At 49.4% G+C, this 72,089-nt stretch overlaps 3 protein-coding genes across 3 annotated transcripts; 2 read left to right on the top strand and 1 right to left on the bottom strand.

Annotated features, from left to right (window-relative positions):
- The first annotated feature begins 23,340 nt into the window (after positions 1 to 23,340).
- LOC119431965 (uncharacterized) lies at positions 23,341 to 24,138 on the top strand. The gene has a single exon (XM_037699402.1). It carries the CDS (start codon positions 23,341 to 23,343, stop codon positions 24,136 to 24,138), a length of 798 nt encoding a protein of 265 aa, XP_037555330.1.
- A 4,209-nt stretch (positions 24,139 to 28,347) lies between these two features.
- On the bottom strand, positions 28,348 to 30,125 carry LOC125941160 (uncharacterized). The gene is made up of 2 exons (XM_049658126.1): positions 29,145 to 30,125; positions 28,348 to 29,001 (listed from the first exon to the last, which is right to left on the bottom strand). The coding sequence occupies exons 1-2, from the start codon at positions 30,123 to 30,125 to the stop codon at positions 28,348 to 28,350; spliced, it is 1,635 nt and encodes a 544-aa protein (XP_049514083.1).
- Positions 30,126 to 47,310: 17,185 nt separating this feature from the next.
- On the top strand, positions 47,311 to 48,531 carry LOC125940898 (uncharacterized). Its single transcript, XM_049657553.1, has one exon. It carries the CDS (start codon positions 47,311 to 47,313, stop codon positions 48,511 to 48,513), a length of 1,203 nt encoding a protein of 400 aa, XP_049513510.1. The 3' UTR covers positions 48,514 to 48,531.
- Positions 48,532 to 72,089: the final 23,558 nt, after the last annotated feature.

Genomic DNA, 72,089 nt, shown 5'->3' with positions numbered 1-72,089 from the left:
AAAAGTCCTTTATAGATAGCCTTTCAAGATATTAAAGGAGCTTATGGCAACGCAGACAGGGAATTGTTGTGGGATATTCTTCAATACGAAGGCATAGATGACGATTTCGTGGAGCTGCTGAGGGAGATATATAGAGACAACCAAGTACAAGTGGTATGGGAAGGTACAAAAGGAAATGAGATGGTGCGAATTCAGCAAGGATTGAAGCAAGGATGCCCTCTGTCACCATTGTTGTTCACGCTTTACGTCAAGGTTATAGAAAGACGACTGGAAAACAGCGAATTAGGTTTTGATTTATCCTACATGCGTAATGTACAAATGGTGCAACAGAAGGTCCCTGGACTGACGACATGCAGACGACATTGTGCTACTAGCGGACAATAAAAAAGATTTACAGATACTTGCGAATATCTGTGGGAATGCAGCGACAAATCTAGGTCTTAAGTTTAGCACAGAGAAATCAGGAATTACGATCTTTAATGAACACACGAGTAACTTCGTGGTGTCAATTCAACAGCAAGTAATACCCATAGTGAAGCAATATAAGTACCTCTGCGTACACATAAACGAAGGAAATAATTACTCAAGCAACCACCAAGATAATCTGAAAATAAAGGGGAAGCGGAATGCAGCAATAATGAAACACAGAGCACTGTGGGGCCACAATAAGTATGAGGTGGTGCGTGGAATCTGGAAAGGAGTAATGACGCCAGCGCTAACTTTCGCAAATGCCATTATATGCTTAAAATCGGATATATTGGTGGGTTTGGAAGTTAACCAAAGATCAGTAGGCCGGTTGGCTTTGGGGTCCCACGGTAATACCACAAATGAGGCTGTGCAGGCTGACATGGGTTGGGCCTCTTTTGAAGTCAGAGAAGCACAGAGCAAAATTAGTTCTGAAGAAAGGCTCAGGAACATTGATGAAATAAATCGTATTTCATTGTTGAAATAAAAAATAAAAGTATCTCTAGATGAAAAGCGTGGACACAGAATGGAGGAAGAGGTCAAGGAAGTTGACAACCAAGTACAGGATAATCGAAACTGTAAATAGACAACCAGGAGTCATCAGAAAGAAAGTGAGAGAAAGAGAGACCGTGAATTGGATGCACAGAATGGAAACAAAAAGGACAATGGAGATTTACTAGACTGAGAAGAAAGAAATTAGAAGGGAAAATCTGTACGATAACACAAAGGGCAGTGCCTTGCTATTTGAGGCTCGAGCCGGTTGCATTAGGACGAAAAGATATCGGAACAAATATTCGGAACTAGATGAGACATGTGTATGCTGCAGTAAAGATCCAGACACCACTCAGCACATCCTGATGGAATGCGACGGGATCCACCCAGCGAGAACCGTAGGTAACGTGTAACTCCCAGAAGCACTTGGGTTTAAAGTGGAAGGAAACATAAACAGATCAGCCGTAGAGATCAGCAAGAGACGATTAGAGTACTGGTGGAAAAAAAAGCAGGGAAAAGATGGATACGACCTGATCTCTTAAAATCATAGGCAGCGGTACAAGGGAAATTTTTGAAAAAGAAAAATAATAATGAGAGGTATACAAAAATGCTAGATAAAGAACACGTATAGTACACCTGAATAAATCAAGCAGGCTAGGTGACTATTTGTCGCCGCCCCGTTTCAAAGGGGATGCCAATAAATCATCATCATCATCATCATTATCATCTGAATCTCCAGCCAATAAACGTCGGCTCCGGCTGTTTCGCCAGCGCTCATTGGCTGAGGCGAGCTCACGGGCTGAGTAGCTGTCCTCTGCTCGATGTACCATCGTTGTTGCGTCATTTGCATTCTTTCCACAGCTCTTTTTCCATTTTATTTACAATAGATCGGTGGGGAATAATACCAGTGTTGGCGCCACCACGTGTCTAAACTGGATGCAGATTGAAATGCCTGTCAAAGCTCCAGGCAGCTGCGGTAGGGTGTGCGACGCGACGAGCGTCCGGCTGGCGCGCGGGGCCACTCGTTCGGGAGAAAGCGGCGGTGGTCCCACCAACTTTTCAATAAAGAAAGTCTCAGCGGGGAGGCTGCCTTGGACCCACTCCCCCAATCTATAGCACACTCTAGGCCAGGCATCACTGGCCCTCATGACTGACGCGTCGAGCACAGCCGTGGGAGTGGTTCTCCAGCAGCTCATCGATAATTCATGGCAACCCTGAACCCCAGAACGCTACGCAAGCAGCTGTTCGACACGCTGGACCAGCTCGATCACCCCGATGTTCATGCAACATAACGCCTTATTTCATGGCGCTACGCATGGCCCGGATGAACGCCGATGCACGCGACTGGGTTCGTGCAGGTGCACCCTGCCAACGTAAAAAAATTCATAGGTACCCTGTTCCCCCCCCCCCCGCCAGTTTCTCCAACCTAATCATCGTTTCGACGTTGTTCACATTGACATTGTTGGACCAATACCACTGTGGCGACGAGCGACCATGCCTCACTGTCGGGTAATGAACGCGCACATGCGGTCGCTCGAGAAATTACCCTCCGAGCTGCCCGGCATGACGGAGATCGGAGTCCAGATCATGTAGGCTCTCCATTCAATACAGAGACATATTAAAATATCGTTACGCGAAGGACGAGTCAGTAAGACTACCAGCTATTTACAGGTTGTAATTACAACAGTGGTTGCCGCGCGCAGCGGTTAGATTCACACCGCGAGCCCAGCTCCTTCTTCCTCTTCTTTTCTCGAGTGATGGCGCCCGCGCGCCTCGTTCAAACAACCAAATACCACACGCGTGTAGCATAATCCCCCGGCGGCAGAAGCGACGTCCCGGAGCGTGTAAATGTCATCACTGGGAGTGTGATACTGCTTCAGTCGTGTAACATGCACGATATCACTGGACTGGGAAGCAGATGGGGCGTCAGGGGCGATCTCGTAGGTGACGGGAGTGACGGCACGTAGCACTCGGTAGGGACCTGTGTAACGAGACAGCAGTTTTAGGGGCGAAGCTCCTTAGGGTGTGGGTCTGTCCCTCCTCTGTAGTATGTAGTAGTAGTAGTAGTCGTCGTCGTAGTCGTAGTAGCTATAGCCACGTCCACTTTTATGAAAAACAAATTCCGAAAGTTGTGTCCGTAGCGCGGAATCGAACCAGGGACCCCTCGCTTCCGAACGCACGGCGCTAACCACTACGCCACGAAGCTTTTTTTTTTTGCATTGGTATAACAGCCAACCACGTAGTGACAAATTCATAATTTTAGAGCTGTTTCATGTGTAACAAGCCTTCCATACGGGAAGCATTGTGCATGATCAAAACATACATCACTACGCCACGAAGCGCACATGGACGCACGCACCACGATGACAATAAATACCCAATATTAACGAAAGACTGCGCGTTTCTAACGCGTTTGTGCTAGCGTGTTACGGCCCGTGTAAGAAGCGGGTGTAAGACGCTGTGGCCTCTCCGCCTTACCCCCGTATTCATAAACGCTCCTCGACTTGAACTTGACTTGCCACCGCCTTGAGCAGTGCGTTCGAAACGCGTTGAAGGCGGTGGCAAGTCAAGTTCAAGTCGAGGAGCGTTTATGAATACGGGGGTTATACTCTCTCAGCAGTCATGTGATGGCGTCGGCAAACGCGGTGCACGTTCCGGCATGTGTAAACGGCTGCGTAAGACGCTGTGGCCTCTCCCCCTTACTAGAGAGTACTGCACGTTTCTAACGCGTTTGTGCTAGCGTCCCCTTAAGCGGGAGATGGTGCAATTATAATGAAGGGCGCTGTTATAAAATAGGAATGACATCACATATGGCGCGTGTCATTGGTGGAAGTCAATCGTTCGATTTAGTGCGGCGAGACTGGGCGAATCACACGGAAGATTCACGGTTTACCGATGATTCCCTCCGGAGCTTCGCCCACTCATCATAGTTCACCCCGTGGGTATGTGGTGTTTTTTTCTGACAGGCCCAGTACGGCGGCATCCAGGTTGTGCGGCAGTGGCGGGATACGTGACCAACTCGGTGGCAGCGGAAGCAGATCGGTTTGTCGTCAGGTGTTCGCCATTCAGCAGGATTGCGTGGTCTGGGAGCGAAATACTGGTTATTAAAGGTGGTGGACATAGGAATCGGTGCCGAATCAGGTCGGGAGACAGAGCAGGCGGTAGGGATGCCAAGGTTTGCAATTTCTTGCCGCACAACCGCTTGTATAATGGAAATAGTAGGGGCCGCTGGGTCAAAGGTACCGTCGAGGGGTCGAGGATGAAGGGGGGCCGGACTCGCCGCTTCAATCTCACGGCGAACGATACGTGTGACGTTCTCTTGAAATGGTCGTGTGGCAGGAAGAGCGGAGCAAGAGGACGTGGCAGGGGTGTTAGGGAACCGGGAAAACTGTGGGACGACGCGGTGGCTTTTGGCTACCTCGAAGCGGCGGCATTCTTTGACGATGGCTTCGACAGTAGAAAAGTCGTTATAGACGAGCAAATTGAAGGCGTCGTCCGCGATGCCTTTTAGGATATGGCCCACCTTGTCAACCTCGGACATGTGCTCGTCGACTTTCCGGCAAAGCGCGAGCACTTCCTTTATGTAGGAGACATACGATTCTGTCGACGACTGGACACGGGAAGCAAGCTCGTTTCGCGCAGCCTGGTGGCGACCTGACGGGTTGCCAAATAGGTCGCGAAGCCGCTCTTTGAAAGTGTCCCAGCTGGATATCTCAACCTCATGGGTGCGAAACCAGACAAGCGGTGTCCCGTCCAGATAAAAGAGCACATTGGCAAGCATGATGGTAGGGCCCCAGTGGTGGCTTCGGCTAACACGCTCATACATGCTGAGCCAGTCGTCGACGTCAACGCCATTCTGGGCGGAGAATGTCCCAGGATCACGGAGACTAGGAACCGTAACGTACGTTGTGGTTGGCGCCGCAGGTGTAGGTGGCGACGAGGTGTTTCCATCGGAAGCCATGGCTGAGAAGACGACGGTGCGGTCGCTTCGGAGCTCCGTGGCGAGGACGGGGAACGTTCCACCTCCACCAGAATGTTACGCGAAGGACGAGTCGGTAAGACTACCAGCTATTTACAGGTTGTATTTACAACAGTGGTTGCAGCGCGCAGCGGTTAGATTCACACCGCGAGCCCAGCTCCTTCTTCCTCTTCTTTTCTCGAGTGATGGCGCCCGCGAGCCTCGTTCAAACCAAATACCACGCGCGTGTAGCAATATTACACACGAGCTAGACGCACCATGGGCCCGCCGCCGCTGTCGTTCTCGCGAGAGGAAGAGGTGGCACTCTGCCAACTGCAAACACAAACATTTCCCAACCTCGTCTCCCTATATAAATGATTGCCTGACCGCTACGCAGAGTCTTGCCCGGGCTGTGGCAGCTCCCCCACGGCATTCCATGTCACAATGGAGCGCACCGGAAAATTATTTCCTCCCCTGCCACTCATGCTGCACCCTTCCGCACCAAATAACTGTGGGAGGATGCCCTCCGCGATGGACCTCCCGAGGTCCGCCGGGCCCTAGTTCAACGGGCCCGTGCTGTCGCTGAGATCGTTCTAGGGACCACGCACTAGGGGGACCCCAGAATAGGGGTCCCTCCCACACTCTTACTACCTTTTTTATTTTTTTAAAGCGAAGCTGTTAAGGGCTCACTCTTCGATGTTCGCGTCCGGAAGTAGAAAAGAACTCTCATTGGCCGTATGGTGTATGTGCGAGTGAAAGCGCGCGATGCACGCGTGCTTGCACGGGGAGCTCACGCACGGCGGAGAGCAAACGTGACTTCTTCCGTTGCGCGAAAGGCCGTGGCGGGACGGGAGGGAGGGAGCGGAGGTGACGTTTAGAAGCGGCACCAAATGCGTATCTTGCGATCGGGCGCAAGGGGAACTGGCGAATCAATCACCCACGCGAAAGGAAGGCAGCGGGAAGGTAGCGCGGGAGGGACGGGTTGCGGCTTCTGCTCTGCGAGTCACTTGGACTTTGCACGGCTCAGGGCGGCCGCACGCACCGTATCTTGTAAGTGATCTGCAACACGGCTCCTACCTTTGTATGCGCTGTGTTTTCGCCGCTCAGTTTCCGTTGAAGCGATAGACCGCATGAACCTTCGCTCACTGCTGCTCGCGCACTTGCTCACGCCAGCGTTTTGCCAGCGGTTGTGTGCTGTCGCACAAACAACGCGCAGAACTGTTGTCGACGGCGATGGCGTTTTGACCGCATTCGCACCGAACGCACGCGGCATTGGTGACGTGTTTATGAAGAACGTGCCAACCTTTGCCATACACCCTATGGCTGTGTACCGTAGCTACCATAAGGTCATGGTCCCTGTTTTCACTAAATAAATGACAACCACTGGATCATATATATTTCTCATTCTTTATTAGTTCAAATAACCAATTACACCATCACATCTTAATAGTGATAACCGGAAATTCATAATTCCCACCATAGTACAGCTTCGCTGGTCTTCCATCTCCACCCCAGTGGAAGGGCTGACAGTTTTAACGCGATAGCGTTTAGGGCCCCGTGTCGCAGAAAATGCGGCGTCGGCAACTGGCGTGTGATGGCGGGTGGCGGAGAAAATCATCCAACTACATCGACCGCTTAGGCCCTCCACGTGGTGAACAAAAAATGAATTTCTCACAGCGAAATCCTTCGTAAAAATGATAAAGTGCGATTTTACCATTCGGCGTCGGATTCGCCGTCGGATTGTTTACCAGTCAGCATCGAATTGTAATTTGAATGTACGAGAAAACCTAATTCTGCTACGAGGAAACTCAAACACAAACCCCTTTTCCAGCATTTCTACTACACCTGCGCGCGTCGGGGCAATAGAAAAAAAATTAATAAAATCATAAAAAAGTGCTAGGGCCCTCACATTTTAATATAAGACCACTTATATTGCCCCTGGAAAATGTCTTTTCAGCAATTCATTTCAGTTTAAAAGTGAAGCCGAATTTAAGGGGATTGGTGTAAGCTTGGTGTTTGTAAGCTGGCTTTCCCACGTTCAGTGTTGCAGTGAATGAAGCCTACTTGCCGTATGCGTACGATGCGAAGCGAACGGGTCCCGATAACGCTATCGCGTTCTACTCTTAAAAGCGAAGCTTAAGCATCCTTCAATTTTTGTAATAAAATGTTTACTCTCGGAACACTAGCCCGTCCGGTGCGTGCCAGCCGCACCTGGCTAGTGTCCATGCGAGAGTCTACGTAATTCTGATGCGACGCCGATGCTGCTGCCGCTACAGAGGGCTCCCCCCTAGAGAGGAGTAAAGTTCGACGAACGATGGAAAGTCCACGTTACGCGGCGTGTCTTGGGTGTCAGTATGGAGGCGTCGTCGATGGATGCAGAAGGGTGGCGTCGCACATTGGTGGGGCCGACGGAGAGGGTGCTTCAATGTAGGCGGGTTTGAGACGTTGACGACGAAAGTCGTCGGACGGCGCTCGAGAACAGAATATGGTCCCGAATAGTGTGGCTGCAGAGGCTTCCGCACGACAGTTACGCACGAGAACGTGGGTAGCAGAGGTGAGTGCGGGAGAAACGTACGGAGACCAGGCTTCTTGCGGACATGCAGGCACGGTACGTATCTGGCTGAAGAAAACTTGCAGTTTGGCAACATAGTCGGCAGGTGATGGCACAGGTGTTCTGGATGTGGCGGCAAAGAAATCCCATGGAAGGCTTGGGTGTGTGCCGTAGACTAGCTCAGCACAGGAGCAACCTAGGTCACTCTTGAGTGCGGCTCTCATGCCAAGTAGTACGAGAAGGAAATGTAGAACCCACTTCTCATGCGATTCATGCGCCATAGGGGAGGACTTGAAATGTCGGTGAAGACGTTCGGCAAGTTCATTTGACTGCGGGTGATAAGCAGTCGTGCCAAAACGTGCAGTTCCGAGAAGTTTGAGTACCTCGTTGAAGAGTGCCGAGTCGATCTGCCGACAGCGATCGCTGATTATTCTACATGTGGGTGCAGCTTCTGGCCACCGTGTATAGCAGTCGATGCATCTCAGTTTGTAGCAGTAACCTTTCGAAGGGGCGAGAGGGCCGACAAGGATAGGTGTACGGCGTCAAGACAAGCATCCTGTGGAATAAAAGAGTTGGCAGGCGGAATGGGGTGACGCTGGATCGACAAACAGCAGCGAAACCAGCCGCGAACTTGCGCGTTTAGCCGAGGCCAAACAAAACTACTGGAAAGAAGCTTCTGTGTCGCGCGTATTCCAGGATGCCCGTTTTACGGAAGCCGCTATGTACGGAACGAAGAAAAAGGGGGCAGTGGCAGTGGTCTGCGACCGCCGAGGCCACGTCACCTCCAGTGCATCGACCCTCCCCTGCACGATCACGGAAGCGGAAGAGCTGGCCATCGCATTAGCCATCCGCGAAGGCCAACACGCTAACAAACCACTGACAATCCTCGCGGACTCCCAGCAGGCCTGCCGCAACTTCCTACAGGGAAGAATCGCAAGACCTGTGGCACAAGTCCTAGCCCAAATACCCAAGGAGGACACTGACAACACCACCCAAACCATCATTTGGATACCGGGTCACGCTTCCATCAAGGGTAACCTGTATGCCGACAGAGCAGCTCGAGAATTTGCACATAACCGAGCACTCATCACGCCGACTGCAGATGACCCTGACCCAGTTGATGATGTGTGGTGTTTTATGGCGCAAGGGCCAGTTGTGGCCAAAGAGCGCCATGCCAGTGTTTGTGAATGTGCAGTGGGGCGATGTATTCTGAGAAGTAGATGAAGCGTGGCTGTAAAAGGGCCTAAAAATAATCGCTGTAAAATGCGTAAAATATACATGTACTAAAATCATGGCAATGACATGAGGTGTACTATGAAATGAAGAATGCATTGAGAGGTAATGACACGATATTTAAAATATTTAAGATGCAGTAATTGGCAAGAAGCACTACTGCCTAAACAGAGCCCTTGAACCACAAGGGCCTGGAGGCATGTGCTATAAAAAAAAACTATCACAGCGGCATCCTCTGGAGAGAGGATGCGCTACGAAGTAGTTGGGCTAATAACATGCAGGACCACATCGTTCAAAAAATCGACGACTGCTTTGGCATTAAAAATCGGTTCTTCGCCAAGAAACATAATGGGGTGAAGCGGGACATGATATCGGTACGCTTGTGGAAAATATTTCTTTCTTTCTGTTTCGGCTTCCCGGCACTCCACGAGGACATGGAGGACGGTCAGCCTCTCACTACATCTACCACAGGTTGGAGGATCATTTCCATTCAACAGAAAATTGTGAGTACCATATGTGTGTCCTATTCTTAGACGACAGAACAGGACATCAGTTCGTCGTGTTTTCGTTGCGGGTGACCAGAAACCTAACTGTGGCTTAATTAAGTGAAGCTTATTATTTGTTTCAGCGTCCCACAAGCGCTGCCAGTGGTCTCGCAGTTTTCTTCGCAGAAAAGGCTTCAGATCTGCGGGAGGAATAGTAGCCGCAGGATTAATAGCTTGCGATGTAGTTGATGTGGCCAACTGGTCTGCAAGCACATTACCCTCAATGCCTCTATGGCCAGGCACCCAGCATATAGTCACATGCTGGTTAGATATATACGCTCTGCATAAACTGGAATAGAGCTCAGTAAGTACAGGATTTTTGTTTTTGCAGAGTGACATCAGAGCTTTCACCACGCTTAGGGAGTCTGTAAATATAATTGCTTTTTGAAGTTTTGATGCCCTTATATGATTCACAGCCGACAATAGTGCATAGGCCTCAGCCGTAAAGATACTCGTTTCCGGGTGGAGTACACCGGATTCCGAAAAGGATGGGCCGACGGCTGCATAAGATACCCCGGCATGTGACTTGGAAGCATCTGTGTAAAGCTGTGTACACGAGTATTTAGACTGGAGTTCTAAGAAATGCACTTTAATGTGTGCCTCTGGCGCGTGTTTAGTGACCTCCAGGAACGATGTGTCACACTCTATGAGTTGCCAGTGCCACGGCGGCAACAGTTTCGCTGGAGCCATAGGACATTGTTCAAGCAGTGGAACACCCATTTCCTCACTAAGATTCCTCACACGCAAAGAGAACGGCTTTCTTGCTGCAGGTCGATTATGGAAGAGTGTGGCAGCGGTCATGTCATTTATAGTTGAGTAAGAAGGATGTTTAATGTTTGCTTGTACTTTCACAAAATACGTGAAACTGTTGTATGACCGCTGGAGATGAAGCGACCACTGATTCGACTCTACGTACAAGCTCTGGATTGGACTTGTCCTGAAAGCACCGGTCGCGAGACGGATACCCAGGTGGTGGACGGGGTCTAGTATTTTTAATGCAGTGGGCGTTGCTGAATTGTAAATTATAGATCCGTAATCAAGGCGTGAGAGGATAAGACTTTTATACAAGTTAAGCAAACACTTTCGATCACTACCCCAAGTCGTACGTGACAGAAGCTTTAAAAGGTTCATTGTCTTCAGGCATTTTGCCCTCAGATACTTAATATGAGGCATAAATGTAAGCTTCGAATCTAAAACAATGCCTAGAAACTTATGCTCGCTGCTCACAGAGAGCGCATCTCCTTTGATTGCAATACTTGGGACTGGCGTTACGCCTTTCTTGTTAGTAAAGAGTACGCAAGTGCTCTGCTGGGGATTTACCTTAAAACCATTTTCATCTGCCCATTTGGACAATTTGTTTATTACAAGCTGCACTTGTCGTTCGCAGATGGCAATATTGCATGACTTGAAGGCTATCTGCACATCATCGACATAAACAGAATAAAACATAGTGCGTGGGATGACTGTGTGCAGGGAACTCATTTTTACGATAAATAGTGTGCAACTAAGCACGCCCCCTTGTGGCACACCGGTCTCTTGGGTGAATGACTTAGAAAGAGCGTTACCCACTCTTACGCGGATTGTGCGATTCGATAGGTAACTTTCGATTGTGTTTAACATGTTGCCACGGACACCCATCGCAGAGAGATCTCGGAGAATGCCGTAGCGCCATGTTGTATCGTAAGCTTTCTCTAGGTCAAGAAACACTGAAAGACAGAACTGTTTATGTATAAATGCATCCCTAATATAAGACTCAATGCGAACAAGGTGGTCTGTTGTGGACATACCTTCCCTGAAACCACATTGGAAGGGGTCTAGGATTTTGCCACTTTCAAGCACAGAGATCAAGCGCCGGTTTATCATTTTTTCAAATAACTTGCAAATACAGCTTGTCAATGCTATTGGTCTACAACTACTGGGTAAGGATGGGTCCTTGCCTTGTTTATGTATAGGGATGATCACACTTTCCTTCCACGAAGATGGAATGTAACCAGCTGCGTACATGGCATTGAAGAGACTTAATAGTGTTTTTAGGGTTTCAGGGTGCATGTGCTTAATCATTTCGTACAGGATGCGATCGCCACCTGGTGCGGAGTCATTGCAACAGTTGAGAGATGCCTTAAGTTCAGCGAGAGAAAACGGTCGATTGAATGTATCATTTGGCGCACATTTACGTTCGAGGGGCTGTCGTTCTGCGCTTTCTTTGAACTTCAAGAAGTGTTTTGTGTAGTGTGATGCACTGGAGATGTGTTCAAAATGTTCACCCAGGAAGTCAGCCTGCTCTTTCAGGCTATCACCTTCTGTGTTTACCAAGGGGAGTGATTTTGTGTGACGTCCTTTTAATGTGTTGACTCTGTTCCACACTTTTCTCTAGTCTGTATAGGAATTTATACTGCAAAGATACTGTTCCCAACTATCTCTCTTAGCACGTCGACGTGTTCTTCTGCCTTGGGATTTTGCCTGTTTGAAATTTATAAGGTTTTCGGCAGTTGGAGAGTCGCGAAGCAATCCCCAAGCCTTGTTTTGTTCTTTCCGCGCCTTTCTACAATCGTCGTTCCACCATGGGATGCGACGCTTTTTGGCTAGCCCGTTAGATTGTTGGATTGATTTTGTGGCAGCCTCTATTATGAAACCTGTAAAGTAGGCCACAGCATCGTCTATGTTAAAGCCAGCAATGTCATCCTGAGCTAAATATGTTATTTCTCTGAAGAGGACCCATTTTGCTGATTCAACTTTCCATCTGGGAACATGTGAAGAGCATTCAGCCTGTTTTGTTACATTTATGACGATTGGGAAGTGGTCACTTCTGTAGGGGTTCTTAATAATGTTCCAATCAAGGTAAGGTATTAGTGTACTGGATATTATGCTCAGGTCTATTGAGGAGTAGGTTTTGTGCGCAACGCTATAGTACGTCGGCTCCTTCTTATTGAGTAGACATGCATCCGAGGAAAAAAGAAAATTTTCTATTAAACGCCCTCTTCCGTCACAACGGCTGTCTCCCCACAAAGTGTTATGCGCGTTTAAATCCCCGACAACTATGTATGGCTCCGGAAGTTCATCAATGTAGTTTTGAAATTCTGTTTTCTGGAGTTGATAATTCGGAGGGATGTATATACAGCTAATAGTAATTAATTTATTGAACAACACCGCGCGAACAGCAACTACCTCTAAGGACGTACGGAGTTTTAGTTCTCGACAGGCAACAACTCTGTCCACTAGGATAGCCACACCACCGGATGACACGACCGTGTCATCGCGGTCTTTACGATAAATAGCATATTCTCGGAGGAAGTTTGTTTGCGTGTGTTTCAGGTGTGTTTCTTGAACACACAGCACCTTTGGATTATATTTATGTAGGAGTTCTTTGATGTCATCGAGGTTGTGGAGGAGTCCTCGGACATTCCACTGTAATATTTGTGTGTCCATTTTGAATGCGTTTTTGGCCTGTGCGTTCAAGAATGTAAAGTTAGCTCACGGGCCCTTTCCAGGTGCCGTGACACGAGATTTTTCTTTTTTGGAGCGGTCGATGGAATCGCGCCGCTCCTTAGGCGCTGGCTGCGCCCTCACACTTGGTGTTGTGTCCATGTCCTCTTGCGAGGCGCTGGACACGCGCTCTTGCGAGCGGTTAGTTTGACGTGAAGGCCTCGTCTCGAGGGACGAGACCTTGGAGGCTACCAGCCCGGAGGTCGATGGCCCCTTGTTCTGAGATGGCGGAGCAGCGCTAGCTGCAACCGCGAAGGGGGCGGATGGCGCTACCGCCGGCTCACGTTGTGTGGGCCAAACAGTCGCCGGAGGCCGTTGTGGCGCTGCCCCCTGACGCGCCACGTCGGCAAAGGTGTTCTTTGGCAGGTACACTACCCGCCTGCGTGCCTCTTTGAACGATATGTTTTCCTTTACTTTGATTGTCACGATTTCTTTTTCTTTTCTCCAGGATGGGCATGATCGCGAGTATGCGGGGTGCTCCCCATCACAGTTCACGCAGTGTGGAGTATTCTCGCAATTTTCAGATGGGTGTTCTTGGGCACTACATTTAGCACAAGTCTTGCGGCCTCTGCAGTTCTGTGAACTGTGGCCAAATCTTTGGCAATTAAAGCATCGGAGAGGATTGGGGATGTACGGTCTGACCCGGATCTTTAGGTATCCAGTCTCAATGGTCTCGGGCAGCGTACTTGTTCCGAAAGTTAGAATTAGGTGCTTTGTTTCGATCTCTTTTCCATCGCGCCTCATCTTAATTCTCTTGACATTGATCACATTTTGATCACTCCAGCCCTCTAGTAGTTCAGCTTCCGAAAGTTCCATAAGATCAGCATCAGAAACGACTCCACGAGTTGTGTTCATAGTGCGGTGCGGTGTGACTGTCACTGGGAGATCCCCGAATGACACTAGATTTGACAGTTTTTCGTGTTGTTTCTTTTCACGGAGTTCCAGAAGGAGATCACCGCTTGCCAGCCTGGAAACTTTATAACCTGGACCAAAAGCTTCAGTCAATGTTTTTGCAACCAGAAAAGGTGAGATCATTTTCGCTGCCTTTTCTTTCTTCTCAGAATGGATTACATGAAATCGAGGAAAATTCTCAGTATTTCGGCCAAAAAACTTGAAAACTTCTTCGGTGCGCCCTCGTTTCAGACGGCGATCAGGGGGTGGGGGGAATGAACTTTCCATAAGTATAGGTGAATGTTTCAGCAGCGACGCCAGCCACCCACCCACCATGGAGCCCAACGACGGGACGCTGCAGAGCCTGCAAAACATAGGTCCTGCAAACGCCAGCTATACGCCGCCACTATAACCAGATATGGAATATCCAAGGTTGGCTACCCACACAAGGTTAACCCTCGCCGCCAGGAATGTTGGAAGTAAATGGAAGAGAAAAGGAGACAGGAAAGATTGAAAGTGGGGGAGAAAGACGAAGATTGAAGAGAAGAACAGGAAAAGGCGACTGCCGATTTCCCCCGGATGGGTCAGTCCGGGGGTGCCGTCTACGTGAAGCAGAGGCCAAAGAGGTGTGTTGCCTCCGCCGGGGGGCCTTAAAGGTCCAAACACCCGGCATTGGCTCAACCCCCAGGATCCTCTTTTCCCCGGACACGGCTAAGCCGCGCACGGCTACACGCGGGAGGTTCCAACCCTCGTGTGCTCGGGTACGTGGTGGCGCAACTCACCAAACGCCTGCTTGCGCAGACGCCCCTGCGGGGGACCCTGACCCAGTTGACCCCGAGTATTCAGCAATCCTGAACTACCACAGAGGGAGTCGCTTGCGATATCCCCCACCCCATCGAATACTAAAGACGGAGGATGCCGCTGCCTGGCGTAGGCTCCAGACAGGCGCTTACACGAACCTACACATATTACATCGCATGCACCCCACAGCCTACAGGGCCGAATGCACGTGGTGTTGGGCCACATCAACCCTATACCACCTTACGCGGGAGTGCACGCTACACAACATAGAACACCATGACACGAACACCACGAGGAAGCAATGGGAGGCACTGCTGTCCAGCTCGACCCTCGACGACCAGCTCAAGCTGATCCAGAGAGCAGAGAAGATGGCAAGAGCCAGCGGAGCCCTGGACTAGGGGCCCCGACCATTAGCGATGCCCCATTGGGGCAAGACAAAACTATCTTTGGATTAAAGTTTATCTATCTATCTATCTATCCAGGATGCGACAGTTGTGCACTGTTTCGAATAGACTTCTGCGAAGGGATGCCGGTATTTATGCTCTACGTGTGTCGGTAGAAGTGTTACAGATGATGGACGTACCATCCGGAGTCAAAACAACGTCCTCCAATTTCAGGGACGTGGACGAATTGCGGGGAGAATGAAGTTGGTGTAGTCACGCTGTTGACTGGCAAGTAAGTTGACATCGATGATGAAAGGTTCCTACGTCGACGTGGAAACGGTATTGACGCGACTCAGAACATCGGCTGGAACGTTGTCGGTGCCTTTGATGTGACGAAACGTTGTAAACTCGTCGATGTTGGAAAGGTGTCGACACTCGCGGGGCGACTAACAGGACACGGAACGGTTCATTGAGTGCACAAGGGGCTTATGATCTGTGAACACAGCAATGCACCGTCTTCTAGGAAATGGCGAAAATGTCTGATGGCCAGGTTAACGGCGAGTAATTCGCGGCCGCACACGCTGTAGCGAGACTGTGCAGTCTTCAATTTCTTGCAGAAAAAGATGAGTGGATCTGTCATATGTAAGAGGCCGCCTGCGGCGCGAAAAAGAAGAAGAGCACGTGAAGCACGGTGTTCGGAACGGCACGAGCTCGCGAGGCACGTGAGCCGAGGCGTAATCGAGGGATGAACGGCGCTGTCGGTGGATTATCGACGTGGCTCCGGGCCAGGAAGGTCGCATCTCCCAGCTCCGCTCTGGCGACGGGAGACTTGGGGGTCTGGTTCAGTCCGTGACGTTGGCCGTCCAAGGTGTGGCCGTCGACCTTGGCAAGTTCGAGCGAGGCTCCTGGACTGGCTGCAGCCTCTCCCGGCAGGACCGGGCACCCCAGAGAGGATCCCCCTTCTGCGGCAGACCGGCACGTTCGATTCTCCTCGGGACGCCACGTCGGCACTCACGGAGAAGTCGCGACGCAACCCGACGCTAGGCCCAGGTGGCCCCAGTCAACGCCGTGTCACTTCACCGACGAAGCTTGAGACGCCGGCATCTAAGACTGGCTAAGACTGGTCGGTGCACTCCAGTCCTAAGACTGGAGTGCACCGACGGGCCGACGGCAAGACAGAGGCGACTACAGAATCGACGAGAGCACAGAACTCTTGGAAATGGAGCCGCCAAACCTCGCACTCGGACAAACGTGCAACGGCAAGCGCAACAAGGTGACTCGTATTCGTAGCGTCTCAGTGATATGACAGGGTTGCCTGACTTTGAAGGATCAGCCGCCACAGACAAGCGTAGGCGCAAAATAGATCTTGTTTAGTGTATCTTGGTTAGAATTTTTCCCGCAGTGTGTTTTAGTGTGCTTGATTTTTAGTTTTAGTTTTTGATGTTGCCTGTTATTAAAAAATATGTCTGCTGTGTCGCCATCCGTCTTCCTTCTCCATCTCTTCTAACACTCGCACGCCCCCGAGATCGGTGACAAAAAACATCAGAGGATGCCAAAAAAGAACCTTTCACCAGGCAAAAACCAGCAGCTTGATGCGCTGGATAGGGTACCGCCCGATCCTGTGAGCCCAGGTGCCAGACGAAGGAGCCGCATTCGGAAGGCTTCGATGAAACCGTCTCAGGCCTCAGTGTCTGCGGCACAAACCTCGGGGGCCCGTATTCCGGAAATGACAACTCCATCTGCTGCCGTGAACAATTCGCCTGCAGATGCCACAGCTGCAATGGCATCCCTACGGACGCAGGTAGATACTTTGAAGCTGCTTCTCCAGTCTATGACTGTCCTCCTTCTGGAGGACAACCCAATACGCGTCTCCTGCTTTGCGGCAGGTGACCCGGCCAAATAGGGTAGTCACCATGGCTAATGTGCGGGGGAACCAGCGCCACCGCCCGAAGGTGCTGTACACGCACTTTTTGCGGCGGAGGCAAGCTGACTTCTCGGAACGTCTCCTGCGGGGCGATTACGACGTACTCGCTCTGCAGAAGTTGGTGTGTCGGCTCATGAGCTCCGACTCTCCGGCTATATCGGTTACTTTAGCGTCACGACGTGCACCCTGGCCTCCTGCTCTGCGACCCCCTGCCTAGACGCCAGCCGTCCGCAAGCAGCCCCATGCTGTGCGGTCTACGTGCGCTGCTCCATCCCTCACGCCGAGATACCGGTTGCTGACCTGACCGGCGCACCCATGGAGTGCTGTGCGGTGACCGTACGGCTCGGATCTACGGACACTTCTGTGGCGAGCATCTATGTGCGCCCCTGCCGTCCCTGGGACGCTCCCTGACTCTTGCCGCTGTCTGCCCGTCTGGGACAGGAGTGCGTGCTCTGCGGCGACTTCAATACACATCATACGGCCTGGGGTAGCCGCAGCGGCAACACCCGCGGCAACGCTGTGGTAGCTGCTACACTTCAGGCCGGCCTTGTCATCCTTAACACCGGGGAGGACCCTTACGTGCGCAGGAGCTCCCGTAGCTTCATAACAGCCTCAGCATTACAACAGAACGCTGTTCTTACACATGGGCCACGGCGCCTGACACTTGGGCGCCCGATCAACTTCCCATCATGCTGACACCCTCGTCCGCTCGACTGCACAGGTCAAGATCCTGCACGGTCAACCACTGAGATACCTTCCGGCGGATCCTTGCCAACAATTCCAATGGGGACTTTCCGCAGGCAAGGCAGTGGAGCGGCGGCCACTCTCCGGGCGACCATACAACCAGCCCAGCCCCTACCTGACCTGCGGCTGCTTAATCTATGGGCCGCACGACGCCAAGCAGAGCGCCGCGCCCTGCGGACCAAGCGGCCTGAGCACTAAACTGCCTTCCGGCGGACAGACGCCGTCCGCCGACACCGGGCCAATCTGAGGCGTCGGCAGAGTTGACAGTGTCTGCTCAGCTATCTCAGGTGCTCGTCACAGTTCGAAGGCGTGGCAACTTCTACGATCGCTCCTGCAAGTCCCACGATACGCCAACCACTTCTGGCCGTCGCGACCACTTTGGGGATTGGCGAGGTGGACCTGGCAGAGCGACTTTCACTTCACATCATTTATTACACGCTCGAGGCCTGTGAAGGTTTTACAGAGGGGAGTGGGTTACAGGTAAGTGCAAACAGTAAGTATTACAAGAGAAACGAGTACAACATAAAAATTCAATTTGACAAATAATTCAGTAGGAATAAAATGAGCAAGGAAAAAAGCTATTATAAAGAAGACAAGATATACAAGTACACGAAACCTCATTCTAGTGAGTAACGTTAGTTAAGGCATCACAAAACAAGAAATTATCGCTGGTGGATACAATGTTTGCGGGAAGGTGGTTCCACTCTAGTGACGTCCGAGGTACGAATGGCTGGGAAAATGTATTTGTGCTGCAGGAAGGGACGTGAACCTTGTAAGAATGATCGATGCGACGAGATACGTAGTGAACGAATACATCATGCAGTATTGTATGGTGAAAAATTTTGTGAAATAATGATAAACGGCAAACTTTACGTCGAGCTGCAAGAGATGGAAGAGAAAAGCTAGTTTTCATGGTTGTTACGCTGGTAGTTCTGTTGTAGTTCGAAAGAATAAAACGAGCAGCGTTATTCTGAACTAATTATAATGCGTTAATTAGGTTTAGGTTATTAGAGTCCCAGACTGATGTAGCGTATTCTAGTTTCGGGCATATTAGTCTTTTATAAAATAATAATTTCGAAGAGTGCGGAGCCTTTAAAAAGTTTCGCCTTGAGTAACCAAGAGCGCGGTTAGCATTGTTTATTATAGTATTAATGTGGGTTGCCCAGGTAAAGCTACATGTGATATGAATTCCTAAGTATTTGTACGCAATTACTTGTTTAAAGGAAGGTTCTTTAAATAGCATACTTGAGATACGTTAGGTGTCCTAGATAGATGCATAGCTTTACACTTGTTAACATTTAATTCCATTAGCCATTAACTGCACCAGTTAGATATATTAAGGTCGGATTGAAGACAGTTAGTATCACAATTTGTTGTTATTTCTCTAAAGATAACACAGTCATCAGCGAAGAGATGAATGTTAGAAGTTACTTGCGAATAAAGGTCGTTAATATATATTAATTAACAACAACTGACCGAGAACCGAACCTTGGGGAGCTCCGGAAGCCACAGAACACATTGTTGAATTGCAGCCGTTAGCAGTAACGTATTGTGAGCGATGAACGAGAAAACATTCGATCCATTTTAGAAGATTACAACCAATATTCAAATGGGTTAGTTTGTGGACTAGAAGCTTTTCACATAATTTATCGAATGATTTTGTGAAGTCTAAAGAAAATGCAGTCGGCACATGATGCACGATCAAGAATTCGATGCAACTGATGAGCGATGGATAAGAGTTGAGTGTCGCATGAGTATGATTTCCTAAAGCCATGTTGTTCAGGTGAAAAAAACGTGTTATTGTCAAGAAAGTCGACGAGGTTTTTTAATACAATGGCTTCTAGCAGTTTGCAGCACATTCTGGTAAGTGAGATGGGGCGATAGTTGGTTGCTATGTTTTTGTTATCAGATTTGGGGAGCGGAACCTCCTTCTCAACCTTCCACTGATAAGGTAAAGTGCCTGTGTTGAGTGACTGTTGAACATTTTTGGTTACTATAATAGAACTGTACGCGGAAGCGTTTTTTAAGAACTTAGTGTTCATTGAGCCGAAGCCAGGTGAAGAACTCTAGTCGAGTTTGTCAATAAGCTTAGCAACACCAGATGTATAAACTATTACTGGGAGCATGACTGGATAATCATAGTTACGTGACTCGGGAAGTTGCTTATTAAGAGCTTCCCGAAAATTTTTGATAAAGGCTTCGTTAAGGTGAGTTGCAGCACCATTTTTAGGAACAGGCTGCCCAGTAGAGTCGTTTAATAAGATTAAGTTATCAGAAACAGGTCCCATTGTTTTCCGAAATGTTTTAATGCTAGTTTTAAGAATAGATGGAAGAGTAACAGTAAGAAAATTACGTTTAGCAAATTTTAACGCTTTAATATATTCGTTAGAAGCCGCCTATTATGCCGTCCAACGATAAGCACTCGAGGACAACTTCGCTGAGCGGCAGATATGCTTTTTACGGTGAGAAAGTGGTTTATTGCGAGTGTTATACCAGGGAGCTTGTGGGTTAGAAGTTAAGGTACGGCTGGGAACATATTTCTTCATTAGTTCATTGACTTTATGAGTAAACATGTCACATTTAGTTTACACAGAACGGTCATCAAAGTTAGTCAGGAATGTGTCAAGAAACGTGCATAACTCGCTATTGATGGCCTCGATGTTTGCTCTCCTATAGTGGAGTATTGTTTTCTTTTTCCTGATATTTCTTGGATGGTTGGCACTAATGGTAAAATTCAAAGCAGAATGGTCACTTAAAGGCGGAAGGAAGGTAACGTTCGCAGTTAGTTTGGGTTCAGTAGTAAGTACTATGTCGGGAGTGTCTGATATACTAGTAGTATTTCGAGTAGGTTGAGTGACCACTTGCGAAAAGGAAAAAGTGGAACATAAATGTAAACATTCTTTGGCCTGAGACGAAAAAGGCAGTAATGAAGGAGGTTGAGTGTTCCATTTATTGTTCGGAAGGTTAAAGTCGCCTAATAAATAAAGGGGCGATGATGGAAAGCGTGATGGTACGTCATTAATTACATCATGGAATTCGCTAACGAATGTGGGTGAGGAAGGAGATCGGTAGCATAAGCCTATAACTGCCTTCTGATGACGAATGTTAAATGAAGCCCAGACGATTTCGAGGCAAGTAGCAACAGAAATTCGTGAAAAAGGAATGTCGTTAGAAATGGCAAGTAGAACGCCGCCTCCACGACGCGCGGCACGATCCGCCCTATAAATAGCGAAGCGATGGGCATCCTCAAAGATTTCGGAATCATTAATGTTGTTCTAAAGCCACGTTTCTGTTAAGGCGAAAATGTGTGGAGAACAAGTGTCAATCGCTGAAGACAATGCAAAATTTTGTTCAGCACACTTCCAATGTTAGTAAAAAAGATGGACACATGGTGTTGTGAAGTCTGTCCACTTCCCCTCTCGCTCCGCTAAGTCAAATTTCTTGTGGGAACTATGCTTTTGCGTGTTGGCCCTGCGACGGTTTTTGTGTCACGCATTTCATTTCGGCGTCAAAAACGTAGCACCTGTCGTTCATAAGTAGTTTGACGTGTCTTGGTTTAAACGCAGGTGCACCGGCCTGACGTTTCCCAAACACGATAAGATTTCCCCGAGCGAGACGGGTTGCGTGGGAGTAATCTTCGCTAAGAGTTATGCGGCTTGTTTTGAGATGATTACGTAGTGAAAGAACATTTTCTTTTATTTTAAAACGCGAAAAATTTACAATTACGGGTCGGCGTTTTCCCGCTGAAAACACGCCAAAGTGATGAGCACGTTCAATTTAGTCGAATGAAAAAAATCGCAGTACGGTTTTCAAGGCAGATATAATCTTGTTCTCTGTTTGTTCCCATGTTTGTTTAGCGTCTGCAATGTTGCGAATGATTAGGTTGTTTCGCCGAGATCTGTCTTCAAGCTCATTGATGTGAGCCCGCAGAATTGCATTTTCTTCTTTTAGGGTCCCGACAGTGCTCTTCATAGTAGACAGTACTACGTCCTGTGCCTCGAAATCGCATTTTTCTTCCATACCGTCCATCCGTTTGCTCAATACTGTGAATTTGGCTTCCATATTTTTGGCTATTCTTGATGGATTTAATATCGGTGGCTTATTCGGCTAAAGTTTTTGCAGTCATCTTCTCATACCAGTCCCGGGCGACTCTTGTTGCACTGGTAGACCGGAGCAGACTCCAACCCAGAGCTTCGTGCTGCTTGCCCAGTCATCACCCTTCCTGGACAACGGAGCAGATTGCAGCCCTGTGCTACCAACCGATCACTCGCCACAAGCTCTTCGGTGTTCTGGGCCGCACGAAGCGATGCAGTGCACCGGAGTTGGACGGTATCACATGCCAAATGCTACGGAACCTGGCTCACCCGGAGAAGGACCAGCTGCTGGACTATTTCAACATCTGGCAGTCTGGCTGCCTTCCAGAGGCATGACTGATGACTGTCGTTGTCCCCGTCTTGAAACCAAGAAAGTCTGCCAAGGCGCTCACCTCCTACAAGACCTGTCTCCCTCCCCTCGGCGGCCTGCAAGGTGCTGGAGCCTGTAGCCTTGAGTGGATAGCACGAGCTCTCGACTTCTTCCCGGTACAGCAGACTGGATTCCGTCGTCACCGGTGCACTGCTGACTTCATCGCTGATGTCGTCTCATCCCTGGAGGACGCCAGACGCTCTGGCGAAGTGGCACTTGTGCTTATTGATGTGGAAAGCGCTTTTGATGGCTTGCCTTACCCGGTCATTGCGCGCTCTCTAGACGATCTTGGGGTTACGGGATGTCTCCGGCGTTTCGTCACGGCCTTCCTCACAGGGCGTTTCCTTTGTGTAAGGATAGGAAATGCTGTGAGCTCCCCCACGGGCCGTCTGTTCCAGAGTGCCTCAAGGATCCGTCCTGAGCCCTTTCCTTTTCAACTCCGCGCTGGCGTCTCTCCCTTCTGCCATCCCAGCAAACCTCCGGCATCGTGTCTACATTACCGTATACGCCGATGAAGTAGCTCTGTGGACGCGGGGCCCCACTAGAGGCCTTCCAGCCGTGTGGTCCCGCTTGCAGCATGCCCTGGACGAAGTTCTCTCCTACTTGCAAGCAGTGGGCCTTTCTGTATCGTCCACGAAGAGAGAGGCCCCTCTCGTCCATCCCAGCGTGGCCTTACGCCGTCGAGCAATTTCGATGGTGCTGGGCGGCAACCGCATACCATGGAAGCGAGCCGTGACGTACTTGGGCTTGTAGATAGACCACCGGCTCTCGTGGGCACCAGCATTCAAGGCGCTTTTTGCTCAAGTTCCAAAAGGTGGTTGGCCGTCTGCTCCTCCGCGCCAGAGGATGCACACCACAATGGGGTCTCCATCTATACGCCGCCACGTCTACGTCAAGGCTTCTGTATACACTCCCCCTCGTGGCCCTCCCACGGGCTCGCGTAGACCGCCTGGTGCTCCAGCACCGTAAAGCCAAGCAGATGATTCTTGGCTTGCCAGGGACCTTGCACATCGCTGCGACCCTAGTCTAGGCAAAGGCTTGGCCGCTGTTCCTGCTGCTGCTACAACGTGGCCTCCATCCTGTTGACAGGCTACATCGTGCCCCGTGTAGCGCGGCTCTGTTGTCAAGGTTGCGGAGCCGACCTCGCTCGCGCATGGGCAGCTTATGTCAGCTCTGCGAGGACGTTATTGGTCGCCCACCCACGCTAGCCATCCCGCCACCTCCTCCGCACCATCAGCCATTAGAGGTGTATACTACACTCGAGGGCCTCGCGAAAAGGCCGCCCCCTAACCTGCGCCTTGTTCCAGGCGTCAGCGTTCCTGCTGAAAGGCTGACTGGACGGATATCTCCACATCTACACGGACGGCTCTGTCCATGCAGACTCCGGATCTGCCACAGCCTTCTGCATGATTCCTGCCCTTCAGCACTCGCGTATTTGCCAGCTGCCGTTCACAGCAAGCTTCACCGCCACTGAGGTGGCCGGCCTCCATCTGGCTGCAGACCTGCTGGCGGAGGACCGCCCGGATTCTCCGGCTGTGATCTTCTCCGACTCGCGAACGGTGACCCTGGCGCTTCCTCGACCGGAGACTGCCGGCCTTGGTGTGGCCCTGCTGGCGGTAAAGCTTCGAACCCTTGTTTCAAGTGGCTTGAACCTGTCGCTGCAGTGGCTCGCCTCTCATGTCGGCGTCCAGGGCAACGAGGAGGCTGACGCCCTGGCAAAGGCCGCACTCCATGCTACAGTAACAGTCAGCACCACTGTAACTGCCTTTGACTATGCAAGGCACACCTTGCAGTGGCGCATAATGGAGCTCCACCCGGATCGGCGCGTCGCCAGCGGTCGCCCTCCTCGACCACTTCCTGATCGCAGCCTCACAAGGCAGGAATGGTCTCTCCTGCTGCGCCTCCGGATCGGCTGCTCCTGGACGGCTTCCCGAAAGTACAGCAAAGGCCTGGCTCCATCCCCGGCCTGCTCAGCGCGCGGAGAGGAGGAAACAATCGACCATCTACTTTGTTTCTGCCCCGCCTTCTCCTGTGAAAGGGCTTCTCTACGTGCCATTCCGACGCCTAGGACTCCCTACGGACTCAGCATCGCAGCTGCTCTTTCCCGGCCGGAACCACGGCTCCGCCTTCAGGCACCTTCTCACATTCCTGGAAGACACGGATCTGTCTTACAAATTGTGAATGCGCCGCCTGGCGACCCCTGACAGTCAAGGGCTGTGTAATCACCTCCATCTTCTCTGTCTTTTCTTTCTCTTTTCTTTCTTCTTTACATCCCCCGCCCCTTCCCCAAGGCTCTGCGTCGTGCTCCCTAAAGGGCTGCAGAAAATAGCACCCCTTCCTCTTCACAACCACAATCTCTCTTCAGTCCAGTGATGCATTGTTTACGTTTGTTTACCAGCAGAGCGTCTAGTGTAGCTGTAAGTCGTGCGCAATCGGGAATGAATCTCCGGTAGAAATTGACCAACCCGAGAAATTGGCGAAGCTTGGTGACTGTGGTCGGTCGGGAAAAGTCTTCGATGACGCAAATCTAGGAAGGCAGAGGTCGAATGCCGTTAGCGTCGACGATATGCCCGAGGAACTCGAGTTCCGGTTGAGCGAATTCGTTCTGGGCGGCGTTGATGTCAATTCCTTTACTGGCAAGGCGTAACCGCAAGTGTTGAAGATGTTGTTCTGCGGATGAGCTCGCGACGAGCAGGTCGTCAATGTACGCAAAAACGAAAGGCAGGCATCGAATGACGGAATCGTTGAAACGCTGAAAGGATGGGCCCGCGTTTCAGAGGCCGAAAGGCACGTGGGGAAATTCAAAAAAGAAGAAATGGTGTGGTGATGGCGCTGTTGCGAATGTCTTCTTCAGCGACCGGTAGTTGATGATAGGCGCGAACAAAATCGATCTTAGCAAAGATCGTCGCACCGTCCAACTCTACCATGAAGTCCTGAATGTTCGGGAAAGGGTAGCAATCAAAGTGTAATGTTGTGTAGTAACCGGTAATCGCCGCATGGGCGCTAGTCTCCGGTATTCTTAGGCACCATGTTAAGTGGTGATGCCCAATTACTGGAGGAAGGGCGAATGATGTCAAGTTGCAGCATGTGGTCAAACTCCGCGCGAGCGATGTTGAGTTAGTTTCGCCGGGGACATACGCCGGAGGTGCCGATCTGATGGCACATTTAATGTTGGACCGGTTGCGTTCAGTCCGACAGGCGCGTCAAAGTGGGAAACTTGCGTAGGAGCGCGGCGAAAGGCACGTCCAACATGGCAGAAATAGGCGCGATCGATGATGTTCGTGATGATGGGACGCCGGGAAGGGACAGTTGGGTCACGGAGTCGATGAGACGGCGCCGTTCAACGTCAACAAGGAGTCCGTGTACACTGTGCAAGTCAGCTCCAATGACTGCACGACGGTCGTCCGCAACCAGGAAAATCCAGCGGAACGCTCGTCGGAGGCCAAGGTTTAGCATGACGGAGCGTGACGAGAAAACTGGAATCCTGGTGCCGTTGACGGCTTTCGAAAAGTCGTGGGCGGGGAGAATGCTGACGTCAGCTTCTGTGTCGACCCAACCATTGTCCGTAACTCTGTCCGTCACGTAGAAAAGGCGGCTTATGTATTGTGCCGGACCACTCGTCACCGTTAGAGGTCGACCGGCCTGTTTCGCTGCCGAGCGCAAGGACGCCGACACTGAAGAGCGTCATTTCCAAAACGGTGGTGGTAGTAGCAAACGCCAGACGCTGTAGGTGATGTTTCATGGCGGGTGCCTGTGTGTCTTGATTTCCTGGAACTACTGCTGCGTGAGCGACGAGATGATGTGCGGCGATGTTCCGCTGCACAGATAATGCGTTCCAGGCGCTCACACAAGGAGTCGAGCGCAGATTGCACTGCCGAAGAGCAGGGAAGTGTTTGCAGGGCGGTTGCTTTGTCACCCGGACAGCATGTCGTGGCTGCGATGGTTGGGGTGGCAACTTCCATGTCTTTGTCGACCAACGTGCCAAATCCGGTAAGATCCATGGTAGAAGCTGTCGCCAGGAATGGTCTGCAGTCTCGCCGGATATCGTTGCAAAAAATTAAGGGCAGCTTCACACTGCGTGGTGCGAATACTGTGCAAACAGCGAAGCTGGTGGCCCTTCCCTAGCATTAACTTTGCTTTCCTTTACTTAACTTGGTTTGCCTTGGCTGGTTTTTAGCTTTAACTTTGCTTAACTTCGTTTGGCTTGGATCGTTCTTAGCTGTGTCTTTGTTTTCCTTTGCTTCCCTTGGTTTGGCTTGGCTGGTTCTTTGGCAAACAGCCCACCCGAGTATCGGGACGATACTCGGAGCATGTGCACGCGCCTTCAGCGAAAGCGCAGCCACGCGAGCATGGCACGCCACGCTAGCGAAAGCGCAGCACTCTATAATCCGGCGCGAGGCTTGGCCGACGTATCCGGCGTTCGTCGGCGTGTCCCGGCTGAAGCCGACGTCGAGATGCGACATGCTGCATTTTGCGCCTGCCTTGTCACCCAGAATGAATCGCATCCGCGTCTCGTCGAGTAAGATGGGTCGATGCATATTGGTGGCGGAGCGTGCAACGAGTTCACAGTTTCGGATAAAATGCGCATGCGTCTAGGCAGCGCGGCGCACACGTTGGACTATAGAAGGGTCGGTTTTCGCGCCTTCCATAATCACGGCTATCCACCATCCCATCTTGCTCGACGAGACACGGATGCGGTCTATCGAGACGAGAGGGACGATGCGACCTTCGGCTGGGCCGGCAACGAACGAAGTGCCTGGCGCTGTTTATTGACATGCAACTATACACGAATGCCTCAAATCACTTCATTGGCACCCTCTGTTAGATGTGTAAGCAGCGTTAGTGTTAGCGGTGTTAGAGGCGCCACCGTAGATTGAATGTAACAAAACACAACACTGCATCTTTCTTTCCGAGATCGGATTTACAAGTTCAGCCTCTTGGGTGGCACCACACACCTTCCGGACCTTGTAACCTTTTTGGCACGACGTAAAAGTGCTCTTTTCAGCACCGATCAAGCTAAGAGGGCTTTGCAAGAAAGCGAATTCAGAGAGCAAGAAAGCACAAGGATCATGTAACGTAACACACGCACAAAAATACGTAACCTGTGAAAATAACGTCGTGTACAAGATACCGCTAAAATGCGGTAAGGTGTACGTGGGCCAGACGGGACGCTGTCTGAACGACAGGCTCAGAGAACATCGATACGCATGCGAACAAGTAGCCTCATCCAGCAATCTCGCCATGCATCGTAGAACGTGCAAATGAACACCTTACTTTGACAAGACGACAGTCGTCGCTAAAGAAAAAGACAAAATAACTAGGGAAATACGAGAGGCTTTAGAAATAGAAGAAGAAAAAGACAACTGCGTGAGCACGCCTTCAATCATGCTAACAAAAGCCGAAATCACTTACGCAAAGAATGCATACATACACAGAGTGCACCGATAAAATCATGACAACCAGAAACGTGAGTACGCCATCCGAGTGTTTCTGCTGTAATCATAGTTCACGCAGTCGCAATACGGCGCTGTGTGCTTTAAATACTGTATAATGATCTGACAGTAAGCCAGTTGGTAGTTCGCGTTCCCGTGTGTCACTTCGTGTCCGCTTCATATCCAGTGTCCGCTTCGTCCCTGTGGCGTCCTACTGTACTTAGCGCAAGAAAAATATGAATGCCTAGACATGTATGTCGCCGCCGTCCAACGTGACGGCCAGCAGGTCAACGTCCATGGAACCCAAGAGCGCCACCAGGGGTTGATGGTCCGTCTCGAGGAAGAACTTAAGTCCCCGGACGTATTCCTCGAACCTTTGCACCGCCCAGCAGGCCTCCAAAGCTTCTTTCTCCGTTTCGCTGTACCGGCGTTCTGTGGGTGTGAGGGACCGCGATGCGAAAGCGACGGCCCGACGCTCACCGGACGGCTGCTCCTGAAGAAGTACTGCCCCGAGGCCATAGGAGCTGGCGTCGGCCGAGACCGTGGTCCTGTATGCGGTGTTGTAGCGAGCTACACAGATGTCCGAGCACAGCATCTTCTTCAGTTGGGAGAAGGCGGACTGCTGCGCATGATCCCAAGTCCAGACAGAGTTCTTGAGCAGCAAGGCTCGAATCGGCGCGGTTACCTCCGAAACGTGGGGTAAGAAGCGCCCGATGTGGTTCACGAGGCCCAGCAGACGACGGACCCCTGAGACATCTTCGGGTGCATGCATGGCTTGGATCGCCGCAACCTTGTCTGGGTCTGGAGAGATGCCTTGAGCGCTGACCACGACGCCAAGGAACTCGACGCCGGAAGTGGCGAACGAGCACTTCTCCCGGTTGAGCGTGATTCCTGCCTTCGATAGCCGATCCATGACTTGCCGGAGATGACGGTCGTGTTCGGAGCGTGTCTGCCCAAAGACGAGGATGTCTTCGATCATGTTTACCACACCCGCTTGGCCTTCGAGGATCCGGACATCTGCCGCTGGAAGTACTCCGGTGCAGACGCGATCCCAAACGGCAGTCGGATGAAGCAGTAGCGGCCAAACGGGGTTATGAACGTGGTGTATTCTTGCAACTCCGGGGACAGCTTGACTTGGTGGAAGCTCGACGTCGCGTCTAGCTTGGAGAAAACTGTGGCTTCTCCGAGCAATCCGAGGCATTGTTCCACAGTTGGAAGCACGTGACGCTCTCGGGGAATCACCTTGTTGAGGCGCGTCAAGTCCACGCAAAGCCGATAACCGCCCGAGACCTTGGGGACGACAACCAGTCCAGCACACCAGTCCGTGGGTGTGTCCACACGACGAATCACGCCCTCTGCTTCTAGCTTGTCAAGCTCAGTCTTGACGATGTCGCGGAGAGGAAGTGGAAGGCGCCGGGATACGCTCAAGCAGAAAGGCGTAGCGTTGGGTTGCAGCCTTATAGTGTAGGCTTCGGGGAGTGACCCAAGTCCTCGGAAGAGGCTGGAATCGAGACGAAAGTCCCCCGAGGGCTGTGGAGTCCCCGAGACTTGGTCAACAAACGTGCAGACGCCCAAGGCCTGGATTGCCGGGAAGCCCAGCAGCGGGACCGTCTTGGTTGCCAGGACGTAGAGTAGCTGTTTGGTGATGATGACTTGCCGTGACATGACAAGGTGGCAACGTAAGTGCCTAAGACCGGTAGAACGTTGTTGCCAGGGCCTTTCAATTCGCTTTTGGGGTCTTGAAGCTTCGAGGGGACGCCAGGGAACGTACTGGGTACGATAGAAACTTCGGCGCCAGAGTCCACCTCGAAGGAAAGTGGACACCCATCGACGAGTACTTCGACGAACTTCGCGTTCGGACGCTCTCCGGCAACTGCATGTAGCTCGATGGAGCTGGCAGAAGGTTTCGGTGTGCGCTTCCTGCTGCCGCGTTTCTTCTTAAGGCACACGTTCTCGAAGTGGCCACTTTTGCGGCAAAAATTGCAGGACGCTCTGCGAGCCGGACAGTCGGCGCGAGGATGCGATGTGCGTCCGCAGAATGGGCACAGCTGCTGCGTTGTCCTATCAGGAGACGCTGACGCTGCCTTTTCCTTGCGAATGCGAGCGACGTTGGTGCGAACGCGAGCGGCGTTGATGGCGAGCGTCGATGAATCAGCCGAGTCAGGAGCCTTGCGTTCGTTATCGGCATCTTCGTGCTGGCGAACGTGCGTGAGCGCTTCATGCAACGTCAATCTCTGGTTCCGACAAAGCTGGTCCGAGAGCTTGCGGTCAAGCAAGCCCACGAGGAAACGGTCTCGGACAAGACGCTCCTGGATGTCGGGCGAGGAATAGTTGCAACGCTTGACCATCGTCCGAAGCGCAGTGTAGAATGCGTCGGCCGACTCACCCGGCTGCTGCGTACGGCGGTGAAAACGAGCAGACTCGTACAGCTCATTCGGTGGGTGGACGAAGTGGTCGTTGAACGCCTTCTTTACGGTGACGACGTCCTTCAGGTCCGCATCTCCCAGCGTGGTGGACGCGAGGACCACCCTGGCTTGTGGGCCCATGCAGTAGAGCATAGAGCGCACCTGGACCTCCGTCGGAGCGGCGTAAAGTCCAGTGGCGAACGAGTAGTCCTCGTACTGCAGCAGCCATGTGGGCCAGGAGCTGGGCTTGTCAAAGTCAAACGCCGGTGGTGGACGCAGCTGGGCCATGCCATGTAGAGACGCAGCGGCCGTCGAAGCAGCGAGCGTTCTGGTAGAGCCTGTACCGGTAGCCATGGCGAAGGAAAGTTGACTTCCTCGACGGAGAGTGGCGGGGCCAGAGCGTGTGTGTCGAAGTGGCAAGTACGGGATCAGCCGAGACGCGATTCCACTTCTGACACCATGTCGAGCGGGCGAGTGACACAGCAGGTAACTCTCCGGGCGGGCAAGTCCCCGACCGCGTTTATTGAACGCTTATATAGCCGAGGATGCAGTGCTGCCATCTCGTGGTACTGCCGTATACTACACTACTCAAGACGGAGCTCCGCAGCGGACGTGTCCTGGCAAGTTCCACCATGTCAACAGGCGGGGATATTGCGTCAACCACAACACCGGCACTCCAGCCAATGATCTTGATCCGACCCCGCGACCCAGGATCCTTTTGCGGCACCGACAACGTCGACGTTGATGACTGGATTAGGAATTACGAGCACGTCGCAACCAACAATCGGTGGGACCCGACAGTGACACTCGCTAATGTCGGTTTCTACCTCAGTGGGACAGCGCGCGTCTGATTTGGCACTCACGAAACGGAGCTGGACCAGTTGGGATCTATGTAAGCAGAAGCTTCGTGACCTATTTGGCCGCCAGAGCGCCGCTTCGAAAGATCTCTCCTGTCGCGCCCAATCTCCCACGCAGTCGTACGTGTCGTACATCCTTGACGTTATCGCCCTTTGCCGCCGAGTTGATGCCACCATGACCGAGGCGGACAAATTAGGTCACGTCCTGAAAGGCATTGCTGATGATGCTTTCAACTTGCTGGTCTTTAAGGACTGCTCGACCGTTGAAGACATTATCAAGGAATGCCGGCGTTTTGAAGCCCTGAAGAGTCGCCGCATCGCCCAACAAACAATCCGCCTTTTTTTTCATTTTCCTGTGCTGCCTTCTGCCGCGCGCCACTGGAAACGTTTTGGTAGGGTGCTGGGGCTTTCGCCGGTTGATTTGTGAACCTGCGCCCGTGTTAAGTGCGCATCGGTTGTGCGTTTCGTGAATCGCGAATAATTATTAATGGCTTCTGGGGGGCAGCATGTCGTTCCTGGAAGCCATGTAGCACTCACCAACTATATACATGTAGGGTGAGCAGGCCTGAGTGTGCTGTTTTGTTTACAGTGCGGCCGATAAAGGCACACTGAGTTCCCTTTGCCGTAGCGGCTGCTTTGGAGTTTGTTGGCGCTAACTCCTGCACTTGCACCTCGTTTTTTTGTAATTCATTTTACACATTCTTTAGACATTTCGCATAAATAAGATGTTTTCGAGTGCGCAGCCTTCCGCGTCGGATTTAGCAAAGCGATGCTCTTGTTTACATCGGCATCTACAGCCACAGATCGTTGTTAGCCTCAAAAAATGGGGGAAAGGTGCATATATGAAAAGGCGCTGATATGAAAGAATGTCAAAACTTAGAATAAAACACACATATCTGCTCATATGAATGCCGTTGTTCTATCGTGAGACGAGTCAGTATGAGCCGCTGAGCCACTTAAACAATGGCGGCTGTGATCCAGTTACAAAAATTGGGCTGGTAATTTGTTACTGATTCTCGCTTTTCTTTAACTTCGCGATAGTTAGTTGGCGCGTGTCATAAAGCATTATTAGAGCGAATTGTGCTCGCATACGTGCTCATTCAAAGGCCGTGTTGTTCTCCTGCAAAAACGCGGATGCCATCGCTGACACCGTTGGTATATAAATGAGCGAAGCGGCTGTTTATTCTGCTGTACCGAATGTACCGTCTCTTGTTTAGGGTTTGACGCAGAGATAACGAGAACATCTCAGGAATTAATAAATGTGTCAGCAGGCCAACACGTAAAAACCCACCCATCTACGTTGCGAATACGACCAGCAGCCTACGGGAACGGTGACGTACAGATGTTGACACAGGCGTTGGGCACAGCGCTGTGTCCCCGCTTGCAGCTTATTGTGTTCTCGGCAATCGAAGCGAAGGGTAGCTTATTTCAAATCACTAAGGCTAGAATTGGACTATAAAAGCAGTTTCCTTCATTATAACTTGCTTACTTTTCAGTACCGGTCCGCCGGTAGTGCGCGAACTCGACGGCGCCAGGCCTAACCTTCGCTGAACAGGATCAACATTCGCTCAAACTTATGTGCACGGATTGAGAGGGTCGAATCTTGTGCATTTCAACTTCGTAGGCATGTCTTGACTCAGTTTGAGCGCGATTATTTATATATACTAACGAAGCCGTTGCGGCTATCGCGTTATCGGTTCGACGGCCGATCACGCGGGGTTCGGTCGAATGATGGTCGGCACGCTGATTTTATCGGTGCTGTCGACAAGAAAGCCCGTCGCAGTACCACAACTCGCGCTCGTCGGTTACGTCTTGTAGGCCTGGTATGATAAAATAGTCTCAGCGACACAGTGCTGAATGGTCGCCCAATCGTAGGCGGGCGCGTCTTGTCGGTCTCGTATCGACCTAGTGTTACCGCGCCTTGAACGAGTACGTGAAGTCGGGCACACGCTGCCACTACCGGCAAGCGAAGACCGACGCGGCTAGAAGTCTTCGTCAGCAACGTGTTTTTAAGTGTCGTCCAAGTGTAACGCAGGGGTTTATCGATAAATTTGCTATTACAGCCATCAATGCAAGGCGGCTACTACGTGGTTCCCTGTGCAGTCTAGACGAAGCCCTCACCGCTTTCTGTTAAAAGTGGAGTTGCAGCCTTACGCTACGCACGTTTTCGGTATCGCACCGACGTCGAGCTACCAGTGAAGTTTCAACGATTTACACAGCACGAGTTTGCACTTGCAGTAGCGCGCTTGCGAGCGCATTTTTTTTTTTTTTTTTCGGGGGACGTTTCCCCGAGACGGGGCCGCACGGCCGCGCGCGCGACCATTCCAAAGGGTTTCGCGACTAATCCGCCAGGGCAGGGCGCATGCGCCGTAGCACCGTGAAAAAGGCGGATTCATGCGGGTTCCAAACACGGCCGCTACATCGTCCTGCGCGGACGTTCAGCCCACCAATCAGGAACCGACCACCGATAGCCTTGTCCGCATCGTGCGTCGTGAAATGTTTTCATAATGCCACTGTATAGACCCGTAACTTCTTACCCCTTATATGCGGTATATGCCCGTCGTTTTTGATGACCTTGACATGGGTCATTAGGCATCAGCAAAATATTAGTATTTTGGTTGTTCTTCAACACGTGAGCATTTCTTTCATCATATTTTTACTGGTTTCAGCGTAAACACCTAATTTATTATATACTATATATATATATATATATATATATATACATATCCCCTCAACATCACGTGTCAAACACGTTTCGCTCAATCCATTCAAAGCGCGAGTCGACGAACCTTCCTCGTGACAGGAATATTAGTTTTTTTTTTATTTTTACACTTATCATCATGGAAGTTTTGTTGTCGTGGTCTTAAGCAGTTTCTCTTACCCACTACTGCATATTGGCCAAAAAGCACGGGTTGTTAAATTGCTTAGTGCGCAATATATTATGCACCATGTTATACCTTAGAAAATATATGTACGTGCATAGCGGCTATTGAGGCATTTAATAATTGCGGACATTTTAAAAGCGCGACATTTGAGAACACGCCGGGGTGGCGTAGTTGCTTTTGCGCTGCAATGCTAAAACCGAAGGCGCGGGATCGCACACCGAGCATATCGGCCGCATTTCGACGTGGGCGAAATGCAAAAACGCCCACTTACCGAACATTGTGCGCACGTCATAGCACCCCAGGTAGTCAAACTCAATCCACTACGGCGCGCTACAGAACCATATCGTGCTGTTCAGTACGGAAAAACCCAAAATTTACTCTTTATTAGTCGATAATGTTTTAATAGAACTTGAACAAGGGGGTCATTTTGCATCACGGAGAAATTCGTAAATTCCAGTCGAGGCGTCCTGTGATTTATTTCTAGAAAAAGCGCAACGAAGTATACAGTGTATGGCAAACTTATTGGAACGTCAAGACAAGCCAACAAATTCTTGACAACTTTTGGTTTCCCTTTTGGTTGAAAATGATGGGACAAAATAGTCCACAATTGGCTGATATTCAATGCAGAAATAACAAAGAAGGCACACAGCAAGATATGAGCTCTATGAATGCGAACTTTTTTTTTCTTTCCTTCTAACTTGTTTATTCATTTATTTATTCACAGTACCTTACAGGCTCCTCATCGGAGCATAGTGTAAGGGGGGCGTTACATGGCTAATAATAACATAACATATATGGTGACAAATACAGAAAAACTTGTATAGATATGTGCGGTAAATAGCAAAGTGACCGTGAAATTACAAAGCATGATAACACGCATCAAAAAGAAAAATAGGAACATGAGCTAAAGTGTGTAATAAATGTGCTTATTATAATCGCAATCCTCATTCTTAATTGAGAATACAGATCGACTAAAACAAATTATACAATGCTTAACATAAAACTAATTTCAACAAGGAAAAAGAAAAACAGGCGAGAACATGTCCGAAACAAGTAAATATGCTATTCGACAAGTATTTAACAGTTAGAATGCAGGCATGAAATGTTCATGCAGACGGCTATGGAATGCTCGGCTATCTGTAATGGAGGCGATATTGTCAGGAAGATCGTTCCAAAGTGAAATGGCACGCAGCAACGCTAATGAATTAAACGCTTGCGTCTTACCAAAGATACGCTTGATGTTAACGTTATTATGGAGCCGTCGAGACATGCGCATTGGAGTCTCCAAGGGTAAGACAGGTGGCCTGGTGTGGTTAATGTATCCATGAAGCAAGCATAAAAGGGAAGCAGAACGACGAATTCGAAGAGTGTGCAGTGAATTCTCAAGTTTCATTTTCGTTATGCTAGACTTGCGGTCATAATTTCCAGATATGAACCGGCTAGCCCGGTTGTGTATGCGTTCTAAGTTAGAGATTAAGTAATCTTGGTGCGGGAATCAGATCGATGACGCGAATTCCAACTGTGGGTGAATGAACGTTAGGTACGCCAACTTGCGAATGTTAGGTGGTGTTTTACGCAGGTTTCGTCGAGTGTAGCCAAGTGTGTTGGACGCGTTAACGCAGATAGCAGTAATGCGGGGGGACCATGAAAGACTGTGAGTGAAGTGTATTCCTAGATACTTGTATGACTGAACACGATTTATGGCAGAGTTGTTAATATAGTAGGAAAAATCTGAGTCGGATTTTTTTCGACTACATTTACTACACCACGTACTTATTAGGTTAATGTCATTTTGCAGATCAACGTGATCTTCTGGAGAACTTATTTTTCTGTAAACAACACAATCAACAGCGAATAGTCTTATACTTGAAGAAATGTTATTGGGCAGATCATTTATGTAAATTAGGAAAAGTAGAGGGCCCAGGATGCTTCCCTGAGGGACTCCTGAAGTTACATCAGCCAGAGAATAAGCACGTTTATTAATAACTGCAAATTTTTCACGAAATGATAAAAAATTTAAGATCCAAGATAAACTACCTAAGTCCAGTCCAAGGGAATTCAATTTTGAATGCAGCCTGCAATGAGCAACACGGTCGAAAGCTTTGGAAAAAGCAAGAAAATGCTGTCAGTTTGCAAGTTATTGTCCATGATAAAGTGCTAGTCGGTTGTAAACGCAAGCAATTGCATATCACAGGAAAGATTTTTTCTAAAGCCACGTTGATTAATGAAAAGAAAGTTCGCGTACTTCCTGATTTATATTCGTATTTCTTTTTCCTAGGACTAAAAATGTGTACAGCTTCGATTCTCTACCAGCATGTAGGAGAGACAAAAGAAGAAAACTTGGTCGTTGCTGCAATAACTCGTATGACATTAAATTTTAGCAAGAGTGCCTTGCTTGTATTTCCCTTAAATATACCGGTTAATGTCTCCCGTCAATACCGTCAAGAAATAATCCCTCAGCGCGACTTTATTACGTATCTAGGCGTTATATACGATCAAAAACTTATAGTCGGATACAACTTTAGAAGACAGCGGCATTTGCCCCTCAAAGGCGGATGCATACGAGCCGGCACCAATAGGCGCGCACTTCAAGTGACGTCATGAGCCGGACGGCCGGTGTCCCCGCCGACGGAGAACATGCCTAACATGGCCGCCCTCGCTTAGAACTGGGCCGAGTCGCGTCAGCTCTGTGCGTCTCCCTTCGTCAGAGTGAATTCCAATTGTTTGTGGTGGTCTGTCATGCCGGAAAAATTATTGTGAGCTTACGATGCACAATTTGTGCCGCGTGCGTTTGTTCTGAGCCGTGAGCCGGCGAAGAAAGATTGCAGCGAACATCGGTCACGCTGCGCTGCGCTTCGTGTGGAAACAGGATGCCGCGGCGACATACCGCTGCAAAGAAACATCGTACGTGTTTGCTCCGTGGTGTTTTCTTTTGCTCCTAAGTGAATTTACGACGACGAGAGTTCCCCAAAGTCTGGTGCCTACTGTGAGCGGTGGGTGTGTTTGTGTACTGTACACCTGTGTTTCTCGTCGGACGTGGTGAAGTGATGGAGCAAAACCATTATCAGGATAAATGAGAAAAGCGTGCGCGGATGAAACCAACCTGCGAGTTTCTCAACAGAAAACATTTGTGAAAGCAACCTCCAACGCAAAGATTCGTTGCTGTCAGCTCAGCGTGCAAACGACTGATCGTTGGCAGCAGTGTGATAAGATAGCCGAGCCTCTAGCAGCGTCGTTCGAGTGTTGTGTAGCACCGTCGATTGATTGCTTTCCACTGCTAACAATCAGTGGTTAACACGCGCTGCTTGAGCGAATGTCATTGGATTGTTAACGGTCAGGCATTTGGAAGCAGTCTTTGCTTCCTTAATGTCAGCCTGAATGCTAATGTAAAATTATGACTGATACACTGGTGCCGTTGCAAGGGAGCTTGGCATGAATTCGCGTCGCTGTGTGGCTTAGAACTACTCTTCGCTCACTGCACCCGCCAGCTGTAGAAAGCCTGCTGTGACACAATCGCGCATAAGTTGTGCTGCCAGCGCTCGACTTGCTTTCCAACAACACAGCTTTGCGCTTTGTCGTGATATGTCGCTACTAAAGAATTCCTATGACAGTGAAGGCAACAGAGCCAATATGTACATTAAAAAAAAAAGAACGACAAAGTAGGCACGGCTGCTTGTGAACTGACTCCTAATAGTTCTACTCGCGTCAGCGTTAAATGTGTGTGCGTGTTTCTTGTGCGTTTATGTATATTTGTTATTTTGGCCATTTTTGTATTTTAGATCTTAGTTTTCGTGCTCGCGTTTGTGTGAATGTGTGTGAATTGTGAGTTCTTCCGTGCGTGTATGTATTTATTTCTATTTCTATCCTTTTATCTTTGCTTTTGTTCTTGTAAGCATGCTGCAGCCACGACTTTCTTTACAATTCCATTAACTCGTCTCATTCAAAGCACCAAGTCCAGTGAATAGCAGGGCTGGCCTCTTCGATGTCATTAAAGCCATTCTCTCTTGTCTACCTTGCCTCCTCAGTCTGTCACTTTGCTTTGTTTTCTCCTACTATTCTGACCTTGTTTCTTGTGCTGTTGCCGCAACGTGATTAACCAACTTGCACCAAAGAAAGTTCTATCAGCTCTGACAACAGAAACATTGACAGATACAAAGTGTTAAAAGCGTCACGTGGCTTGCACAGTTACTTCGTCGCTTACCCCTGTTAATGTGTTTATGCATCAGTGTATACGGTAGCTTGCCAGAAGTGCAGATGAAAAGGTGCCATATTGTGAAACAGCACCTTGGTATGTTGTTGCATTCAGTCTTAATAAATAGATGGTTTTGCTTCCCGTCACATGTGGTGGTACACATACATAACATTGTGCAGTGGGGTATCATTTCCTGTCTTGACGCTTTCATCATTACAAATGCAGTTTTCCAGTGGATGGAGTCCAGCAAGGCAGTGCTGTGAGAGATTTTGCAACTTTCACCATTTATTACTTCCCTAATACCAGTGTCTGAATCTGTCCGTCACTTTGCCTACGGCTTGTAATGAACAAAGTGACTCACTAAAACACGTTCAACTTTACTGAGCATTTTTCCGGTACGTAAATATGACAAAAAAATGCTAGCAAAATTAATCACAATAATTGTGCTTGCATTCGCATTACTTGCTCGAGTCAGATTAATAAATTGAAAATTGGCTGTGACAACACTTCAATTTTCAGTGCAGACTGCTAACGGAACCATAAAGCGTGCTCTGACTTCTGCTATTTCACTATGGGGCGCGTCAAACTCGATGGTGGCTGCCTGAATGAGCATTTTGGGCCTCACTAAGCTAATGATGTCTTATATTTGTTCTCTTATTCGCATTACTTGTGTGAGCGAGATAACAAAATAAACATTGCAACCACATGAATGTACTTTGGCATTCAAGCTGCTGACAGTGGCTGTCAAGTTCGTGTTGTCTGCTGCTATTTCACCACCACTCGCTATGACGTGACTGCGATTACCAGTGCAGACTGCTAACAGAACCATAAAGCGTGCCCTGACTACTGCTATTTCACTATGGGGCGCGTCAAACTCGAGGGTGGCTGCCTGAATGAGCATTTTGGGCCTCACTAAGCTAACGATGTCTTATATTTGTTCTCTTATTCGCATTACTTGTGTGAGCGAGATAACAAAATAAACATTGCAACCACATGAATGTACTTTGGCATTCAAGCTGCTGACAGTGGCTATCAGTTTCGTGTTGTCTGCTGCTATTTCACCACCACTCGCTATGACGTGACTGCGATTACCAGTGCAGACTGCTAACAGAACCATAAAGCGTGCTCTGACTACTGCTATTTCACTATGGGGCGCGTCAAACTCGAGGGTGGCTGCCTGAATGAGCATTTTGGGCCTCACTAAGCTAACGATGTCTTATATTTGTTCTCTTATTCGCATTACTTGTGTGAGCCAGATAACAAAATAAAAATTGCAACCACATGAATGTACTTTGGCATTCAAGCTGCTGACAGTGGCTGTCAGTTTCGTGTTGTCTGCTGCTATTTCACCACCACTCGCTATGACGTGACTGCGATTACCAGTGCAGACTGCTAACAGAACCATAAAGCGTGCTCTGACTACTGCTATTTCACTATGGGGCACGTCAAACTCGATGGTGGCTGCCTGAATGAGCATTTTGGGCCTCACTAAGCTAACGATGTCTTATATTTGTTCTCTTATTCGCATTACTTGTGTGAGCCAGATAACAAAAAAAAATTGCAACCACATGAATGTACTTTGGCATTCAAGCTGCTGACAGTGGCTGTCAGTTTCGTGTTGTCTGCTGCTATTTCACCACCACTCGCTATGACGTGACTGCGATTACCAGTGCAGACTGCTAACAGAACCATAAAGCGTGCTCTGACTACTGCTATTTCACTATGGGGCGCGTCAAACTCGACGGTGGCTGCCCGAATGAGCATTTTGAGCCCGCTAACGATAATCAGGGTTAACAATAGTGTTTCAATTCAGATATGCCAGCATTTAAATGTGTTTTTATGCCACTTCTTAAATCGAGCACAATGTGTGCAGGACGTTGCTTATCAGAATTGAGCTTCTATTATAAGGAATATGCCATATATGGAACTGCTTATTTATTTGAGAGGCCACGGAATGGATGGTTGGCTGTTGCGAACCCACCGGCAAATTTTTGATAGCCCTAATAAGGGCTGTTCTTTTGTTAATAAGAAGCCTTTATGCTTCGTCGAGTGGCTCAATGCCAGACAGCTCGCAGTCGGTGTCGCTTTTTTCAGTGTCACCTTCACCCAGCTGGATGATGATGGGTTGAATGTGCTCACTCCCAGATGTGTAAAATCTGAACTTTGCCTCCAAGTCCATCACATGCTGAATGCTCTTCCTCCAGTCTTCCGCCGTTACCTGCTTGATTTTCTCCCTCAAGATGACGTCAACCGTGGACAGCTTGAAGTCTCTGTTGTCCGCAGCGATGCCACTTTTGACCTTGGCCCACACAAGCTCAATGGGATTAAATTCGCAGTGGTACGGCGGGAGCCTGAGTACAATGCAACCGGCCCTTATAGCTGTGTTGTCTACGATGTAGCTCAGAAAGCTTGACTTCATAGATGGCACCAGCTCAAGCAGCTGCTTCTTAATCATCCTTTCACCGTAGGTGATGTTCTTGCTTGTGAGCCACTCCTGTATCTTTTCCTTCTTCCAGGCCGTCGTCGGCAATTTCTCTTCTCGCCGGCTATGGTAAGGTGCATTGTCTAAAACAATGACGCTACCAGCTGGCAACTTCTGCAAAACGTAATTGAAGCAGCCCTCAAAGCGATTGCCATCCATTTCTTCGTGGTAGTCGCCTGTCTTTTGGCCTCTGAATACATCCAAGGAGCCGTCGACGATACCATCCTCGCTGCCGATGTGCGTCACGATCAGGCGCTGACCTTTCCCAGAAGGTTGTTTTAGACCCGTCGTCAGGCCATTTGCTCGAGCGAACAGGCGTCCGCGCTTCTGCACCACGGTGTCTGTCCACACGATCGACCGAGTGTGTCCCGCCGTCACCCATGTCTCGTCCAGGTAGAAGATCTTTCGGCTTTCCGCCCGGTAGCGCTCCACGTCACGGAGGTCGCGATTCCGACAATTGGTGATGTCATCCCGGTCGATAAGCAGCGAGTTGCGGCTTCTCTTTTCGTGCTTGAAGCCGATCTCAGCAAGAAGGCGACGCACAGTACACCGCCTTAGTGATGGGGAAACTCGGTAGTTATCTTCTCGACCGTCGGTATCTCGTTGCGGCCAAAGAAATCGCGCACACATGACCTCAGCACGCACAACGTGAAGCTGTCAAACTTCGCGCTGCGTCTTCTCTTCTCCGCATTGCGTGGGCGCTTTCGCGAGGGCGTCGTCAGTTTGCCACCCGAAAAATGCGAAGATTTAACTTCCTCCCTCACCCTGAACACAGTCCTTTCGCTGACACCGAGCATGTCGGCGACAAACTTGCTCGTGTCCTCCACGCTGCGTTCAGGCTGCCTGTTACGCCAAAACGTGTAGCAGTGGAAGATCATGTTGCGTGAATCGCTGTTCAGTATGTGGCCGCTCTTGTTCTTGCCAAGGCTCCTTGGTGGTGTGGTCATCGAGGCGACACAAGGCTCGTTCGGCAACAAAGGATCGCGTTCCGATGTCACCTCGCTGGGCTCCATGGCTGAAAACTGGCACGGAATGCCGCGCGCGATCGTGCGCGAAATCACGAGATCGCAGGTTCGCAACCGCGAAAAAAAAGAAAAATATATTAATTAAAAATAAGCCAAACACATTAAGAAAATAAGGTTGTGCAGACACACAAAAGGTATATATGAATCTTATGCTATTAGGCCAGCGACTACTACGCCCGGTGCCGTCGATCTTGCTCCGTAGCAGACGACGCACAGCGTTGTAGAAGGCACGGAGTTATTTTTCTCTCGCGATCCGGCATGTGCGGTAGCATGTCCATCATGATAGTTTTACCAAACCACTCGTCAAGATACACAAATCTTATTTATACCGACAAATACGCGTTTTAGAAGCAGTCACAATTTTTTGAGCTGGACTTTTTCTTGAGTCGCGGAGGAATTGGCTGCTGCGCTTCGGTCAACTGGGCGGGGCCTCCTCCTGTCTTCTAAAGTTGTACCCGACTATAGTTGTTGCAACCACATCGAACATGTTACGTCTAAGGCAGCGCGCGCTGTTGGCATGATTCGAAAACTCGGTCACCGCCGCTCTGGCCTACGCAGAGACACTCTCATTATGACTTATTGTATGTATGTTCGACCCATATTGGGTCGAACCTTCTCACCTTGATGTCCTTCCAAAAAGCACACTAATTCCCTATAAGAAAAAATAAAATACGGCTCTAACATCAGTTAGTTTCATTGCATAATTTAACCCCACATGTTTAACCGCCGGCTTCTTGACCAATCCCCCGTGGTGGGTATGCGCCATGGCATAGGAAGCAAGCAAGCAAGCAAGCAACTTCAGGTCATCACAATACAAATTCAAGCCTACTCGCAAATCCTTGGACAAAGCAAGAGCAAAGGGAGCAGTCGCAGCCATGCGTTCCTCGCATCCATGCCCGAGGCCGCATCTTGACCTGGACAGCCAGACATCTTGGGACTTCAAAGCGACTCATCGACTCTTGAAGACCGGATGCATCGTATTGCTCCCGCTGTTGTGGACTTTCGTCGTGGCCGGCGTCTCTGCTGTCTATCTCACAAAGCCGTCGGCTTGGTCAGAGCCTTCGCTCGACAATCGAGAACACATCCCCGAGACCGCACGCAGGGGCGGGGTGAACACTACCAGCTCGAGACACGAGCTCAAATCACGACTCGAATCATCAACTAAGGACTGGACAGTGCAGTCCACTAGAGGCATAACTACAGCGCAGGTAGGAGTAGCCAGGACGTCGTCCGAGACCGTTGAGGTTGTCAGAAGTGGCAACACGGTGATTTGCGTAATCAACGTAACGAGGCTAGTCACTGCAGAGACATCACCGACCGTAGCTGGGCTGACATCCACCGCGAGTTCGTTTTCATTGCAAGCCAGTAGCATTACAGCTGGAACACTTTCGAAAGTTGACGACGGCGCTTCTGCGTTATCGCTGACCACCAAACAAAGGACGTTCAACGCAAGCACAAATGTTTTTACCACGGCGATTCAACACGAGCGTTCATCTCACCGGTCTGCAAAATCATCGCAGGAGTTAACTGGCTCTTCAACGGCGGGAATATCTGCCCTCGGACACGAAACAAGCAGCATGTCTGCGGTCTTTGGCAGCGGCGCGATGCTTACTACGTTTCCTTCAGGAGACCGCAACCTCACATACAGCGCAAGTTCAAGAACGGCTGGAGCGTTTACTCATGAAAGTACCCAAGTAACTGACTTCAAGCACCTCAGAATACCGTCACCGACTCTGACGTATTTCGCTTCCTCTGCGACGCTCACTTCGATGAACAGGAACGTCACATCGAGGTCGGTAAGCCATTTGACCGCAACTAGTATTTCATCGACCTACAAGTCACTTACGCCAAACGCATCTGTCCTTAATGCAAGCGTATACGGAAAGTCCACAGAGTCAACATATAGCTATGACTTGGTGTCAACAACTGCCATTAGAACAGGGCACGGCAATCCGCATGAGATGTCCACGGTGGAGCCTCATGTTTTCTCGTATACCACTCTACCAGGCATTTCGCAATCAAAAACAGAGCCGACGGAGGCCGACGCCACTACACAACTGGCTTTGTCGGGGCGTGATACGTCCGAGGTCTTCGAGCCTAATAGTAAGACTATGCTAGACCATGATGACTACGTTGAAAATTCGACGAGCTCTAATGAGTCATTCCCGAGGCCTTCTCAGTGGAATGATGATAGGCTTAAAGCAGACAGTTATTTGTTTACGTCGTCGTACACATCTAAGCCTGATATGAGTACGCACTTTGATCTCGGTGAATATGTGAAGGCGAGCGATGCCGACAAGCATGGCAAAACCACTGCTTTTGACAACTATATGCGCAGTACTAGTCGGAGTCAAACGATGTTTCTACCTACTTCGCAGTGGAAGAAATTGCTTGCTTCAGTATCATCAACACCGAAGCTCGAAATAACTCATCAGTTTAAAATAGGACACGTTGCGCCTACTACCAATTTTATCACTTCCGATTTGCTGACAGAAATGCCTTATCCAAATGACACGCAGAAACAACCTAAACATGCAAGTGCCACGCAGCAGGAAACGTTTGTGACAGGTAGCAGGAATCCAACGTATTTTCATACTACGCAGAAGTTGCAGACTTCAGAGTCATCGTATTCGCGGAAAATACGGCAGGGTTCCAAAGACGCGGGCCGACGCACAAAATGGGACTTGGAATCATCGCCAATCGTTTCACCTACCGCTGGTCATCGCTCAACCAAAAAAATGCAGTTAACGTCAACACGACGTCCATTGCCTCCGTCTCGGCGTACGCTTACGTCTTCAAGAACTTGGAAAAGTGCAGCAGGAACTTCATCAATCACTGAAAATGTTAACAGCACTGCCTCTACTTCCTTGCTACGTCCTACGCCTGCACGCCCCCTGGTAGACACCACGAACGCCACCGTGAAGCAAACGCATTGGGAAAAGAGACCTCAATCTTCTGTGAGGGATGTCATTTCGGTGCATCTCGTTGATGTAGTCAGTACGCGTGCCGGATCTTCGGATGACGTCACAGGTGCACTGAAGTTCACTCAGGTCAATCAGTTTAAAACAGATCTGCGTTCAAACATTACTCAACGTCCACTTATCCGAGAGACATCTCAGCCATCAGCAACGACATATTTCGTACCTTCAAGCCGCAAGGCTGGCTATCGGACTTCCACCGAACCGTTTTTCTTATCTGCAAATATGAAGCGAGAGCAAATCGATCAAGCCGATGGAGAAGACGCGACACACATACGAGACGGCGTGGATATTTCGGCCGTTAACAATTCTCGGGGCACTCAGCTGGCAATCTCTACTATGAAAAAGGTGAGCGACGACGAAGGCACAGCACCGGCTCGCGTAGACATCATACTTCGATCAAGAACTGCAGCGATTATGAGCGGAACACCTGGCTCAATGGCTACGAAACCCCTCCATCCGGGTATTGTGCCACAGATGAGAAATATTGCTTCGGCTTCTAAGGCAACTACGGCCGCCCGCAACGTGTCAAGTATATTCGCAGAACCGGGATCTCTGTCCGAGTTAGAATGGAAACCCGTAGTTGCAGATATTACTACGGTTAACCATGAACGCAACCATGACGCCACAGATACCGGCTATCAATCTAGAGAGAGTGGGTCAAGTGAAACAGAGTGGCTTACAAAGAGAGCTTTGATCGTCTACGGTTTGTCGCCGAAACAGATTGCATCGACGCGTTCATTAGAAATACTACGAAAGCATGCGGACGGCGTATTTAGAATTGCATTCAATAAGACGACAATTGAGGCGCACCCTCCAGCGTGGAAATTTCATAATTCAACTGTTCACAGTGGCTCGCGAAAACTGACTACGCCTGCACGCGCCGGCATAAGATTGCACGGACCGCCAAGTTAAACGACACCGTTGGCGGGAACGCGTCGCTCATTCTTACGGAAACGACAGCCAAAAGGAGCCGCGGGCGCGCGAGTCATGAACCCTTAGCAAGCTTGAATTTGGATGACAACGCTGGGTGAAGATTACTTCCTTAACCTCGTGATCTCGGCAACTGAATGACATCATTTGCTTTGAATTCTACCCGTTATTTCACAATCAAGTTGTTCATAGTCAATTTTTGTCGTAGTGTTTTATAGATCTCGTTGGAGTTCTCATTCGCGGGACTCTGTTACTTATAATAAGCCAGCCGCCCTGGTACGATAAGAGCGTTGTTAAACGAACAACGCCTGGTAATTGGGTCCACATAGAGGATCGCTTCCTAAAACAGCATGTAACAACATGTAACAAAAAGAGGTAACGATAATATCGCTTATATTGTTGCTTTGGTACTATTCACGCGCTTTACTTTAGTATTGGTGTGTAGAGCAAAGAAGCAATTACTCGATCATACTTTTGTCGCATGCTCCGAGGGCGCTGTTGTCGCGTCACGCATGACGCTATCGGTGGTAAATTTGGCCTCGCACACGGTGTTAAAACAGGCGTTGTTCTGCAGTTCCCTTGTTGATGCGAGCAGGATCGGTGTTTCATTCAGTCATATTAGGTACAATTCATTGAACTCACACCAGTACTTTTCGGGAAGTACAATGCCTACAAGAATGCCCTGTGTTCAAAACGAGTCCAAAAATGCCGCGAAGGGCCTTACGCAGAAATGCTCACGGATGCACAACCTCTGAAACTAAGGCCGAACGTGTCTGTCGCCATAGTGAGTGCGAAGCGGGAATATCGAGGAAAGCGCGGGGACCCAAATCATCGACAAGTGCGGCGTGGCTCGAGCGGCTCGGGGCCGTCTCGGGCGCCACCAGTAGGCGGGTTATTTCTTTAGCCTAGGGCCTAAACCACCCCTCCAACGCAAACGGACCCACTACAAGTAGGAAGCGAGCACGTTTGCAAAATTACACTGTCTGAGGCCCATTGACACAGGTTAAGCACAGGTTAAGCACCTAAGCTTTCTAAGGCGAGCATAAATTCAAGTTGTGTATTTTGTTACGTCATTTCTGAAACATAGTGGACATATGCTTCTTGAAGCACGTTCAAGGCGTTGCACGTACCCAACTACGGCTGTGTCCGTGATAGTGCCTATCAGATTTTTTTTAACCAGCGTTCTCGGGATTGTACATAAATTTACGTGTGCCATCTAAATTTTTTTCCCACCAGGAATCTCAAAGCAAAGCGTTGTCCTCGTGGTTGGAAGCGTAATGAGATTCTGGCTAAGCAACGCTGTTTACCTGGCTGTCCGCAGTAGACAACTAGAAATGCGCTTTCAAACAGGTGCCCACAAGGACATCGAAATGGCTCTCTTTGGCCATCATTTGTCCTCACGCCACAAAATTCAATATATCATCATCATCAAGGGCACCCAACCCACAGAAAAAAAATGTGGTTGATCCCTCTTATATAGGAATCGGTATAGAACACGAAAGTGAAACGTGTCTTCACAGAAGTAGTGTAATGTTTATTGCACATTGATATATAATGTCTACTGGTGTTTTGTGGCTAAAGCGCCCTTAGGCGTTGATGCACCCACGCTGACGCCTAATGGCACGTCTCCTCCATCACGACTACCAACGTCGATGACCATGAGCAACCGTCGTGCATATGGAAGCTGCACTACGCTGCACACGCTAGCACAACGCGAAAGACGAAGCACGTAACTGACACACTAATACAACGCGCAAGACAAAGCACGTAACTGAATCGTCACCGAGTCAAATCAGCGCGTACAGCGCGTCGTAATTGCAGCCTCCGCGATCAACTTCAGAAACATTTTCAGAGCTAATTGCGGAGGCCACGCTCCGCTGTGCTGAGTACGGTGAACGCCACCTAGGTGGCGTTGGTAGTGCTTCTTGATGCCAGCGTCCCTTCTAATGCTGGCATCGAGGCGTCGTAGTGCTGAGACCACCGAAGCGTTCACTGTCGGTGCGCGTTAGTGTCATAATGCAGTACTTCTCTTTTCTGCTCGTAGGCGGCGGCACCGCCCCGAGCAAGAGCGCGGGTACACGGAGGAGTGTTAGATATATAAGGCGCGTCTGTGTAGCTCTCTGCAAATGCGTTTGTGGCGCAATGAAGAAGAAGAAGAAGAAGCCGAGTGGAACGGCTGTGCTCGGAATGCTCTCTGCTGGAAACAGCGTATCGGCCTCAGGCCGAGGATCGTCGACTCCGTTTCTGAATGAAGATGCAAGCTACAAAGTTGTCCTCCCGCGTCTACCAACCGGTAACGATGTGCTGAATTCCATTTTCCTTCATGCGGACTTGAGTGGCAGACCATACCGTGCTCCTGACTTCCGAGACGCTCTGCTTGAAGTAGTGGATACTGCAGATATTATAGGTGTAGGACAGTATCAGATGAGCCATGTATGGATGGTTACCTGCGCTAGTAGTGCGGCGAAACATAAACTCGTCGCCTGTGGTGAGCTCCGTGTCAAAGGACTGAAGTGCATGGTGATAGATCCGGAGACTAAAAATATCAAGCTCAAATTACTCTGGCTTCCGCCTCACCTTGAAGCTCGACGGGTTGAAGAGGCGTTCCAGGCGTACGGTCAGGTGAAGTCTGTCGAGAGAGAGGTGTGGAGATGCACTGGTATGGAACTGTGGGTGACGACAAACCGGGAGGTTTCCTTGGTGCTCAAGGATACTGTCACCGTAAGCTCAATACCACACATTATGTCCATTTATGGACACCAGTGCCTGGTACTTATCCCCGGCAGGCCTCCGCTGTGCCTTCGTTGCAAGCGTGTGGGACATGTCCGTCGACAATGCAGAACGCCGAGGTGCTTGCAGTGCCACCGATTTGGTCACTCGGTGGACGCCTGTGTATCGACCTATGCCAATAAGCTTCGTTCTGGGCAACACAGCGCAGAAGAGCCCCAACTGGACCATCTCATGGATGCTACAGAGATAGTCGATGCTACCGGAGAAGCCACAGGCGGCATCAGGGACGAAGAACAGGAGTCTCCAGAGCCAATGCCGAGCAGCCACAGCATCCCAAGCGAAGCTACTGGCAATAACTCGGTTTGCACACATGACCTAGAAAACCTTAAAGAAAAGCCCCCCGATGGCGACAAGGAAGAAGAGGCGATGGACAGCAGTCAAGCGAGAAAGCGTCCGGCACCGTGCAACGATGAAACAACGGGGAGTGCAGTACAGGCACCCGAGAGTGTGCCTTCTAGTGCTCAACGGGTTCCCTCCCCTGGTGATGGTGTGCCGTGGCGGTTTTGTCAGCGAAGTAAGGAGAGTGCTATAAAGAAGTGCAAAGGGAGCAAGACCACAGATTTACCTGTGGCCAAGGGTGATGAAGCACAAAAGCTTTAGGTGAGCAAAATGGCTACCTCCTTCACCCTCCCCTTATGTGTAGCGACACTCAACGTGCGTGGGCTGCGGAGTATACGGCGTCAGCAGCAGTTACTCCATGTGCTTAGGCAGCATGAAATTGATGTTGGTGCAGTGCAAGAGACCAAGATTTCTTCTGCTACCGATGCTAACCTTGCGCTGCAAATTTTTCAACCAGATTATGAGGTGTGTGTTAGCCAAGCGTGTGGTGCTTCAGCTGGGTGCTTTTTGTTAGTTAGAAAGCAGTTGAATCACGCTTCATTGTCGCTACGTGTTGATGGGGAAGGCCGCTTTCTATGTTGTGACCTCTCTTTTCGTTCCCGTAATTGGCGGTTTATTTGTGTCTATGCTCCCCTAAAAGTGAGCGACAGGAAGGCTTTCTTTCTGTCTCTTGCTCCGTTCCTAGACACTGACAGAGATTTGGTAGTTTTGGGAGACTTTAACTGTGTTTGTGATCATAGAGACCATTCATACCTAACAAAGCGTTATGATGCAAGTGCAACTTTGCTTCAGCAATTACTGGAAGACCACAATCTAATAGACGTGGGAGCCTACACGCCTTCTTGCGTGCGGTTCACGCACTTTCAAGGCGTCTCTCATGCTCGACTAGATCGTGTGTATGTTTCGACGGATCTCTGGTCTCACATTCACAACTACGCCGTGAAGCCTATATTTTTCACAGACCATTGTTTAGTGGCTGTTTCATGGGGTCCCAGAAAGTTTCGCAAGTTTACTCCAAATTGGGAATTGTGGAAACTTAACACAGAACTTTTACGAGAGGAAAAATTTGTAAACAAAGTGAAAGAATTATTTCTAGAGATAACGCAATGTCGACAGCTCCCACTGTTTGCTCAATGGGAAATGTTCAAACAGAGAGTAAAAAATGAAGCGATTGCTATTTCATGTGAGCTATCTCAAAGAAAAAATGCAGAAAAACATCACCTTTATAATCTACTTCATAAGCTGCACGCTTTCGAAAGCCAGGAGCCAGGGTTGTATAGCGACGAGATAAATACAGTTCGAGCAGAGGTACAGAAATATGAAACGGAAGCGTACAGAGGAGCAGTGGTGCGTTCACGCACAACTCGTTTCACAGATGAGGAGCCCACAAAAAGGGCTCTTGGTGATGAAAAGCGATACGCGCTTTCAAAGCAGATATTACAAATTGAATCTGGTGGTTCCATATATACAGAAACGTCGCAGATAATCACCATATTTGAAGATCACTATAAAAATCTTTTCACTGCAGTTACGCTTCAGCAGGATTACGAAGAAAAAGCCGATAAATTTATTTCTCTTATGCCACAATTACAAGATGATGATCGAGTCAGCGTTGACGAGCCAATAACTCGAGAAGAAATTAAGCTTGCTGTTGAAACTCTGCAGAAAAACAAGACACCTGGCCCTGATGGCCTTAGTGCCGAGTTTTATGCAAAATTTCAGGAATTCCTGTGTCCCTTTCTTGAGCAGGTTTTCAAAGACGCTTATAAACATGGTGAGCTTCCTCCGACTTTCTATCAGGGTCATACAACCCTAATCCCAAAGAGCACTGATAATGAAGTATTAAAGAGTGTAAACGGATATAGGCCGATATCATTATGTAACGTCGATTATAAAATATTTGCAAAAGTACTTACAAATAGGTTGCAGACAGTAATTGCTAAATTAGTTGGTGACCATCAAACATGTGGAATTCGAGGACGCTCTATACAAACAAATATTCATATCGCACGTTCAGTCCTTGAGTGCTTAGAAGGTAGCATGGATCAAGTAGCTCTTCTTCAGATTGACCTCGCCAAAGCCTTTGATAAGGTTCAGCACAGTTTTTTGTTCCGATTACTGCGACATCTGCAGTTAGGTGATGCATTATATAATGGTATAGCACTTTGTTATAAAGGGTGTACTACAAAGTTAATTGTGAACCGTACCCTCTCAGGTGTAATACAGGTACAGTCATCCGTCCGTCAGGGTTGTCCGCTCTCGCCTTTACTTTTCGCAATATACTTGGAACCTCTTTGCTTAAGCGTGCTTTATAACTCAAGCATTAAGGGATACAAGTATGCAGATGAAGAAATTAAAGTTCTAGCTTATGCGGATGACATTGCCTTCTTTTGCATCGATAAGCCCAGTATTACTGAGACAATAAACACTACCTTGCGTTTCTGTGAAATGGCAGGAGCTAGTGTAAATTTTGATAAAAGTAGGGGGTTTTGGCTAGGCATGTGGGCTCTAACTCCCTCTGTGTTCTCAAATATTCATTGGGATCAGTCTTCGCGGCGATATCTTGGTGTGCCTCTCGATAACTTCCGTAATAGTGGACCTCATTGGACATCCGCGATAACCACAATCCGTCGAAAGGTGACAACCTGGCAGGGACGCGACTTCTCCATTTTCGCAAGAGCTAAGGCGTGCAATATATTCCTGGCTTCTAAGCTTCTTTATGTTCTGCAGGTCTTGCACTGCTCCCGCATCCATGTTCAGGCATTCCACAGAATATTTGCATCTTTTATTTGGCAGTCATCATGGGAAGCCATGAGAAGGGATAATCTTTTTCTTCCACTTGAGAAGGGAGGTCTCAGTCTTGTGCATTTGTTTGTGAGACAATTGGTCATGCGATTATTTTACCTCAAAAATGTCCGTCATCCTTTCCTCCTTGCAGTTAATAGAACACGTCTTGCTTCACACCTCCCTTTTCTTTTTGTCACGACCAACTCTGCTCAAGAACTGCCGTTATGGGGCTTCCTAAAAGAACTCGTGGATACTATCTCATTTTTAAAAGCCAGATTCACGTTAGAATATTTATTTAGCGTTGATCGAACATCGCTAAATATAGCACTTGTAAATAACCTTTTCCCTGCACCTATGTATAGAAAGCCATATCTGTCTCTATTTGGTCAAGATGTTCTTTGCCGTGTTCGTCGAATGTGTATAACGCCAGCAGCGAAAACATTTTTCTTTAAGCTGCACACTTCCACTCTGCCAGTTAAAACATGGCTTCATGAGAAAGGATTATATGTACCGTGGAATACAAATTGTAGACTGTGCAGCCAACCTGAGACAATAGAACATTGCTTTATTCTTTGTCGTGATGCATTTTATTTTTGGGACATTTTACAAAGAACTATCAAAAAAGAATTTCCTCTAACACCTTACGGTATCCGGTTCCTTCCTTTCGAAAAGACAATCAGTAATGCACCATATGATTTGTTTATGTTATTAGGACTGTATTCATTATGGAGAAGTCGAATGATCGACAGACATGCCGAGCCACCCCGCTCGACAAGGTCTGTCTTTCGAGAAGAGGCTGCTCAAGTGCGGAGTGTTGTTGCAACCTTTGACCCCGTTCCTGAATGGATTTCGTATCTGGACGCTTGTGTCTGTTTACCCGATTTTTGAACTTTCATTCGACTGCCTAGCGTGTGTGAATTTGTTTTGTCATGTATGTATATATGTAACACAACTAATTTTCGCATATAACTACTAATATTTCCATGCAATAAAGAAAAAAAAAGCGTTTGTGGCGCAATGGGTTAAACGCTCGGCGATCTATCGTCGCGGACCGAGAGGTCGTGGGTTCGATTTCCAAATTTTGCATGTTTGTGGAACTTTTTCTTCTGGTTTCTTTCTTTGTATTATGTTCGTGTACATTGTAAGAACGTCATGTCCGTGACGGAAATACGTCAGTGAAGTCTTGGTGGACCCCGGCATAAAACACTTTCGTGTTAAAAAAATGATCGTCCATGAGGCAGGTCGGTTGGCCGTTTCGGTGTATGGTCATTTACGCGTGGATACGTCTTATGACCGCTTACCACTTTTACAGCACAGCTCTCAAGCACCCGTTGCTGGGTTGAGCGTCGCCGTCCTTCGGCGTAACAGCGCGAACGCGCTCGTGCCACTGCTTGCGCGTTCGTCGTCGTCTTCCGCAGCTGGCTCCGATGCCGCTCATTATGCCGGCGTTCCCCCACGGCGTTCCCATACAGCGCCTCTGCGAAGGCGCTGACGGCACTGGCACACTGCCAGTCCATGCGGTGATATCGGTCAAAAATTCTTTGACTCAATATATTGTATAAATATAGGCATTGAATAAAATATTCACCAAGATAATTTCCAATAGAATCAGGGCAACACTTGACTTCAATCAATCAAGAGAACAGGCTCGCTTCAGGAAGGGATATTAACAACGGAGTTGTTTAAGCCGACCGTAAGTTGAGCCGCAAAACCTCGTCGAGCTATGACGTCACTGCGTTGCCTAGTAACCCGATACCAGCTGAGCGATAGCTTCACCGAGGTCGAAGAGAGAGAGCTGAGTAAGAGTGAAAGCAGAGTATAGAAATAGCATCGCGCAGCATAGCGTATGCGAGTAGGAGTGTGGTAGTGGGAGGCTAGAGCGGCTGCCGACGCCGATCTCGTTTCCCTGCGTTGGCGCCAAACGCGCCTGGTGTCCGTGACCGCAGTCGATGCCTCTGGCGGCGGTTCGGCAGGGTTCGACCAGAGAATTCGGGGCGGGGGGGGGGGGGGGTATTCTCTTAGAATCCACCTAGTGGACTGTCCACTAGGTGGATTCTAAGAGAATACCCCCCTCCCCCCCCCCCCCCTTGTACACTAGTTGCTTCAGAAAGACTGAAGCGGGTGTTAGGGAAGCTGAAACCAAGCATTGCAGAAGAGAACATCCCGAGTCTAGATTGAGGGAAGCAATATATCGCAATATATCGCTATGTCGTTCGCGTAGGCGAAGGCATGAAGATCCGGAGGCTTGTGAACGTGGCCGGTTGAATTCATCGCGATACTACGCAGAACATCACCAAGAAATCCTGAGCGCCAGGAAACTAAGTGTGCGGTTTGCCACTATTTCACAACTCTTTCCCCAGCTCCGCTGGTCTGTTGGTATTTGCGGTAGCAGAGCCACGCATAATTTTTCTACAATGGAACACATCCATGTCATCGATCAAGTAATTGAGAAATCTGCGGAGTACAATAAACCCCTCTATATGGTTTTTATAGATTATGAAAAGGCATTTGATTCTGTCGAGATACCAGCAGTCATAGAGGCATTGCGTAATCAAGGAGTACCGGAGGCATACGCGAATACCTTGAGAAACATCTACGAAGATTCCACAGCTACACTGTTTCTCCACAAGTTGAAAGTTACCTATCAGGAAAGTGGTCAGACAAGGAGACACTATCTCTCCAATGCTATTCACTGTATGCTTCGAAGAAATATTCGAGCTCCTAGACTGGGAAGGCTTAGGAATAAGGATGAACGGCAAATACCTCAGCAACCTTCGGTTTGCAGATGACATTCTCCTGTTCAGCAACAATAGGGAAGAATTACAACAAATGCTTGAGGACCTTAACCGAGAAAGTTTAAGAGCGGGGCAGTAGATTAATATGGAGAAGACAAAGATAATGTTAAATAGCCTGGCAAGGGAACAAGAATTCAGGATCACCAGTCAGCTTCTAGAGTCTGTAAAGGAGTACGTTTATCTATGTCAATTACTCACAGGGGACCCTGATCAAGAGAAGGAAACTTACAGAAGAATAAAATTGGGCTGGGGCGCATACGGCAGGCATTGCCAAATCCTGACTGGGAGCTTACCACTACCGTTCAAAAGAAAAGTGTACAATTATTGCATTCTACCGGTGCAAACATACAGGGCAGAAACTTGGAGGTTAACAAAGAAGATCGAGAACAAATTAAGGAGCGCACAAACAGCGCTGGAACGAAAAAATGTTAGTCCTAACGTTAAGACACAGGAAGAGAGCGGTGCGGATCAGAGAGCCAACGGGAATAGCCGATATTCTAACCGACATTAAGAGAAAAAATGGAGCTGGGCAGGCCATGTAACGCGTAGGGTGGATAACCGGTGGACTATTAGAATTACAGAATTGATACCAAGAGAAGGGAAGCGCAGTCGAGGACGGCAGAAAGCTAAGTGGTGTGATGAAGTTAGGAAATTTGCAGGCGCAAGTTGGAATCAGCTAGCGCAAGACAGGGGATTTGGAGATCGCAGGGAGAGGCCTTCGCACAGCGGTGTGCTGAGGCCGACGTTGCCGGGTTGCAGTCGCGCGCGTAGTTCTGCGGTTTGCTTCTTCGGTAGCAGTTCTTACCTTGCGAGTAGGCGTCATAGCGTGTACACAAGAGCAAACACAGGTAGCAAGCCTACCTGTTCTTGCTCCGACGCACAACGCGTCTCCCTCAGGACAACTTTAAACCGACTGTACTGAAGACCGTTCTCTGAGTCAAAGATACTCGGACCCTGGGTACACCCGTCACTGGCACAAAAAAGCGATTGGGGCACTAGTACACTGCTTGAAGTGCACCGGTTTAACAGACCGTTTATAGTGTCCCTGTACATCGTCCCACGTGTACTCAGTACTCACTCTCTCTCTCTATTTTCCTCTTTATATTCCCCTTTCCCTTACCCCTAGTGTAGGGTAGCAAATTGGACGCTCGGCTGGTTGACCTCTCTGCCTTTCCTCTCCTTGTTCCCGCTCTCTTGACCCAATAACCGCACGATACGATGATGTTGCTTATGATAATGATGTTGGTTTACCGGCATTTCCTGCGAAACGGCATGGTCAGAAATAGTCACCTAGCCTGCTTGAGTTAACGAGGTCCAGCTACATCTCCCTAATCTCCGTTTCCTTCCTCAAACCTTCTCTATCAACCTTGCACAAGTGCCTGTAAAATTTCTGCTAGGCTTGCGATCTCCATTATTATTACGCAACTGCGATATAAATTGTGCACGGAACGACGCTGCGCGGCGCGCATCTAACAGCGCATGACAAGTGTCACGCTACGATTCTAATGAAGATGATAATGATGATGAGTTATTGCCAACCCCTTTGAAACAAAGTGGTGACAAAGGCACCTAAGCGAGCTAATGATGATGATGATTATTTATTAGCATCCCCTTTGAAACGTGGCGGGGACATAGTCACCTAGCCAGCTCGATTTAATCAAGTGCACAATATATATTTTTCTACCATTTTTGTAGAGACATCCTTAGACTTCTTCTTCCTCAGACCTTCTACCTTGTACCGCCACATGTACATCTGCTACATGGCGTGCCACCTGGTGTAATAATGTGCAAATGCAATTTAAAATGTGCACGTATCGCCGCTACGCGGCGCGCATGCCACGTCGCGTGTTCCCTCGCGCTCTAGGGCGCGTTTATAAGGTATTTTCCCCGTTGCAAGCTAGCAAGCGTTGGCGTGGCTCCGACAGAAATTTGGAGCCACGCCTGCGCTTGCTGCCGCAGGTCAATCAGGACGATTACGATTATACAAATAACATTCATATGAATCAGGTAACTACATGCATAAATTCGTTAGCGAAAGGCTAGACGCCCGGCCCGGATGGCCTTACTGCCGTATTTTATCAGTGTTTTCGTTCCATCTTGTCTCCATTATTACTTCACTGTACCGTGAGGCCTCGGAGGTAGGGCATCTGCCTGCCACAATGTACGAAGGGCACACTGTCCTCATAGCGAAAAGCAATGATGAAACTAAACTGCAAAAAGTGGACGGAGACCGGCCTATTTCCTTATGCAATGTGGATTATAAAATTTTTGCAGAAGTATTAGCCAGCCGTTTCCAAGTCGTGATAATATCTGTGGTAAGTGATCATCAAACACGTGGCATCAGAGGTCGGTCCATTCAGTCCAACATTCATGCTGCGAGATCGGTGCTAGAGTGTGTAGCTGAGGGGATTGGAGAGGTAGCAATGGTACAGCTAGATCTGGCTAAAGCCTTCGACAGGGCGAATCACTGGTTCCTGTTTAGTGTACTACAACATATAAATATCGGATCCAAGCTCCTTAAAAGTGTCGAAATATGTTGTGCTAATGGCGCAACGAGGCTGATAGTGAATGGTTCTCTCTCCGATCTGATTAGATTTTTATCATCAGTAAGAGAGGGATGCCCTTTGTCACCGTTACTGTTCTGCCTGTATTTAGAGCCACTTTGTATCAGCATTCGAAAGCAACAAAATTTCCAAAGGTTTAAACTGCCGTCGAATGAGATTCGGGTTCTTGCATATGCAGACGACGTGGCCTTCTTTTGTACTGGTGAAAAAAGTGTAAAGACTGCTCTTGCAATTACAGAAGAATTTTGGGCGGCTTCTGGCACTAGCATTAACTTTGAAATAAGTTCAGGTTGTTGGACTATGGACCACAATGCCATCACATTACGCAGGCATTCAATGGAAAAAATATCTGCGCTATTTACGTGTACCTCTCTCACAGTATAGAAATAGCAACAGTCATTAGTCGGGAGAAGTTGTGAAAATACAAAGTAAAGTGAATTCATGGTGAGGGCGGACTTTGTCAATGTTCAATCGTGCTGAAGGGTGCAGCGTGTTCTTAGTTTCCCGTCTCATGTATGTGCTCCAAGTACTGCAGTGCTCATGACTTCGCATTCAGGCACTGCATCTCATATTTGCACCATTTATTTGGAGCTCGAGTTGTGAATCGATGCGGCGCGATAAGCTGTTCCTCCCCCTTGAATGAGGTGGTCTAGGATTAGTCTATCTGTTCGTCAGGCAAGTTGTTTCTCGTCTGTTTTTCTTTCGAGACAGTGACCATCCTTTTTTGCGTGAAATGTTACAGCTCCGAATAGTTCATTATCTTCCGGAGATAGTAGTGTCCTCAGATGCCAAGAATGTCACCCAGGCTCCTTGGGGCTTTCTCAAGGAGGTCGTTGATTCATTCCATTTATTAAAAGTTAGATTCAGCCTCGAGTACATCTTCACTGCTAGTCGAAAAGCAATTTCTGCTGCATAAGTGGACTCGATTTTCGCAGCTCCTTTGCATCGAGCACTTTATTTAAATCGGCCTTATCAGGATGTTCTTAGGCGGGTCCGCAAAAAGTGTACACCTCCTGGAGTTAAAACATTTTTCTTTAAATTGCATTCGGAAACAATTCCTGTTAAAACCTGGTTGAACGTTAGGGGCTGCTTCGTGCCGTGGTTCACGAACTGTCGACTCTGTCAACGTGCTCTAACCATAGATCACTGTTTTATAGATTGTACGGATGCTATATTTTTCTGGGACATTCTCCACCGGTAGCTTTAAAAGGACATTGACATCACACCATAGACAATTAGGTTCCTACCGCTTAAGAATTCTGGCGCTCCTCCCTATGGCATGTTCATAGTACTGGGTTTGTATAGCCTATGGAGAGCTAGAATGTGTGATTGCCATGCCGAAAGCCCGCGATCTACAAGATCATTCTTTCATGAAAGTGCAGCTTATGTAAGAAGTGTGTACGCTGCGCAGGAACCTCCGCCTGACTGGGTGCACTTGTTGGACGCATGTGTGTGTTTGCCCGAGTTTTAAGCGTGAAGCTATGTCCGCACTGTAATATACCTTCAGTTTTGTTTTCCATGTATTAAAAGCGTTGGCGTGGCTCCGTGGTAGAGTATCTTGCTCCCGCGCCGCGGGCCGGGGTTCGATGCCGGTGGGAACTGGTTAATTTTTTTCTCATTACCCGGCGATAGCTACTACGGACACCAGACACCACCGGCGGCGGCGGACACCATCGCCAACCGAAACGGCTATTGGAGTGAGCCCGTAACAGCTTACGTTGTAATAGGTTGATCATGATGGTGATCGGGAACTGAAAACACGTATACAGCTGCGCTCTACGGCGACATCACATTAGGGAGTATCGTAATCGTCGGACATTTCTTTTTATGCGAATAGCATTATTTGGCTACTTCCGTCGTTTTGAGCCTATCTGTCTGTCTGTCTGTGATTATGCCGCTCTTGTCATGCCGTCATCTTCAGACAGTCGCTATCATGCCGCCATTCTCAGAACATCGTCGTAATGCCGTCGTGGTCGTGGCATCGTCGTCACTCCTGCTCCCACTATCATCACTCCAAACCCACTGTCGATATTCTGTCGTCGTGAAGCCATCGTAGTCATGCAGATTTTGTGATACAGTCATGCAGTCATCGGCATCTCATGTGTCCTCATGTCGTTCTCACGCCATCGTTGTCACTGCATCGTAGTCATGCATTCATCGTCATGCGCTCGTTTTCATACCTTCAACGGGATGTCGTCGCGGTTGTTCCGTCGTCATCACTGTAACTTCGACATCCCGCTCTCGCCATGCCCTGGTCGTCACGCCGTCGTCGTCACGCTGTCGTTTCACCATTGTCAACACTGCATTGTCCTCATTCCTTCCTTCATTCCCATTGCCTTCATTCCACCGTCGTCATATCAGCTTTGTCGATCCATCGAAGTCATTCCTTGTTCGTAATTCTATTGTAGTCATGCTGTATTCATTCATTTGTGATTATGCCGCCGTTTTCATTCAATCGTCGTCATTGCATCGTCGTCATACAGACCACTTAGGTCGTGTCATCATTTCCACTGATTCATCCAGTTGTCATACCGTCACGTCATCGTCGTCATACAGTCGTCATAATGTCCTCGTTCTGATGTCGTCGTCGTTATGCGAGCCGTTATAATTTACTAACCTACGTCGTCATGTCGTCATTGTTATAGTCTTTTGCCGTTCAATCAATATCATTCCTTCTTCGTCATTCAATCGTCAGTGTGTCGGTGTCATACAGTCGTCGTCTTACCTCCATGCTCATAGGCGAACTTGGAAAGTGATTCCCAAAGCAAAGTAGTGCGATCTCAGAGTATGTTACCTATTTCCAAAGCAACGTTAAGTGCCATAATACCACTACACGCGTTAAATAAACGTGATTTCAGTCTGTCGCTACATTGCTCGAGTGCTATCGTGGACAATCATTGTGAGATTAGTTCCGCCATATTTCTTTCGCACTCGCGGGAAACGAGGCGGCCCACGCCGCGGCTCGAGGTCTCACTCGCCCAGCCGTGGCAGATTACGTGGTCGCCGCCTCCGCCCCCGAGTGCAGGGTGTCGTATCTGCCGGATCGAGACACTACGACAGACACGCAGCAACAACAACAATCACGATGGCCGTGGGGCGATCGCCTCGCCACGTTCAGAGACCTCACCCAACACTACAGACTCGAAAGACGCAAATTCCCGCCACCGCGCGTTAAATTAAACAGGAACGAGGACGTAACCTTACGCTTACTGCAAACACACAGTTAACCTAGCGCGGCCGTCTTACGCCACTGTTACCTGAGCTTATACCCGACTGATGCGTGGAAAGCGTGTGGACACACAGAAACGTTGCGAAACATGCTGTGGGAATGTGCCGGCAACAACGGCACCGAAACCGTCGACGTTCGCGACGCGCAAATAACGGCAGACGTTGCCAGAATACAGGGAGCCTCGAGCTCGCTCCTTCCCACCGTCTCCCCGGCTACGGGAGCCGCCGGGGACCTTCTCCATCGGCGTCGCCGCCGCTGGGAGGCGGCCCTGAAAAGTTCGGAGCTGGAAGACCAGCTCTGGGCAGTCAGGCAAGCCAAAGATGCCGCCCGAGTCCAAGGACTTCGAGCCCACACCTGAGGTCACCAAAACCAAGCTGCCGGTCCTTTCAATAAAGTTTATTTCTCCTTGTCTGCGTAATTTAATTCTACGCTTAGACTGCGCTTCACCTAGAAGCTCAGTTCCGTTTCTTGCCCCCGAAGCATTCATATTTCAATGTAGTTTTCTGAATCTGAACGCTGTACACTATCTACCACTTCGATTTTAGGTCGTCGAATTGCGTGCGTAAAAAATTTAACATGATTCTTGGGACATTAGACGTATCTGATTAATCTTCGCCCTAGGTAAACTACACTCATGTTAAGTGCAACGACAACAAAGATAAGGTATCACATGCTTTAATATTTACCCCCATAGAAATATATTGAATAAATTTAATGTTCCCGATTGCTCAGTGTGTTTTTATTTTATTTTTTCGCGTCTTGTTTGCGCTAACACTATGACATTTAATTATAAGCGCGCTTCTATACTCGTTCTGCATGGCAATCTAAGCTTTCTTTGAATATCCCCTGATGTATACAACTGCTTTTCCTTCAAAACCTTCTCTTTCATTTACACAATATTATTTAATTTTTCCTAACACTACCCAATCATTTCCCTAATTTGCTAAGCCATATCGCCTACAGCTAGCCAATCTACAAGACGAAGTAAAAGAAGATCAAGCGTCCTGACGCCCAGCTGGTGAGTAGTCGAACATGTTCTGCATATTATTGTTAGCTGAGGCCGCTGTTTCCAGACGACTCAAAGCAATATGTTCTTAAAAAGTTGGAATGATAGCCTGCAATTGTAAATGCGTTTCCGTAAGAGAGCGTGATCGTTATTTTAAGGCGGTTACACGGTCGCAGAGGCAGCCCATCAAGAAACGTTCAGAGCGTTGGTGGGAGAAAAAGCACGAAAGAGGTTGATAGATCCGGAGTCATTATAGGCATAGGTAACTGTACAATATATAGATAGATATTTTACTAGATAGATAGAGATTTATTTATTATCAAAACCCTAGATTGTTATGCATGTGCAATGCCTTACGTAGGCTAGGTGACTATTTGTCACCGAACCCCGAACACTCAGCTCCATTAGACCTTATCGCTACGCAATCTGTCGTAGTCCCAGAGTTGCTCTGGGTCGATTTAGCGAGGCTAAATATAGCTCCAATTGCGTCATCCGTGGCGCGACGACAGCGCCACCTGCACACGCGATAAATGCGTGATCGAGTAACGGTTTCTTTCCTATACATATCAACGCAAGGGGCGCGTATACTGGGGTTTTAAATATACAGCGGGTACCAACTATCATGCAGCAAGATTTCAAAACATGCAAATGCCACGTAGCTGGACAGAACCAAGGTAATGTTGTTTGCCATCGCTAGGAGATACTCAGATTGTTTTTTTGCATTCCCCCTAATTACATAAGTCTTAATTGATTAATCAAATTCACAAATATTATACTTACATGAAAAGTCTCAATGAGAAAATTGTCGAGCAACATGTAGAACTCCGAATACAGCTTTCTGTTGCTCAATGCGTGCTACATAAAAGTGTTTTTCCGAGCGTGAAAGAAGCCCGCAAATACACGCAAAATTGCCTCCCGACTGCCTGGGCCTGCGAACACGCAAGCTGCAAAATACACGCAAACTGCCTCGCCCCGGACGGACAGCGCATTTTCGACGCATTGTCACCGTCGACAACGCCGGAGCCATCGACCCAGTCGCCACTGCTCACCCAGACGCCACAGCCAGAAACTACCGTTAAAGAGGCCGAGACAGGCGAGTCGTCGAAACTTCATGCCGAGACCACGCCTCATGCCCATCCGCACCTGACCAGTACTATTTGGCTATCGAGATGCTTGCACAGCACCGCCGTCACAGGCAACGTCCGACTGGAGCGGCACCGGTTCCGCGAAACTCCGCCAGCTACACGGAGAGTCTGTCGCCAATTTTGCCGTTGCACTTCGCGCGCTAGCAGCTCTTTGCAGTTTCGATGCTCAAATTGAGGAGAACTTTTGCGATCAGTTCGTCACTGACATAACATTTTTACAGTTACACGAAAGGCTGGAGGTGGAAGGGGACACTCTCCGGTTGAGCAGTGCCGCTGACATCGGAATACTTCGTGAGAAGGAGCATCAAGAGTCCCAGGCACTCGCGAATTATGTCCACTATACCGAACGACAGCATCCACAGAAGCACGTCGTTGTTCGACAGATCAGGCAAGATGACCGCCTCTTCGGCAGTAACAGAATACACCCTCCTAGTGAGGCACTATTCAGCGCATCACGTCTACGTCGCGTGCTGCCCTCACCTCCTGCTCATGCTTCTGCCGTCGTTCCTGGAATACTTGCGGAAATTACGGCGACAGAAACTGCAAACCGTCTACACATCTCGCTTGAGGTCAAAGTTGCTTCATCTGAAGCCTCCGTTCGTCATTCCAGAGAGTGTCGAAGCTCTCGCCGCACTCAAGAGCATGTCCTGGCAAGTGTCCCTGAAATCAGTCGTGAGCGAGATATAGCCAGCGTCATAAGCATTTTGACTTGTCCAGTTCGGCAAGTGCCCAGAAATCTACAATGAAGTAGAAACTGCACCAATCGCTTCCACACCACACTCCCTTGTGACGTTCCTGGTGAACACATCCTCAGAAGCACGCCGTAGTTCGACGGATCAGGTTCTCTCGTGTCTATTATGGGAGCGCAAGATTTCACAAGCCTATTTGAAGACTCAGTACCGCTGCACACAGCGCACCTTGCTTCACTTCTCGCGCCACAATATTCTCTTACTAAGCCAGTTTCAAGCCCGCATCTCCTACAAGACGAAAGTAGCCACCGTAGTGCTTCTTGTTGCATATGGTGATACCTCGCTTCCTATTCTTGATATTATACAGGCTTTAGAACTAAAATATTGGGGAACACAACTACGCTGCTAACGCATTCCTGCTGAGGAAAGCACAGAAGTACTTGCTTGCAAAGTCGACTACAGCAGATTCAGCTGCCGAAGCAAACGGGATTTCGCCAAATGTCAGTAACAACGAACCTGCCGGTCCATCAAAATTCGATGTGCTAGTTTCGTTGTGGGCAAACTTTCACCACCTGTTTTCACCAGATTTTGGTGTTGCCAAGATCGTCGAAAACAAGGTTAAAATTAAGCAGTCCGCAACCTCTGTAGAGCAGAATTTGAGACGCTTGCCACTGTGCGCGAACCATTCAGCACCAAGCTGAGACAACTTCTGGCCGAAGACATAAGCGAAAAAGCAATTCATCTGTATTGGTCTCGCCTACCGTCGCAGCCGCTAAAAAGTACTGCAGCATCCGCATTGACCTCCGAGACCCGAACAAAGACGTCATAGTCGATATATTCGCATTACGCCATAAAGAAGAGCTGTTGCACACCCTCATTGGAGCCTGCTGCTCCTCCAAACTTAATCTGACATCAGGTTATCACCAATTTGAACTTCACCCGGACAGAAAAGACATCACAGCTTTCATCACGCATGTTAGCCTTTCTCGTTTCAAGAGAATGTGCTTTGGACCAGCTTCGGCTCCATCTTCGTTTCAGCAACTGATGACGATTTTCCTGCAAGGTTGCAAAGAGGTTTCTTGCTACCTCGACGACATCTTCATCTTCGGCCGACCTCACAAAAGACGACGAAAAGCCTGGAGCTGGTCCTCCAGCGTGTTTCAGTGGCTGGAATCAAGCTTTATGACAAATGTATATTCAATGTACCCAAACTGTCATTCCTCCGTCATCGTGTTAGCGCCGAAGGAATAGACCCTCTGCAACCAAAGGTGGGTGCGGTTGTTCACGCAGCCAACCCTACTGACTCTGCCAACCTATGTGGCTTTCTGAATGTAGCATTCATCCCACACCGAGCCCTTACAGAGTCTGCTTCGCAAAGATGCTCATTTTAAGTGGGACAAGGCTGCTGAGAAGAGCTTTACAAGACTAAGGAGCCTCCTAGCATCCCATCAGGTGTTTCAAATATTTTACACAGTGCTGCCTGTCACTGTGGCCAAAGACACACCCGCATATGGTCCGGACGCTCTACTATAGCAAGTAGATGGGACGCGTACTCACGGACGATCGCATTAGCATAGGGGAAACCTACAGAAACAGAAAGCAATACTCTTTCGGAGAACGAGAAGCTTTGCCCTGCTTGTGGGCATGTAAAAATGGCATGTTTAGTTTTTAGGACGGCCCTTTGCATTGTTAATCGGCCAGCCACCAAGCTCTTGTTTCTTAGCTTTCAACGCAGAGCACGGGACAGCGACCTCATTGTAATGCGAGGTGGACCGCACGCTTGCTGCGGTACAAATTTACATTTCCGTACAGACATGGAGACACGCAACACAACAAAGTTGCGGATGCCTTGTCGAGGCTTTCAGCACCACATTCAGAAGGTGAACTTTATTTGAAGACAAGACTGTCTCTGTTCGCGTCACTGGTAGAACTTGAGGACCTAAGGCTTGCTACAGCCGAGGATGACACCCTGTCAAAGGCCATTGCTTTTGTTCGTGTATCATGGCCAGCCAAGAAGCGTTTGGTATCCTCCGAAGTGACCCCTTGCCTCGAAGTGTGAAATGAGATGACATTTACCGGTGGCATCATTTTTCTTGTAAAACCCATCGTAGCTCCAGCCAAGATCACATCTACTTTCATCGAACTGCTTCATGAATCCCACCCTGGCATCGTGAAGACCAAGCAATGTCGTCGAGAAAAATATTGGTTACCAGATCTCGACATGCAGCCCAGTGCAGCCGTGATCGTGGGTCAACAAGCCGTGGAGCCGCCACTTTGTCAGTCCACAAGAGAGTGAAGAGAGCCAGCAAGATTTCAGTACAAATTAGAACAATTCTAATTGTGAATATATTGTCATGTGCAACAGAAGGCCTTTATAGCAAGAAGTACTGCACTGGCAGAGACGAGCACTAGCCAAGGAGATGGCTGACGCCGAAATGAAAACTTCTTCTCTCCTTGCCTGAATACTGGCTCGCGCTCGCCGCAGCTCGTGACCTGGGGGCATTTTGCCCCTGTGAAAAAAAAATGGTCATCGTCCCGATGCTAGTGCTAGTCGACGTAGGTAGAGTGAAAAAAAGAGGGAATGAACATAAAGTATGCACAAGTGGGGGTGAGGGAGAGAAAAAGATAGTAATTCATAAAGTTGAGACGTCGTCGCACTATCGCGCGAAATAAGGCTTCAGTCGTACAACGTGCACAATCTCCGAGTGGTGCCTTCGACGCTGGGGTGATATGGCACTATCCGGGAGAACCTCGTAGTTCACGTCACTAACGCGACGCAGCACTTTGTAGGGTCCAAAGTAGCGACTGAGCAGTTTCTCTGACAACCCCTAGCGGCGCACCGGCGTCGACACCCAAAGTTGATCGCCCGGGTGGTATATTCCACTTGGCGATGGCGAAGATTGTAGCGGCGTTCATCTACACTCTGGTGTTGTGTGATGTGTAGGCGTGCCACCTGGCGAGCTTCTTCAGCGTACTGCGTAAATTGCTCAACGCGTCGTAATCGTGTGGAAGCATCGCATCCAGCATGGTCTTAACCTCACGTCCATAGACAAGACGAAACGGCGTGAATCGCGTTGTCTCCTGGATGGCAGAGTTGTACGCAAATATTACGTATGGTAGAACCTCATCTCACGTCTTGTGTTGTACATCGGCGTACATGGATAACATGTCGGTGATGGTTTTGTTCAATCGTTCCGTCAACCCGTTGGTCTGCGGATGATATTCAGTGGTCTTGCGATGGCTCGTGTAGCTTAGCTTGAATATGTCGTTAATCAGCCGGGCCGTGAAAGCTGTGCCTCTGTCATGGATCGCGTACGACGGTGCTCCATGTCGAAGAACTATCTGGTCTATAAAAAACTGGGCAACATCGGCAGCCGTAGCGCGTTGTAGGGCCCTTGTCTCGGCGTATCTGGTTAAGTAGTCTGTGGCGACTACGATCCACTTGTTCCCGGCGGATGATAATGGAAAAGGCACGAGTAAATCCGTTTATATTTGATGAAATGGTGCCCTGGGTGGTGCGATCGGTTGCAGTAGCCCCTCGGGCTTCAGTGGCGGGGATTTGCGGCGTTGACATTCACGACAACTCTTGACGTAGCGCTTTACAGATGGAGAAAGTTTGGGCCAGTAGTACGCCTGTCAAACTCTGGCGAGAGTTCGTTAGGAGCCTAAGTGACCAGATGTGGGCTCGTCATGGCAGGCAAGCAGAATGTCGTCACGCATGTCAGCAGCTATGACGAGAAGGTAGGGTTGCCGTTGCTGTTCGAGTTCTTCTTATACAAGACACCACTTCGATGGCAGAAGGACGAGAGACTGCGAGAAAGGCGTCGAGGTATGGGAGAGTTGCGTCCTTCGAGGTTTTCGATGATTGCGCGGATTTCGGCATCCTCGCGCTGTCGTGCGATCAAGTCCGTTGCGGTGAGGGCCCCAAGGAATCCGCTGTCATCCTCAGCGTCCGGATCACAAACTTCGGTGGGTGCACGCGACAACGAATCAGCATCTTCGTGCTTGCGGCCTGATCTGTATACGATGGTCAGATCGAATTCTTGCAGACGAAGGCTGCATCGTGTGAGTCACCCAGCGGGGTCTCGTATATTGGTCAACCAGCACAATGAATGATGGTCGGTCACTACTTTGAAGGGGCGACCGAGAGGTAAGGCCGAAACTTGATGGTCGCCCATACCACTGCAAGGCACTCTTTCTCTGAGGTGGAGTAGTTTCCTTCTGCGCGTAAAAGAGTACGGCTGGCGTAAGCTATCACGCGCTCTGTGCCCTCTTGGTGTTGGACCAGGATGGCGCCAGGACACACGTTGCTGGCGTCGGTATGGACTTCAGTATGAGCGTCCTCGTCAAAGTAAGCAAGAACTGATGGTGTCTGCAAACGCTCTCGCAGCTCGGTTAAAGCCGCGTCCTGCTCTTCATTCCAGACAAATGGTATATTTTTTCGTGTGATGCGAGTCAGAGTTTCGGCAATCCTAGAAAAATTGGCGATGAAGCGGCAATAGTATGCACAGAGCCCCAGAAAGCGACGAACTGCTTTCTTGTCACGGGCAACAGGAAACGAGGCTACGGCGGTGGTCTTGTCAGGGTCAGGCCGAACGCCATCCGCGCTCACAACATGGCCGAGAAACTTAAGTTCTTTATAACCAAAGTGGCATTTCTCTGGCTACAGCGTGAAGTTAGCGGCGCGGAGAGCGTCCAGCACAGTCTTCAGACGATTCAAGTGTTCCTCAAAGGTGGCCGAAGATACGACTACGTCATCAAGAGAAACGATGCAAGTATGCCACTTCAGACCGGTGAGAACAGCGTCCATCATTCTTTGGAATGTCGCAGGTGCAGAACACAAACTGAAAGGGAGCACTATGAATTCATACAGGCCATCCGGTGTAACAAGGGCAGTTTTCTCGGGATCTCGATCATCAACTTCAATCTGCCAGTATCCGCTTTTCAAATCTATAGATGAAAAATACTTGGCGCGTCGCAGTCTGTCGAGTGAATCATCGATGCGGGGCAGTGGATAGACGTCTTTTTAAAGACGATAGTCTTTCTTGGGGAACTTAAACGCTGAAAATTTGGTCGGTCTGTCTGTCTGACTGTCTGTCTGTCACCCGATTCAGCTACCCGGCCAAAGTTGGACCACTTGTTTACCGCCCACACTACTTAAACTGGTACGGCTGTTCATACTTGTGAACGTTATCGATCACAAATTAAATATTACGCATATCTGAGGCGCAACATCACTAGGTAAGTATTAGGAGGTGTGTTCCTTTAATAGAAAATACATAGATACGTAACTCTAAAGACCCTAGTTTCTTAAGCTGCGCTGAAAATGCCATGCTATGCGCGACGGCGAACGACGTCCCTCGACTGCGCGCCGACGAGCGCCCTCTGCCATGGAGGAAGGAAACCCTCTGCACGAGCTCATGTTTCCCGATGTATTGCCAGATGGCGTCCATGTCTCACGCAGCGCCTCCTCAATTTTATCAATGCCAGCCAGATACGGCCGATTCAACATAAAGGAAGCGCTGTCTGAGGCAGGGCAAAACATAAATGGCGGCTTGATGAAATAATGCGGTAAAATGAAATCTGTTCAAACAAACCTTCATGCCAGGACGGAAATGGTACGAGAACAGCATCACGGGTGGCCGCGGATCAGACCAGCACTCATGTAGTACGACCGGCAGAAGGCTATCGTCTTTCGACGACATTTGCAGCGAAGCACGCAGATACACGGCAAATTTTTAGTCACGCTGTTTAGCCGCCTGTAGTCAACGCAGAAACGTAGCGTGCCCTCCTTCTTCTTCACGAGGACGACCGGCGATGACCAGGGACTTTTGGAAGGCTGTATAGCATCGTCCAGAAGCATCTCTTTGTCTTGGTATGTATCGCGTCACGTTCTTTGGCCGAAACTCGGTAAGGCTCTTGTTTTATGGGCGAGACTTCGGTATACGTAATGATACGGTGTTTCGTGATGGGCGTTTGACGCACCTTAGAGGACGAGGCGAAACATTCTTGGAATTGAAGCAGCAATTCATGCAGCGCTATTCGTTGTTCCTCTGGTGGAGTCGAATTAATGTCTACTTTGCCAAGTGATGCAGTCGCGGCCCCTGGTGTCCTTTGGAGAGCATTGTCCAGTGAACAGACGTAAAACATTCAGCAATCTCCGTTATGGGGTATGCGGGAGCGATGACAGTGCGACGAGAAAGGTGACGGTGCTCATTACTAAAATTCGTCACAAGCAGCGTAGAACGTCCGTCACGAAGCGTGACGAGGCTGCGAGCGGCGCAGATACCTAGTGTGAGCAAGAGCAACAAATTGCCTTCAGCGGCTGCCTCACCGTCACGTAACTTGTCGCACACGACATCAACGAGGACACTCGAACGCGGGGGTAACGCGACGTTGTCGGCATAAACGCGTAAAGTGCCGAGACTCGTCGTCCGTTTTGTCTGCTGCTCTCTCTGTCGAGAAGGTCACGGTGCGCTCCCGCAGGTCGATAATAGCGCCATATTCCCGCAGAAAGTCGATTCCCAAAATGATGTCTCGGGAACATTCGCGAAGTGCGAGACAACTGGAGAGAAACGTACGTCCACAAATGCTAACTCTGAGTGTGCATATACCAAGTGGGGTGACTACATGTGCGCCTGCAGTACGAACTTTTGTTCCGTACCAAGGCGTAACTACTTTCTTCAGGTGTGTCGCTAGTTTTCGGCTCACGATCGAGTAATCAGCCCCTGTGTCCAATAATGCACTGACTTCATGGTGACCGTCGAGCAACATAGGTATATTGACACGTATACATGTTTATCTTTCACCGGTGGCCGCTTTCCACCGGCTAACAAATGTTAAACGTTATCGCTCGGCGCAGGACGCGCCTGTATCGGAAGTTTCTAGAACGTTATCGATGCTTCTTTCCGTTGCCTGTTTTCACCGACGCTTATGTTATCTGATTGTATGACCGACGCGAATTGTCTAGAACTTTCTGGAAGACACGCGGGCATCAAGGATTAATCTGGAACCTTCGATGACTCAGGTATAAAAGCCGACGCGCTTCGCCGCTGATGAGATTTTCGACGATCGCCGACTGTGTTCGCCGCTATCGTTGTGCTTTGAGTGTACCTTGCTTTTGTGGGCACAGGTTCGCCCAATAAACAACCAGTTTCGTCGTACACAGTTTTACGACTGTTTTCTTCAGCGTCACTACTACGTGACATCTGGTGGAGGTGCTTTTGTGTCCATGCACCGGACGCCCCCGCAAAGCCGCGACCCAAGCCCGAAACCGGAGGACGAGACCAACGTCGCCAAGGACCAGCGAGCTAGCCGTAGGCAGCAAGGACTTTTGCCAGAATACGGACTTCTTCCCGAGAAGACCACAGCGATCAAGGCCAAGTCAACGACCACAATGGCAGCCCCAGCATCCCCCATCCTGCTGCAGCAAGCTCGGGAGCCACCGACCTTCCGCGGATCATCAGCTGAAGACCCTGAAACATGGCTGGGGACGTACGAGAGAACCCCGACATTCAACAAATGGAGCGACGATGACAAGCTGCGCCATGTCTATTTTTCGTTGGATGACGCTGCTCGGACATGGTTTGAGAAGAGAGAGACCCCTGGTGACTTGGGACCTATTTCGCGAGAACTTCGTGAGGACCTTCACGAGTGTCATACGAAAAGAAAGGGCTGAAGTTCTCCTGGAAACCAGAGTTCAATTCCCGAACGAGAGCATCGCGATCTTCACGGAGGAGATGACTCGCCTCTTCCGCCACGCCGACCCCGACATGTCTGAAGAAAATAAAGTTAGGTTCTTGATGCGGGGCGTCAAGGAGCATCTATTCACCGGATTGATGCGCAACCCGCCCAAGACTGTGGCAGAAATTGTTTCGGAGGCGACAACGATCGAGAAGACGCTTGAAATGCGAGCCAGGCAATACAACCGCCGTGCGCTGACAAACTACGCCGAAGCTCAAGCTCTAGGCGCCGACCACCTGCACGAGGCGATCAGAGCGGTTGTACGGGAAGAACTACAGAAATTATTCCCAAGATCGCAGCCTCAGGTGGCTTCAATCGCTGACATAGTTAAAGAGGTTCAGCGATCACTGGAAGTGCCAGAAGTTCCGGCATCGCCTCAACCACAGCCGCAAGCGATGACCTACGCCGCCGTCGCCCGTCGTGAAGGCCCCCCTCCACGCTCGCGCCAGGGCCCCGTAACGCCGCAGTTGCGTCGTCCACCGCCGCCGCCGCAGGCACGCCCGCCCGTCCCCCAGCGCAGCTACCAGTGGAAGACGGACATTTGGCACGCCCCCGACCACCGCCCGCTCTGCTATAACTGCGGGGAAGCCGGCCATGTCTACCGCCGATGCCCATACCGCGAGATGGGCCTACGAGGGTTCGCCGTCAACGCGCCACGTCCACAGCTTGGCGAGCGACGACGTGACATCGCCGACTACCTTGCCGGAGCCCAGTGCAAACCACGACGACCCTCACGCTCGCCGTCACCAGGCCGCTACATCTCGCCCCATCGCCGCCTGTATGCCGCCCCAACCCGGGGCTGATCTCCCAGTGGCGCGTTCGCCGCCAAGTTAAAGAAGGTGAAGACGGCCTGGCAAGGACCCGATTTACGGACAGCGGGAGGTCACCTAATAACGCCGGCTGGAATCTGCACAGCGCGAGTCACGGTAAACAACCGCACTTACCCGGCGAGCTTCGTAATCCTGCCGCACTGCTCCAGGGACGTCATCTTAGGCATGGACTTTCTAAACCAACATGGTGCAGTCATCGACTTAAGGTCCAAGTCGATAACGCTTTCAACACACAAAGCGATACCACCGGAAACAAGCATCAGTTACCATGCCTTGAATGTGCTTGAAGAACAAGTCACCGTTCCGCTTCACTCCAGCGTAATAATTTCAGCCGGTGGCGAAGTGCCTGCAGACATGGAGGGCGTCATCGAGGGCGATCATCACTTACTGCTCGACCGTGAAATTTGCGTCGCTAGAGGCATAGGTGAAGTACGCGAAGGGAAAGCAAGAGTGATGCTCACGAACTTCAGCCACGAATACAAGCACATTAACAAGGGCACCACGGTCGCCTACATCGACGAAATAGTACAAGCCAGCAGTGATTTCGCCTTCACGGATTCCAGTGCACCTTCAACGACGACTGTAGTACCTGAACCAACTTTCGACGTCAATCAGAACCTTCCCAATCATAAGAAAGAACAGCTAAAAGCTCTGCTCCTGCAATACAAGGACTGCTTCTCGTCGTCGTCAAAAGTTCGACAAACCCCTGTCGCCAAGCACCGCATTATAACCGACGAATATGTCTGCCCACTCCGTCAGAGCCCGTACCGAGTTTCGGCGCGCGAACGCGAGGCCATAAGGCAACAAGTCGACGAAATGCTACGCGACGACATCATCCAGCCGTCCAAGAGTCCGTGGGCGTCCCCCGTGGTGTTAGTGAAGAAGAAGGATGGAACCCTACGTTTCTTCGTCGATTATCGTCGGCTCAACAAGATCACGAAGAAGGAGGTATACCCCCTCCCACGGATTGGCGACGCCTTGGATCGACTCTACAACGCAAAGTATTTTTCGTCGATGGACCTCAAAACCGGCTACTGGCAAATCGAAGT

This window comes from Dermacentor silvarum, chromosome 10 (genome assembly GCF_013339745.2).
Source record: "Dermacentor silvarum isolate Dsil-2018 chromosome 10, BIME_Dsil_1.4, whole genome shotgun sequence".
NCBI classification, from domain to species: Eukaryota; Metazoa; Arthropoda; class Arachnida; order Ixodida; family Ixodidae; genus Dermacentor; species Dermacentor silvarum.
The sequence above is the reverse complement of the archived record's forward strand: the minus strand, read 5'-3'. Positions and strand labels throughout refer to the sequence as shown.

Coding starts and splice junctions, on each gene's coding strand:
- LOC125941160 (XM_049658126.1), bottom strand. CDS start 30,125: ATGGCTACCGGTACAGGCTCTACCAGAACGCTCGCTGCTTCGACGGCC. Junction 29,002..29,144: donor CTGGCGCCGAAGTTTCTATC/GTACCCAGTACG, acceptor ATCACCAAACAG/CTACTCTACGTCCTGGCAAC.
- LOC119431965 (XM_037699402.1), top strand. CDS start 23,341: ATGATTCCTGCCCTTCAGCACTCGCGTATTTGCCAGCTGCCGTTCACA.
- LOC125940898 (XM_049657553.1), top strand. CDS start 47,311: ATGCTCTCTGCTGGAAACAGCGTATCGGCCTCAGGCCGAGGATCGTCG.